General features: G+C 45.3%; 1 protein-coding gene across 1 annotated transcript; it reads right to left on the bottom strand.

The window, feature by feature from the left end:
- Positions 1-23,234: 23,234 nt before the first annotated feature.
- LOC123154268 (exocyst complex component SEC8) lies at positions 23,235-68,831 on the bottom strand. The gene is made up of 25 exons (XM_044573039.1): positions 68,641-68,831; positions 68,343-68,555; positions 68,042-68,215; positions 62,513-62,617; positions 62,102-62,211; positions 61,655-61,828; positions 61,057-61,180; positions 60,862-60,968; positions 55,662-55,963; positions 55,413-55,579; positions 54,992-55,107; positions 53,809-53,876; positions 53,456-53,568; positions 53,317-53,366; positions 48,676-48,776; positions 42,789-42,901; positions 42,597-42,704; positions 39,559-39,747; positions 37,931-38,016; positions 37,263-37,458; positions 37,099-37,176; positions 24,190-24,291; positions 24,020-24,094; positions 23,673-23,928; positions 23,235-23,589 (listed from the first exon to the last, which is right to left on the bottom strand). Exons 1-24 carry the CDS (start codon positions 68,695-68,697, stop codon positions 23,824-23,826), a joined length of 3,033 nt encoding a protein of 1,010 aa, XP_044428974.1. The 5' UTR covers positions 68,698-68,831; the 3' UTR covers positions 23,235-23,589; positions 23,673-23,823.
- Between the last annotated feature and the right edge of the window lie 3,258 nt (positions 68,832-72,089).

The raw sequence follows: 72,089 nt of genomic DNA, 5'->3' as shown, positions 1-72,089 counted from the left end.
TATTTCAGTTGTTTGATCACATGGCAAAGTCAAATTATCAACGTAGTCCTCTAAAATAGGTGGTGTGATCAAAGTAGTGGGTAGCTCATCAGATGGTGCATTCAAATTGACAAGGCATTCATCATTCTCATGTAGAGATGGAAGATAAGTACCTTTGTCATTACCTCTTATGATCAACTCAGATGATGTAGCCACTCTCGGGGGCGATGTGTCACATGGTGGAGGTGATGTAGTCCTGACAACAACGGATGTGGTTGTCATAGTATGCCTAGTAGTTGAAGGAACAATCATATCAACTCTTGGAATGTGCACCGTGCGCTTGTTCTCCTTGTGGCCAACACGTCGTTTTATTTCCTGTTCAGCTTTGCAAGCAAGATGAAACAAATGGTCCATAGGATAACACTCTTCATGAATTAGTATCTCTTGAATATCACGGTTTAATCCTCCCCAAAATCTATCCATAAAATCATCTTCACTTTCTTCTAAAGAGGAATGCAACAAGGTAGTTTGTAAATCATCATAATATTTTGTTACAGTTTCACTACCTTGTTTTAAGTGTTGCAACTTCTTAATCATGTCACGAGTATAATAAGCAGGGACGAAAGTATGTCGCATGGCAAGTTTCAAATAATCCCAAGTAGTAGGTATATAATCAGGGTGTAACCGACAATATTCACTCCACCAAACCAAAGCATAACCAGTGAAAGAACCAACCGCAACCTTAACCTTTTTATGTTCATCGAAATTATGGGAAGCAAATATATTTTTTATGTCGAACTCCCATTCAATATATAAAGCAGGTTTAAAACGGCCATTAAATGGTGGTATAGATACATTAACCTGATCATGTGCATTTGGATGTTTGTGCACCTCTCGTGACGGTTGTGGTATTTGCAAAGGTGGTGGCACGTCTCCCGCGATCGACAAAGCCCATGAATTGACTCTGGATCCTGTCATGATTAGTAGAACAAGAAACAAAACCCAAAAATAATGTTCCTATAACTACTAGGATGTGGTGGTAAAACGCTCACAGTAAAGCAAATATCAATGTCTTACAAGTTCTTACCATGCAGCAGGCGATGATCGGCAACCAGCGGTGTCAAGTAACCCCGAATATTGAGTAAAGAAATTGCCAGGGGAGCGTATGTATACACGGTGTAGAAATATGTGGAGCTAGGTTGGCTATATATTGTAGCAAAAGATTAGCAATAATCAATTCAAAGATGCAATGTTGAATAAACGCTCAACGACGGTACTGTGCTGGTCCTAGGCTAGACCGGACTAGAGACGCGAGCCTAGAACACTAATGAGGTCACGGTGTAGCACAACTAGCATCAATGAAGGATACTAAGTAGCTCTTGACAGCAAGATATAAGTGAAGATCACAACGGCAGTGAAGATAATGATGAAAAACAACTGCCAAGCAGGATATACAACAACTCTCTCTCCAACTTTCCTCTTGAAAAGTTTGAGACAATTTTCTGATAAATTCTTTCAAAGAATGCTACTAACTCAAGCTTTCCGATGCAAAAAGAATCACTCAATTCCGAGTTGATATGAGGAGTCAAAGAATTCTAAAACTGGCCTAAAAAATTGGAACAAGCTGTGTTCACGAACTTCGGAGGGCAAAAATACCTATTTAGAAGCCGATTTTAAGGTGTCAAATATTGAACTAGCTTCTGCAACTATTTAGATGCGGCTCGTCGATATCTTCAATTTGAGTACTCACGGAGCCAAAACGGACTTCGTATGAGGAAGATACACATGTTTTACTGAACAGTGCACAAAACAGATTCCAATCCGAATTCAGGTACGAGATTGATTCTAGATAGATCCAATTTTTTTTCTTCTCTCTTTTTTTTTCTCACGCTTTTTTTCTTTTCTTCTCCCTCTTTTCTTTTCTTTTCTTTCCTTTTTTCTCTTTTTTTTTCTTTATATTCTTTTTCTCCCTCTTTCCAAGACAAACTAGATAAGATGCAGATTCGATCAGGCGAAGATGTGAGTGACCTCAACTATGATTATGACAATAAACAGTGCGTAGCACGTGGTGGAAATTGGTGGATGGGATGGTGGACAGCGGATGGGATAATGATGCAGCGACTGCGTGACTAATGTGAACAGAACTCGAAACTCTAAAGGAACTAGACACTAAGACCAGCAACTCGACACGGCGATGCAACCGATAATTCAATAATGCAAACAATGAAAAGAAAATTGCAAAGGCTCAGTCTGGCTAGGACAAAGGATGAATAGATCTAACTTTTGTTTTGTGGCTTTTTCTTGGACAATAGGTAAGAAAATAAATCTAATCTAGGAAAAACTGGAAATTCTCACCGAGCAACCTGAAAACTGATACCACTTGATAGAGGCGAGTGGTGTCCCGATCTTTCGATGAGATGATAATTATCGATTTTGTGGAGACGACTTTGACGATCCGACTACAAACGTGCACAACGTTGCGCCTTAGCAATCGCTAAACCAATCTCCTGAGGTTACTGACGATGCTGGAAGCACGGTCAGCCTGACCACGAAGGTCTATTCCTGCAAGCAATCGAAGAACGAGCTAGAATATGATAAAGCAATCTGAATATTGCAAATAAATATGAAGTATTGATAATGGTGGGGATCCGGAAGCGGTCTTGGTCTGGTCGTTGGACACAAACAAAGTACACGAAGTTGCAATGGCTAACTTTTAACTAAACAAATCCGAAGGAAAAGCTACTAGATGGATCTACTTATATAGGAGCAAGGGGTGGCGGCCAAGGAGGTGGGAGGACGTCCCAAGGCAGCCTAAAACTAAATCTAGGTCGTACAAGGCCAATGGGCCCAAGTGGAGGTGATGTAACACCTTTGGACTTGTAGTTTGACTCGGATTCTGCTGCAGCATCAGATTGTTTCGTCCACAACTCAATGCTCCGGACGAATTTGAAGGTGATTCCAATTGGGTTGGAAAGTGCACGAAATCTAGTTTCCAACAAAAAAAGAATCACCCAATTCAGAGTCCGTATGAAAAACTTGTGTGTGTTTTGAGTCAGGTATGTCTGTGCAGTCCGAATCTGAATCCAGAACGTGAGAGACTTGGACTCTATCTTCTCTTGGGCCAAAAGTGACGTGAGAGAACTTTTTGGACAGCAAATAAGCATCTATTTCTTCCTTATCTTCATATGTGGATTGTACAAATGTCCCATACACCTGCAATTAGACAAAACACAAAAGTGTGTGAAGTATTTTTGTTCTGGATAACATAAATAGATTATTGAATAGTTTGCACTAGAAATCACCTGACAAATATGCATATATGCAATATTTTTGGTCATATCCAAGGTAGTCATGTCCTCATCAGGTTGCCCACAATTAAGTTATCAGTCCGGTGTTGAGAGTTTCGAGATAGATCCAAGTCCAGAGGCTCAAATTATCCGTAACCGGGGACACGGCTAATCGATTAGGTTTTAACCCTCTGTAGAGGTTTGTACACTTTACCTGCAAGATTCGATCCCTCCCTTTTCGTCCTTGCACTTCATGATGTTTGAGAACAGGACGATCAAAACATGGTCTTCCGAAGAGTTCCTCTGGCCACTGTTCGGTGCTCATCCAATCCTATCGTAGTTCTACATCTGCTAGCACCGTCCCAGCCAGAATCACAACTAAGGTCAACCAAGCCAGAGCCCAGAGTGATTTGCAGTTGCACGGGTAAGCTTCCGGGCATGAAGTATTCTTCCGTCTCTTTGAGTCTGGGTGAAGCTTTCCGCAAGATGTCATGGTGCTTCTCCATGCATCCCGGCCATCCACTGGTTGCTCCAGGGTGCCCATCAAATCCGTCCTTCACCCAGTAGTGTGTATTGAATTCTTGTCTCGAGTCTCTAAATCTTGAGGTCTTGAAGTCTTGTGGTCCTGAAGATGCAGTCCTTGCAGATGCCATCATGAAGTTGTCGTCATTGAGGTAGAGTCCTCCATTCTCACACCACTCCCGAGCACTCATACCAAACCTGTCTACTATAGCGTAGCATTTAAACGAAACAACGTCCCGGGCTTGGTAACAGGGAGATGGGTTCCTACCTCATGCATTCTACTCAACTACAAGATACAATAACACTACTGGAGGGATTGTTGAAAGGGTGCTACTACATGCAAATAAAACATAGGTATGGAAAACATGGTCAAAGTGAACTTGCCTGGTATTACTTGATGAAGATAATAACGCTCTCGAAAACTTGATACTATCCGTCACTCCGATGTAAAATCTATTAAGTCAACATAGCATTCACATAAGCAAAACACTCTAGCAATAAATTCTATCAATCATATTAACACTCAATCAAAATAAAAGCAACAAAGAAATCCATAAGAAAACCAAATAGAAATCCAAAGAAAATTTTAAGGAAAACTACAAGGAAACTATAGAGTTTTTACTACAACCAACACAAAAGTAGTTTTTGACCTAATTAAACTTAACAGCAAATAAAATACTAAAGTGATAAGTTAACAGAAAATAAAATAGGTTTTCATTAAAATAACAGAAAGAACTTTTTTATAAACTTTTAGTAGAAAAAGAAACAAATAAAAAGCTTTTATAAAACTCCAACTATGATCTATACAAGTTTTCATACAAAACTAAGGAAAATATGTTTTTAAAGTAAAATAAAATTGCTTACTGTTCAATAAGTGAAACAAAACTAAATTTGTCAAAATTACAAAAAGTTTTTTTTTAAACAAATAAATACTAAGAGACAAAAAAATAACACTAAACTATATAAAATGGTACTATTTTGCCTAAAATCGTATTTTAAAATAAACAAAAACTAATTTTCAAAAGCCTACTGTTTAGACAAAAGGTCAAGTGATCACTGCAAAAAGAATAATTCAAAAAGATATTTTTAAATAAAAGTTATTAGCAATCTAGTGTTTGTAACAAATTTGTTTGAATTCGAAATGTAAAAAGTTCAAAAATATTTTTTGTTGGTTTTTTTGAAACCGTAGAAAAAAGAATCATCAAAATCGGAGTTGTAGATCTTAAGATATAAAAAACAAAACTGAATAAAAAACAGAAACGATAATAAAAACAAACGGGCGCTATTGGGCCTAGGTGGGTGCGATCTGTAACTAAACATCGCTCGGGCGATAACTTAACAAAGCGTACACATGCGTTTCTATAGAATGAAACCGGTTGGCTGGTTTGATCTGAACCGTAAACAAATTGTTCAAAAAAACGATCTACTACACCTATCTAATCTAACATAACGATTCGATAAAAAAATAACAGGAGCGAATAGAGGAGGAGGGTTCGTGCTTACAGAGAAGAAACATGTGTGGCAGAGAAGAAGAGGCCGTTGGGTGGCGGGGCTCTGGTCGTCGGCGGCAGCGAGGATGTCCAGGTGATGCGGAAGTTCGGGGCGTTCCATTTTCTGTGGAAGGTGAGGCGGGGGAACGTCGGGTTGAGCGTAGTGATCTATCCATGGAGATGCATGGAAAAACAAAAAAAATATACGCACACGCAATGATCTATCCATCGAGATGCATAGCAACGATAGGGGGAGAGTATGTCTACGTACCCTCGTAGACCATAAGCGGAAACGTTTCTCAACATGGTTGATGTAGTCGAACTTCTTCGCGCTTCAACCAATCAAGTACCAAACGCACGGCACCTTCGCGTTCTGCACACATTCATCTCGGTGACATCCCTCGCCTTCTTGATCCAACAAGACGTCGAGGTAGTAGATGAGTTCCGCAACATGACGGCATGGTGACGGTGATGGTGAAGTGATCTCCGCAGGGATTCGTCTAAGCACTACGAAAATATGACCGGGGTGTAAATGGTGGAGGGGGCACCGCACACGGCTAGTCAATTGTCTGGGGTGTGCTAGGGGTGCCTCCCCCACATATATATAGGTGAGAGGGAGAGGGGAGGCAGCCAGGGTGCGCCCTAAGTAGGATCCAAATCCTACTTGGGGTTTCCCCAAATGGTGCCCCCTACCTTATTTCACCGGAGAAGAAAGGGAAAGGGGAAGAGAGAAAGGAAAGGGGGTGCGAACCCCCTTTTTCCTTCTCCCAATTTGGCCTCCTGCCATAGGGGGGCGCGGCACCACTTGTGGGCTGGTGTGCTCCCCTCTCATGGCCCATATGGCCCATATATTCTCCCGGGGGGTTCCGGTAACCCCTCCAGTACTCTGATAAATACCCGATACACTCCGGAACACTTCCAGTGTTCGAATGCTATCGTCCTATATATCAATCTTTACTTCTCGACCATTTCGAGACTCCTCGTCATGTCCGTGATCTCATCCGGGACTCCGAACAACATTCGGTCACCAAATCACATAACTCATATAATGCGATATCGTCATCAAACGTTAAGAGTGTGGACCCTACGGGTTCGAGAACTATGTAGACATGACCGAGACACCTCTCCGGTTAATAACCAATAGCGGAACCTGGATGCTCACATTGGCTCCTACGTATTCTAGGAAGATCTTTATCGGTCGAACCGTTATGACAACATACGTAATTCCCTTTGTCTATCGGTATGTTACTTGCCCGAGATTCGATCGTCGGTATCTTCATACCTAGTTCTATCTCGTTACCGGCAAGTCTCTTTACTCGTTTCGTAATACATCACCTCGTGACTAACCTCGTGACTACCTCGTGACAAATCTTAATCTCGATCTATGCCAACTCGACAAACACCTTCGGATATACCTGTAGAGCATCTTTATAATCACCCAGTTACATTGTGACATTTGATAGCACACAAGGCATTCCTCTGGTATCCAGGAGTTGCATAATCTCATAGTCGAAGGAATATGTATTTGACATGAAGAAAGCAATAGCAATAAACTGAACAATCAGTATGCTAAGCTAACATATGGGTCTTTTCCATCACAGCATTCTCCTAATGATGTGACCCCGTTATCAAATGACAACACATGTCCATGGTTAGGAAACTTTAACCATCTTTGATCAACGAGCAAGTCTAGTGGAGGCTCACTAGGGACACGGTATTTGTTTATATATTCACACATGTATTTAAGTTTCCGATCAATACAATTCTAGCATGAATAATAAACCTTTATCATGAATAAGGAAATATAAAATAACAACTTTATTATTGCCTCTAGAGCATATTTCCTTCAACTTGCATGAAGATTGTTGGAGTGGATCCGCAAGCGATCCCCCTACCTGGTGCGCCAAAGATGTCGGGGTATGATGATCTATGGGACCGACAAAGATCCCTTTGCAGTTTGGTTGGGGTGATCGACAAGCACAAAGAGCAAATCCAATAGTACATGAGCGAGGATTTCTCATGTTTGGGTCTCCATGGAGGTGTAAAACCCTACTCCTGTGTTTGGGTGGTTTGACTTGGGGCTCAAGTTACAAGCACAGCTTGCTGGAAAAACGTGAGCAAGGTGCAACTACCATGTAAGCATGAGCAGGGTGTCGACCCATGCCAAGGTAGTCATGGGCCTCCTTTTATAGACGAAAAGGGGTCACCATAGTGGCAACATGGTCATTACATGTATGTGAATAGTGGCCTCGATGCTATCCAACCTAATCCTGCTAGACAAGAATAAGGGCATTCCATGCACCTTGAGCTGGTGTCCATCCTTTGGCAAAAGACGTATCTCCTTCTGCCCCGTCGACGTGGATGAGCTTATCTTATTAACACGTCCACTAGACGAGTGTTAATAAAGTTGATCTGCATCCGACATGCTGACACGCGTCCTATTGACTCCCCCTAGGCCGCCTACCCGCTTGACACCTAATCTTGACGAGCCATCAGCTGGTCGATGAGGTGGAGCGGCTGAAGGTGTGACGCCCTCGATTCAATCATACACTAATCATACACGCAAATGTGTACGATCAAGATCAAGGACTCATGGGAAGATATCACAACACAACTCTAGACACAAATTAAAATAATACAAGCTTTATATTTCAAGCCAGGGGCCTCGAGGGCTCGAATACATAAGCTCGAATACACAAGAGTCAGCGGAAGCAACAATATCTGAGCACAGACATAAGTTAGACAAGTTTTGCCTTAAGAAGGCTAGCACAAAAGAAACATTGATCGAAAAGGCAAGGCCTCCTGCCTGGGAGCCTCCTAACTACTCCAAGTCGTCAGCGGTCGTCACGTAGTAGTTGGCACTCTCGGGGTAGAAGTATTCATCAATGGTGTCGTCTGGCTCCTGGGATCCGTCATCTGGTCGCATCAACGGGTATGGGGGAAAAGAGGTAGCAAGCAACCGTGAGTACTCATCCAAAGTACTCGCAAGACTTACATCAGATCTAAACTAAGTATGCATCTGTATCAAAGGGATGGGTTGTATCTGTGGAATAAACTGCAGGATGCCAGAAGGGAAGGGGAAAGCCTAGCCTATCGAAGACTAGCATCTTCTGGAAACCACCATCTTGCAGCAACAGGAGGGAGTAGAGTAGCATAAAGTAAAGTAGCAGTAGTGTTATCAACCTCGGCCAGAGATCCTTTCTCAACTCCCTGCGAGAAAGCAATCCTAGAGCCATACTATCCAGTTATCATCACAATCCAATTCTCATCACCATCCGTTTCTCATCACAAATATTCAGTTCTAGTTGTATCGATCGGGATACAACTCCAAGTGTCCGTTATCGTAGGACAGGCTATCGATAGATGTTATCTTCCCTGCAGGGGTGCACCAACTTACCCACCACGCTTGATTAACTCCGGCCGAACACACTTTCCTGGGTCATGCCCAGCCTCGGAAGATCAACACGTCGCAGCCCTACCTAGGCACAACAGAGAGGTCAGCACGCCGGTCTAAATCCTATGGCACAGGGGTCTGGGCCCATCGCCCTTTGCACACCTGCACGTTGCGAACGCGGCCGGAAGCAGAACTAGCCCCCTTAATACAAGAGCAGGCTTACGGTCCAATACGGCGCGCGTCGCTCAGTCGCTGACGTCATGAAGGCTTCGGCTGATACCACGATGTTGAGTGCCCATAACTGTCCCCGCGTAGATGGTTAGTGCGTATAGGCCAGAGGCCCCTCGGATCAAATATCCAAATCGTAGTGGATTAGGAACGTGCGGTAACGAGCAGAGACTCACGATCGATGTGACCCCGTCGCCCCGTCTCGAGTACTTGCGGCAAGGGCTAAGAATGCCCGACCACGCCTCGTAAGTATCTCGCGGGCACCTTCCAGGTCAACCCGACTCCACATCACTTGCTATTAAGCTCGCACGGGTACCCCTCAGGGTCGACCCGTCTTTAGTAACATGGCTCAATGTAAAGTCATAGTAACCATAGTAACTGTGTGTCTAACACCAAGGGGAAAACCCGAGGAATCACCCCCGGTGAATCCCACTCGATGTTATCATCAAGGTGAACGTAAGAGGATCCACCCTCGAGGTTCACACTTGAGGGGTTGCACGACAGAGCGGTAACAGAAGTGGTTAAGGAGGAAATCACCCTCGATGACCTCGACCGTATAGCTACACTGCAGAGATCTCATCAGGAGTGATGTAAGAGGTTCCACCCTCGGCACTCGATGGTAACTCAGCAGAGTTGTACAACTAGGGGGGTGATGTGCGGTGTCGGGGCCTGGACGTCGATCACGTTGATCGAGTCATCGAACATAAAGCGAGGCAACTAGGACAAGCTGGGGGTCACTGAGGGATCACTAACCAACCTATACTAAGCAGTTTAGGATAAGCAGGTAAGGTATGAAAGCAGGTAACAAAAACAGGCTATGCATCAGAGTAGGATCATACAGAAAGCAGTAGCAGTTCTAATGCAAGCATGAGAGGGAAAGAAATGGGCGATATCGGAATGCTCAAGGGGGGGGGGGTTGCTTGCCTGGTTGCTCTGGCAAGGAGGGCAGTCGTCGTCGACGTAGGCGATCACAAGGGCAGCATCGGTCTCGGGATCCACCGAAGAGAAGAGGGAGAAGAAACAATAAATATAAAGCAAACATAGCACCACAAAGCATAACATGGCAATAAGATGTGTCGGGTGTGACCTAACACGGTAGGAGGTGATACCGGCGAAGGGGGATAACATCCGGGAAAGTATCCCTGGTGTTTCTCGTTTTCGGACAGATGAACCGGAGGGGGAAAGTTGCATGTTCGCTATGCTAGGTAAGCGTGGCGGACGAACGGGCTGTGTATCCGGGTTCGTCTCGTTGTTCTGAGCAACTTTCATGTACAAAGTTTTTCCATCCGAGCTACGGTTTATTTTATAAGAATTCTAAAGTTTAAAGGATTTTTTTCAATTTATTTAATTTGAATTATAAACAGTGAAATGGTTTTTTAACTCAGCAAGGGGCTAGCCACACTCAATGACATGTGGGGTCAAGGAGCTGGGTTGACTAAGTCAACACTTTTACTAGTCAAACAATGAACAGTGCATTGGGCCCTACTTGTCATTGGCACAAACTATTAATTAGGCTTTTAAATAAAAGAGGCCACATGTCATCTGTACATAGACTATTCTAGCCACTAATTAACACCTAGTAGTACTAATCTAAGCAAGGGCCGGCCACTACTCTGGCCACATGCACGAGGCGCACACAGACAGCACACACAAGTTAGTAGGCTAGGAGTTATTAACATAAGATGCTATTTTGTGATTTTTATAGGATTTAAACTATTCATCAAAAGGATTTGGTCTAGTGGGATAAAATGGAGTTTGTCATGTATACTTCCTTCACATATTATTTTTACTAGCGTTAGCACTTGATAAGCTGTGGTTTAGGGGCTGTCCATAGAGCTAGTCAGGTTGAAAAGGCAGAAGCTAGCAAGCGCTACAGTAACATTCAGTTTACTGTAGCGCCGTAGTGCAAGCAGAGGCGCAGAGCAACGGTGGGCAACGGCGTGGCGCGAGCACGGCCAAGCGCGGGAGGGCGCGTGCAGGCGGAGGCGGGGCCTGAGAGCAGCGCGACAGCATGCGGGCGGCAGCAGCGACGGCGGTTGAGTAGTGGCAGCAACGCCCAAGCAGCAGCAATAGCAGTCGGCAGGAGCAGCAAGCACGGGCTGCGGGAGCACGCAACAGCTCCAGTAGACGAGCAGCAGCTGCACGGAGCCATGAACCAGGGACGCAGCCACGAGCCACAGCCACGAGCAGGAGCAGCAGAAGCATGGCGCACGCGCACGTGCAGCTCGAACGCGAGCAGGGGCGCGACGATTGGCCGAAGCGCGGGCGCACAAGCGGTGCTGGCCGGACCACAGGAGCGCCATGAGCACGTTCATGTGTTCAAGTGGCCACGGCAACGAAGACATCGACGGCTGGGAGCACCGTGGCAGAGCTGAGCTCCGGCAATGGTGGCGCGGCGTGGGGAGCGTGCTACGGGTACGGAGACGGAGAGGGACAGTGAGGGATTGGAGATGGCGCGGGGCTCACCTAGGGAGCGCAAGGTGGCCCGTTGATGCTTTAGTAGCAGCAGAAGGTGGCGAATCGGGGCGGCGGAGTTCATCGATGCCGAGGAGCAAGAGGAAGGTGATCCGGTGACGGAGTGCTCCCCGGCTCGCGTTCCTGGGCATAGAGGAAGTAGCGGACGGCGGCGTGTTTTCTGAGCAGGGTCCCGAGGCGCGGGGAGGATGGTGGCCGCGGCTCCTAAGGCGGCGAGGCCCTGACTGCGCTCAGCGAGGTGAGGCAGGCAGAGCGAGCGAGATGGAGAGGGACAGGGATCAGGTGACATGCATCTTTGCATGTCACGGTGTGACTTGCGGCCCAAATTCATATTTAAACATTGTAAAAAAATCTAAAAAAAATTATGCATGTTCATAGCACATATTAAGAAAAATTCATAAAACTCTATGCACACTTAACGTTTTCTTTACCTAGAACAAGTATGAAATTAGAAGTATTTTGTAGGTGTAATGCTAGAACTACTTTGCAGGAATAAAACTAGAAGTACTTTGCGAGCTAATAAAAATTGATTGTTTAGTGGGAAGCTTTTTGTAACACAAGAGAATGATTTGTTCCTAGGAAATCGATAACTAGACCGGTAATCATTATTGCAATTTTATATGAGGGAGAGGCACGAGCTAACATACTTTTCGTACTTAGATCATATGGACTTATGATTGGAACTGTAGCAAGCATCCGCAACTACTAAAGATCATCCAACCATAACATTAAGTAACAAGTCCTCTCCCATACGCTACAATCCCCTTACTTGGGTATAAGCTTCTGTCACTCTCGCCATCCACTATTAAGCGAATTATGAATGTATTGCAACACCCTACGATGGTAATTCCACACGCTTGCACGACACGGAGGGCACCATAGGATGACACCAAAATAAAACATACAACTGAAACCAATCACGATCATCAATCAACCATAGGACAAAACAAACCTACTCAAACATCATAGGATGGCAACACATCATTGGATAATAATATGTGGCATAAAGCACCATGTTTAAGTAGAGATTACAACGGGGATAAGAGGTGTTACACCGCTGCATAGAGGGGTGAGAGTTGATGATGACGGCGACGAAGTTGTTGGCGTAGATCGCCTTCATGATGGTTGCCTCGACGGCACTCTGGTGCCATCAGGACAGAGGGGGAGAGAGCCCCCCTCCTTATTCTTCTTCCTTGGCCTCCCCCCTAGATGGTGGAGGTTTCCCCTCTGGTCCATGGTCTCCATGGCTCCCGGAGGGCAGGAGCCCCTCCGAGATTGGATCTCTTCCTCTGTTCCTTTTTGTTTCGCGTTTCTGTTTTCTGGCCAAAAACCGTTTCTTAAATTCCTGGAGACCCGTAAATCTAATTTGGCTGAAATTTTGAGGGGCTTTTTATCCGGATATTATATTTCTTGTGGCTGAAGGACACCTCTAACTGACTTGCAGGTTCCCCACAAGCCTGCCCGGCGCGCCTAGGGCAGGGGCGCGCCGTCTAACCTTGTGGCCCATCGAGCATCGTCTCGCGTTGATTCTTTCTCTCAAAAATCACTTATATTCCAAAATAAATCTCTGTAAATTTTTATCGCGTTTGGACTTTGTTTGATTTGGATATTCTACGAAACAAAAAATATGCAACAAATGGGAACTGGCACTGGGCATTGGATCAATATATTAATCCCAAAAATAATATAAAATATTGTCAAAAGTATGTGAAGGTTGTAGAATATTGGCATGAAACAATCAAAACTTATAGATACGACGGAGACGTATCAAAGGTCGGGTCGGTTTTTTGTTTTATATGTTTGAAAACTAATGAAAATCCACCGTGTTTGCATGAATGTCGCCTGTTTGTATGAAATCCGCCCATGTTTGCATGAATTTCATTTGGTTTGTTGAAAAAGTGTTTGCAATGTATGCGGACAGCGTTGGACGGCGGTCTCCCGCATCCGTGTCCGCAGATTGTTTCCCTTGTCCGCGAACGGATGTGGGAAGAAATTTGCGGGTTACCGTTGAAGATGCCCTTATATCCTTCTTTTGGGGTTTAGAAGAATATCCATATTCAATTGGTTTATGTGGAGATAATGCCAGAAAAGTATTTTAGGCTTGTTTCCATCTTAAAGGTTATACATATTTCATTTTGCCCAAGTTAAGTTAGAAAAAATGCTTCCTAAATGGATTAAGGCACAAATAAGAAGCTTGTTAGTACAAAATTACGATGTTCTTCAGTGTGGTGTTATGAAACACAAGGAGTGACAGGCGCTCACAAGACATGCTCCGCGTAATGTTTTTGGGTGGGTTTATGTTAGTTAAATTTTTGTTGATGTTATACTCAAGAAAATCTCTATAATGCCATAACTCATTTATTATTAATCAATCAAACTCATCAATAGTATAGTCTTCTTGCTAAAGAGCATGCTCATGGCGAACCACAAATAGGTAAAAAGAATCATCAGAGGGATGATAGCGCTGGCAAAGATGAGTCCACATCTCAAAGACATTACTCAGCCCCATAAACTCAAAAGCAAATTGAGGTAGAACACTCGAAGCGAGGGCAGCCGCAACACGAGCATCACATCACATCACTGAGTGTAGGCAGCCAGATCATCTTGATAAACGAAAAGAATCCGAATAATCCAAGACATGCTAGTTATAAGGGAAACGTTTATGATCGTCGTGCCGGCGGAACTTTTGTGCCGGTCCGCTGCATGCACGTGACGTGGACTGGGTCCCACGCACATATTTATCCCAGCGCCGCTAGTCCACAGAAATATTATCCCTTTGATTGTCTTTTCTCCCTTCGAGAGCTCGTCCGCCTGCACCGCTTCTTTCCTCTCCGTCGTCGTCGCCATGGCCAACAACCAGGCTAGACCGGCGAGGCTGCTTGCGTTGTCGTCGCCATGGCCAGCAACCACCCCAAGATGCCTCAGGCTGGCTCTGTCGACACTGCTCCGGCGAGCGCCACCCTCCTCCTTTGCTGGAACTGCCCTCCTCCTAGTCCTATGGTTGCATCATCGAGAAGCAGACAGCGAAGCTGGAACCAGCCATTTTTTTGATACAATCAACCAACGCAAAATCTAGAACCATAGTTGATTTTTGCTTCAACCAACAAGCGAGCTGGAACCATAGCTAGGTTTTGCTACAACCAGCGTCGATATTTGCTACAATCGGCGGCTGTGCAATTTTGTGGCCGGCGACGACAAATGGATGCAGGTGGAGATCAGGAAGCTACACCTGTGCTTCGAAAAAGCTACGAGAGGTTACAAAAATGTTTCAGCAGGGTGGACTGGCATGTTTGCATCGAACGACGGTGAACTTGTGGCCGGTGATGGCAGGCAGCTTCAACCTACGACTAGAAAGCTGCAACCGGCAGAAGTAAATGTTATAACCATACATGCACGAAGCTACATCCATGTTATCTAGATGAAGCTTTTTTCATCGTCGGATGAAGCTCTTTTTGTCACCAGATGAAGCTTTTAGTGATCCTGGAAGACGTCCTAGAAGGCGTTGGGAGGGAAGAAGAAGCAGTCAACGACCTGCGCCGGGGGAGGAGGGGGGGGGAGGCGATACAAGTAGGCCTGCGCAAGCAAGATTAGCGCCGGGGGCGAGATGGGGAGGCATGCGAGAGCGAGATTAGCACCACGGGGATGAAAGGAGTCGTTGCTGCTCGTGCGCGCAAGGAAGGGGTGATGGAAGGGCGTGATCTAACGGCCCGGGCGAAGCGATCGGATGCTGGGCATTGGACCGGCCGAATCGTTCGGCCGGCGCACCGGCGCGGATCAGTGCCCTAGTTATAACCAGATCAGCGGCAATCCTGGTTGCATCCCTGTCAGGATCAGAAGAACTGGACATTGCACTCTCTTTTTTTATGAGCAAGCCAACTAGTCCTCAGAACCGAGTCAGAGAGCAGTCCAACAACCGAACGAGCATAGCCGAGCCGGACACGAGAGCTGAGCCAGGCTGGTCACATGAGCCGAGCCGGTCGGAAGCAGATCACAAGATGCCCGCGATCACATGAACAACTCACAAGCAGTCGATTTGATTAGGACAGCGAGGACACTCGCGTCGATGGGGGCCGGCGGCAGATGTGCAGAGGACCCGCGGCAGGCTGTCGGTGGCTGATATGCGGAGGGCAGGCGGAGCAGAGGCTGGCGGTCCGGCGGCGACGGAAGGCGGGCGGAGCATAGGCCGGTGGTCACGGCAGCGGGCGGAGCAGAGAAGCAGCCGGTGACGGGACGAGTTGCAGCAGGAGGCCCTCGTGAACAGGGCGACAACCTGCTGAGGCGGGATGGACCAGGGCCGTACCTGAGAATCTGGGGCCCAGTACAAAATTTGAAATTAGGCCTTTTATATGCAAAATACTAATTATAAGGTTACTTCAGATGGTTGGCGTTGTGTCATCGTGTGGGATGTGGTTGGCGTTGGAAGTTGGAATGTTGCACAGGAGGTTAAACATTCATTTTTAATTACTCTCATGATTAATACGGCCAATTGCTATTTAAGATAAATTTGAGGGCCCAAAAATTTTAGGGGCCCTGTGCTGCACCTGCTTGCGGTACGGGCTTGGGATGGACCAGGTGGAAGATCCGGCTGCAGCGACCGAGCTTGAAGAGGAAGAGTCGGCGGCCCGTGCGAACCAGGGCGACGGCCTGCTGGGACGAGTTGACCAGGAGGAAGATCCGGCGGCGACGTGGGGACGCGTGCAGGAGCGGCTGCTAGGGCGCATCAACGGGAGATCAGCCGGACGCTGGAGAACCACGAGCACGGCTGCTCGGATCGATCGAGTTTGATCCAGATGGATAGCACGAGATGGTGATGCTAAACAATTTAACATTGGGAAACGCTTTGTAGCAGTAGTCTGATTTAGAAGCAAACACCCTACCACTCAGACCACTCAACACCCCTTGGTTCTAGCTTAGTCTCACGGTTTTAGATAAAACCGTTTCACACATATGCTAACCACCGGCATATCACGCTATGTACAATAAGGTGACATAACCAGGCTATAAGAATTAAAATATTATATCTTTGCTTAATTGGAGGAGAAAGAAAAGGAGAAAGAAGAGAAGCGGGCTCGCCGTCAATCGCACCTCTGTTGTACTCTCCAGTTGTGCCGCCAGTTGCCATCTACTACGCGGCGTGCTGCCTTCACACCTCAACACCGGCCACACCATCCACCCACTCTCCCCAGATTTGATCCCCCCGCTCCATCTCCCACACGATGGGCCCCTAGGGAGACCTCGCCGGTGAGCCATCTCGACATTAGGGGGACGTCCCACCCATCTCCTCTACGTTTGATGCGACGGTTGAAGAACAAACAGATGCATCCAGCCTTTTTCCTCTCTTTGAAGCCTCCCTCTCAGAATAGAAGGTATCGTCAGTGCATCAATCTTCTCTCATTTCATCATCGTTTTTACTTGGTTCACATTGTTCTCCGTGTGATGATCTTTAATTTCAACACTGTAACTAGGTGTCAGTGTTGGGTGTGGTATATTCATAGGTACACATGCTCACATATTGACTATTGTTGGTGTGAAATTGTTCTATTCATTATTACGTCATTAAATCATCATGCAATTTAGTTGTTTTTGGTTTTCAAATCACCCTAACTTCCATAGCTATGTTGACGACAATCGATGTTGTCTTTTTAGTGTGGAAGTTCAATGCTTCCAATGAAGTTGAGAATTGTTGAGATAACAACCTTCACATGCTTCCTATATATGGAGCTTCCAATGTATACTACAAATATATCGATAGTTTTTTCCTTGAAATACTTCAACCATTATTGTTGAATTTCCAGTATAGTTGACAGAAAGATGCATCTACATGTTTGTGTCTACGTTGTTTAATTTCCATTTCAATTTTATGCTTCCAGTTTAAGTTGGCTCCTACTGACATAGCACATGCATCGTACCCAATAATTCCTCATCCGGAGCACCCTTTTCATGCTTCATATTGACATGTTCTAATTTCAAAATTCCATGCTTCCAAGTAACACTTGTTCTGTTCCTTGGGCTCTCCTTCCATTCTTCTTTCTCAATGAGCTATGTTTTTTGGGCTAGAAAATGTGCTTTCATTTTCAATGCTCTATGATTTCATTCAAGATTAATAATATGTATATATCATATTTTCATGGTCCCTGCAAATTATGCTTCTGAATCACCCCTCGACTGCTTCAACCAATATCAGTTTGTGCTATAGACACAACAATGTTGCATCTTTTTAAAAAATTATTGTTCATACATTTTTCTTGCAACAATTTTTTTGTATGAACCACTACTAATGTATGCTTCATTGAATCTCATTTGTGTTTTCATGAAAAATATACAAGATGCTTCTAAAATTTACTTATAAATGTTTCCATGGTAGTGAATCTCGGCTTCAAGCATTGTCATGTGGGCTTCTGTTGTTGTCTAGAGATATTGGTTCAACCAAGTGAGTGCTTGAACCAATACATGTGAGTCTTCTTTTAGTCATATTATTGTACATGCATGTTGCTTCGTGCGGCAATATTTTTTGTTTCAACCACTACTGAGGTTAGCTTCATTATTTCTTTCTCATGTTTTCCATGTACAAATATTTTTCCCACTTGATTCAGGCGCGTCTTTATTTCCAACATAATGCTAATAGTGTTGAGTGTGCTGGACCAAGCATTACTTCTTATAAGAGACTATCTTGTTGAAGAAAAACTTGTGACGGTGCGGAGGTTTCATATGATCAGTTAATTGAAAACGTGCATCGAAGCTGACAATGCATAAGTGAAATTAGTGTTGTTGTTGTTGTTGTTGTTGTTGTTCTAAAAAGAATTGTTTATGATTTGTATATGAATTTTGAGGCCCTCTATATTTCTGTTTTGTGTTTCCACAGACGATTCCATTGGCGAAGCAAATGTTTTTATCAAATGTGAATATTATTTTTGGTACACCAACTAATGTTTCCAAAGCAACTAAAAAAGAGTCTTCCATGTCATAGAAATAATGCTTCCATGGATAAAATAAAAAGATTTTTATCGCATGGTTGAATGATATGTTTCCATTGCAACGTGAAAGGGTGCTTCCATCGATAAAAGTAATGCTTCTATGATTGAATAATATGTTTGCAACCTGAAAGCGTGCTTCCATTGACAAAAAGTAATGCTTCTATGCAAAGTTGCTACGAAAAAGTTCTCAAAGAAAAAACTTGCCATGAAAAAATGCATCTACGAAAATATATTTTTTGTATTTGTTTATTTGAAGCACATCGCAATGTAAAAGTGATGTTTCCTTGCACAAAAATGCATCTGGAAAAATAAAAATATATTTGTTTCCTAGAAGCAAATCACAATTATTTTCGGTAAGTAATTAGATGTGATTAATGCATAAATCCCCTCACTAACAGAAAGCATCCATTAATTAAGCAAACCAACACACCAAACGTGGGATTTGTACTACCAAATCTGACGGCGGTGATTCTTCTCATCCTACGGTCATGCACTGGTCTGATGAGAAGCAAGGGATCAGTAGTCTGATCCCTAGCGGCTCCCTTTAACATTATGGGGAAACGCTTTGTAGCAGTAGTCTTAGGGAAACCAATAGCGATCAAACTACTAATCCATGTGCTTCCATCAGACCATTGCTCTACCGTACCGTTGGATAGGAGAGCGTAGGATGGCGCCGCTACATGTAAGTTTCCACTTTATTGGTAAGCAATACTCCTTTGATGACAACCTTTAACTATCCCGAAAATTACTCACAGTTAGTGCTCTGCGCTACCTTCGAAATTTGCTCCCGTAAACAAACTACCCCTGAAATTACTCATGGTTCGTTCCTTCAATGTTGAAAGCAAAACCCAGGCATAGGTGATATGGAATATTTGACGCATACTGCGCTAAGGTTGGAAGCATTATTTTGTTGTGTATGAAACATATTGCACTAATGTTGAAAGCATGAGCAGTACCCAATAGAAATTTTCGTTCAAGTTTAGATGTGTTGCATCATTTGGTTATTGTGTAATGCTCCCTCCGTCCCAAAATAATCGTCGTTGATCTAGTACAACTTTAGTACAAAGGTGTACCAAATAAATGACACGTATTTTGGGACGGAGGGAGTAGATAATAGAAGCATCGTTCTTATGCGTAAGAAGCAAAAATAGAGCAAGGACGGATACACCATTGGCAAAAAATGAAGTATTTACATGTGGGAAGAAGCAATTAGATCTGTTCCAAACACAGTGAAAAAATGCTTCCAGAAAACTAAAAATATGTTTTGAGAAACAATTACATGTATTTCTGGTGTGAATGCACGGCTAAATGTATGCTTCCAAAATATTGGAAATCTATTCAGGTACATTCCCATCGAAGAGAAAGACTAGGAGAGTTACACGGTTATCGGGTAGCATAAAGGCTTCGGCCAAAGACGCGTCCGCTGGACCATAGCAACAACAACGCAACCTGGGTGCCACCACCAACCACGTTGGCAACGGGAACAAGAGGGATCGATGCAACACGCTGACAAGATCGAAGCAATGGTGGTTAGCACCAAGGCGTGAGCACAACAAAAAAGAATTGAATGTGTTCGTCACCAGGCAGCAAGCCGAGGGAGATGGAGCACGGTGGTGGGACAGGGCAGCAGAGATCTTATGCGCCTGACGTCCTCTTGCGTGGGCTTCGTCGCTTCGGCTGCGACTTCTGTGGAGCGTCTCCTTCATGTCGCCATGGGATGAGGGTGCATGATGATCTCGCTGTGGCCAGAGCGACTAGTGGCACAACGAGATCGGATATGCATGCGGTGGATTTTTCGGCGTTTCGTGGATAGAGCATGATACCGTTGAGGAGATTGGTGTATGAAGGCCATCAATAGGTGGTTAGGGTTCCAAGATAATGGATGAAGAGGTGCAGTTGGTTAGCAAGTCTCGAGTATGGGAGTGTCATTGGATGGAAACGCTTGCATCAACGACCCTAAAGGCGTTTGACGAGAATTCAAGGATCATTATACTGATAGGAAGGGTTTCCCATATTACAGGGAGGCCAAAACCATCATTTATTTATGTACAAGTGGGATGCCACAAGACTAGAATGTGAAATGTCAAAGGGCATCATCAACATAACTCTAACACTATTTAGAAAACACATGTCACATAACAACCCCCCTCCTCGCAACACGATTCTACAAGAACACACTAACTATTTGGTACTTGTAACCTAATATGACTCTTTGTTCGGGCAAATCTGAACCCAAATAGATCTAAAAGTACCACCCTCGCATCAATGTGCCAAACTTTTAGAAGTAGCCAACATTAGTTACACATGACGAATTACCAACATAATATGTGATAAACATATCCTTAATCATAAGAAAATGCATTTGCAGCAAGATGCTCATCCATAGGGACCCTACGAAATTTAGGATGGTTTCTTAATCATATGTTTGGTTCACTGTTAAAAAGTCATGACTCACACATTGTCCTCGTTCTCCCCTAGAAACACGTAGTCAGCCCCTACCCTAGCTGCCACTAAGGTTTTCTCATCGTCGTGCCTCGATGCCCCTCCTTCTCTCATCTGGCGTCCTTATTGGTTGCTAGTCTAGTGGGGACATGCCCCTTTCATTTGTCTTAGTTCTAGTAGGTCATTGTTTTCCTTAGGTTTTGATTTACTAGCGGCATCGATGAGGTGGTGGTAAACAATGACGCATTAGAATAAGGTCTCTCTGACCACTACTTACCTGAATAACGTATAAGCCATGAAGGTTATCTTTGGATATTGGTAGTTCGTACTTTAATTAAGGAGGTAGTTGATTGTCTTTTGGTACAACAGTTTCGATCTCTTTCGATTTGTTCGAAAACATGGTCCTATTTCAAGATTGCAAGTGTATGCTACACGGGGGAGTGAATTGCAAAAAACATCGACATTGAAGGCTAGGGTTGCAGAAACCACACTTCTACAGTTTTGTGCCAAAAACCACTAATTTCGAGGCTAATTTTTTGCAAAAAACACTAATTGACGGATTTGGTTCATTTGATGACAATTATGACATGTGGCGCCCACAAAAGCTGACGTGGCATAACGGTTCGGACTAACGTTAGACTTTTTTTTTGCAAAAAACTCCTTCTAACAAACAAACAGCCAACTCCCAGAGGTGCCCGATCCTGCCGCCGTCCAGGAGCCCCCGCACGTCCTCGTCCGGCCGGCGAGCCACCGAAGCTGCAACGCCACAGCTGACCTCCTCCCCTCTATATCACTCGTGCGCCGCCGCCGCCATTTCCCCGCCACATCGGGCCGCCGCCGTCCCCAAGCCGGATCCGGCCACATCTGGCCGCCGCCGTGGCCTCCAATGCTCCCGCCCGGTACTGGATCCGGCGAGGACGCGCCCGCCTGGGAGGGCTGCAAGGCGTGGTTCCAGCTCCGACCTCCTCTCCCTCCTACGCACCGGATCCGGCGGAACCCGACCGGGAAAGCGAGCCGCCACCGCCCGTCGCCATGGCTGTGGACCTCGCCGTCGCGCCCGTCCCTCTCAGTGACCTGGACCTCGCAGAATTCGACCGCGTCACGGCATTCAAGCACGACGTGCGGGTCATGCTTGCGGAACAACCACCGTGGTCTCCATCGACGGCCGCCATATCCGCGTGCGCAGCGACGGCGGGAGCCGGAGACCTCGAGCGCCTGGTCGACAGACCCTGCGGAGGCGAGGTGAGAAACGACAACGGTGTAGGTGCGCGTGTCGGGGAGATAGCAAAGGGTGGGGACTCCGGCTGCCGGTGCCGGCGCCGGCCACGAGCACACGCCGCTGCCACCTCCGTGGAGGACAGATGAGGAGGCAAACGACGAGGCGGGGGCTGATTGCTTTTTTCATTTTTGAGTGAGGGTGTCTTTGTGAAATTACGGGGACTCGTAAATCTGTATAAATCCACCGTCAAACACCGTCAAATGTCAGCCGTTACGCCACGTCAGCTTTTGTGGGCTTGACCTGTCATAATCGTCATCAAATGAGCCAAATCTGTCAACTAGTGTTTTTTATAAAAAATTAGCCTCGGAATTAGTGGTTTTTGCAACCTTAAGCTTCAATATCGATATTTTTTGCAATTCACTCCGGGATGATGCCCCAAACTAACATTACTTCAGCATTTACTAGTATGACAAGAACTTTTGTAGGCGTGTCCTTCCCTTGCTCCATGTTCAGCGGAGAAGACGATCAATATGATTTTTGTATGTAATTTAATTTTAACTGGTTGTTTACGCCTTCTTGTCTTTTCATTGTATCAAGACTTAACCAATATGATTTTTGATGTAATTCATGTTTAACTGGTCACCTGAGACTTGTAACCTTTCAACTGTACCTATTACTATTTTCGTTCAGAGTCATCAGATACCCTCTTCATTCACAAATATACGTTTGACCTACTACTCTTTTCTTTTATAATTATCAGATACTCCCTTCAATCACAAATATACAATGTTATAAAAAAAAATCAGAATTGAATGTATATATACACATTTCAGTGCGTCTATTTACTCATTTCAGTCAATATATAGTCCATATTAAATTATCTAAAACATCTTATACTCCCTCCGTTCCTAAACATTTGTCTTTCTAGAGATTTCAACAAGTGATTACATACGGAGCAAAATGAGTGAATCTATACTCTAAAATATGTCTACATACATCCGTATATTGTGTCCATTTGAAATGCCTAGAAAGACAAATATTTTGGAATGGAGGGAGTATTTGTTAATGGAGGGAGTACCTTTTAGTGTCTTTCTTTAAAACTAGAAACTATGGCTCACCACAATTTGCTAGCACATGGCTCGCATTCGGTCTTAAATTCATGGCCACAATTGGCACATTTGTGGTGACTATTTACCATGTGCTATGTGGCGGCAACAATTTGAATAACGGAACACATGAATCTGAGAATTTTATTAAAATTACGTCCAAAAGATTACACATTTACAACAATCAAGAATGAGCGTTCCAGTCAAAGCACTACAAATTTACAGTGAATGAGACAACAAATAACACATTACCTACACTGTAGACATCAAAAGAAAAAAACCAAACAGAAATAACAAAATTAACTACAGCTACAGAGAAAGCCGAGAAAGATACAGTGAGACATCTGCCACCACTTACAGCTAAAATCATCTTGCCCAATTCAATTTAATGACTCAAAATCTGTGAGATACGTCGTTCAGCATCCATTGGTATCTCTCTACCAGGTACATTGACCTTTAGTATGCTCAAGTATCTACACAAACAAAGTAACATCAAACTAAATATGGTTAACCAAAAACAATGACAATGTAAATGAAAAATATTCGACACGCTTACTCTTTTGCAGAAAAAAAATATTCCTGTTCAGCAATGAACCCAAGCAAAGACTGCACATTGAGGAATAGGGTGATTAAAGCTTCAAAGAAAAACACGACTATATTCGCAAAAAAGGAAAAAAAAACACGACTATGGATATGTGGTATTATTATTAGTGTACCTCGAAAGGCAGGTTTAGTAGCTCATAGAATGTCCGAACACGATCTAATCTCTGTTGGACTGCCTCACTATCAATGGAAGGTATGGCTGCAAGTGCCTGCATAGAGAGAAATAATTTACACATGTGACTATGGAATCGGCCATCTACTTGATCTATCAAAAACTATTGCTGCAAATGAAAGTCCTACCTGTTCTAGTGCTATCGAGTTTCTGCATATTTGTTGAACTCCCAACAGGTTGATGGACTTCATTAGTGCGAGTGCCTTTCATAATTGAACAACCGTAAGTAGGATATCTGGAATCTGCTTTGACAGTAGAGGCTTATAACAAGAAGAATAAGCAGTGATTCGGAACAAACCTTTATTGATGCATTAGCAGCAACACTAGAAATCCCACCAAATACATAGTTCCTTTTCGATTCTGCGATGTAAGGAGCCATTTCTTCATCCCTACGTGCAATCTGTCACATTGTAAAGCCCAGCACATGTTAAAGGGCCCAATAATATCAGTAAATTGAAGAATGCAGCATTGCTCAATGTGCACTATGTGATGTGTGAGTACAAAATATGAACTTGAATTTTTATCTAGATGCATATGCATCCAAATCGATACTCCTGTTTCACTTTTAATAGTGTACCTATTCAAAAGTTTAGCCTAAACAAACTCTTATAAAATTTCGGTAAGGATTAAATTAAGAACTAAGCCAACTACATCCTCTCACAGTGTTTTGAGGCTCTGAACCATTCGATCCGCTCATTTAACGCTCCAGATCATCCGATCACCTGCTCCTCCCACCACGCCCCGTGAGTGAGGGCTTTGCACCACGCTGTCCTGGTGTCCCGGCCAGCCCAACTTTATTGGACTGCTGCTCCAGAAACTGAGTTGGGTGCCTTCTAAACTCTACGCGCAACGCAGATCCTCCGAGACCTTTTCTGAGTCTTTCAGTCAGAGGCTGCACTGACTGGTGAGTGTTCCATGGGTCTCCAGCACCTTCCCAGATGTTGTCCTGCCAGCTGCAACGGTTCGACCCCATCGTATACAATGCCTCCTGAGTCAGGTGGCGGAAGAATAATGGCAAGGTAGCTCGACTATCCGACTTCCGTTGCAGTTACTCTTACTGAAGAGTGGAGATGCGTTACTGCCCGTCTGCCTCCTTTTTCTAGCTCCACCCAAGGTTTGCATCTGCCTTTCTATGTGATAATTTGGCCACAATCAAAATAGTATTGCCATTGAAATTGAAAAGAAAATGGAAGAACTTGTGGCATGTGGAGCAGATGAAGGAACTGATGAGTACTTCACAGCAACCAAGTTGTTTGCTAAGTTTGAAAATCGTTGCTTCTTTAACAATATGAAGACTATCGAAATAGGTGTTAGGATCACACTTTAGACATGTGATCATGGAAGTGTTATTTCCTTCCTTTATGTTATGTCGCTTGAGACTTATTGAACTATATTCCCTTTATGTTATGTCGCTTGAGACTTATTGAACTATATTTCCCTTTATGTTATGTCACTTGAGACTTGTTGAACAATATTTCCCTTGACGTTATGTCACTTGAGACTTGTTGAACAATATTTCCCTTTATGTTATGTCACTTGACTCTTGTTGAACTATATTTCCCTTTACCTTATGTCACTTGAGACTTGTTGAACAATGTTATTTTGTTATCGCTCGTGTTGATCATGACATGCACATATTACTTTGTTATCTTTTGTGACTATGTAGATGAGCACAAGTGGCAGCCATAGTGAAGAGTCCGAAACTGATTCTAATGCTATGGCAATCTCAAAGGAGGCAAAGGCAGAAAAGGTACATGATGGCTGCACTTGTTGGTTACTTGTTTCACTTGCAAATTTGTGAATCTCTTTCAACATTATTGAATCTTACTAACAATTGCATAAATTTTGTGCCAACATCCTCACCAAGCTACTCCAAAAGCTTTATTTGTGTAAGTGTGAGAATTGACAAGATCCGCTACCAATTGTGCTATTTCCATAATACCGAATTGGATGATCATTGATCCATCTTCAACATTGGATAAAGTACACTTGGTCTGGTTCTTCCGTTTCTTTCACTAACATATTTGCTTGAGAAGATGGATAGGCCAAGTACTTCTACAAACCCTCTCTTCGACAAGCAAGAAGAAGAGCCATACAACTACGTCACCAAGAATCAACTATTTGGTGCGCAAAGAGCTTTGTATCAAGCTAATGAAGCTTTGAGCGACCGCGTCGAGCAACACGCCAGCGACTTGAGGCACTCCGAAGCAAGAACAAGAGACTACCTCGACAAGAAGCTGTCATCACAAATGGACAAGTTCCACACCTTGATGGTCAACCGTTCTTCTACAACTTCATCATCATCATAACGGCGCCACTCAAGCCTACATTCTCCGAATTCATCTTCAGACGCAAGCCTCCCACAAGTTCGTTCGCCTCGTCGCCAAGCGCATCAAGATCATCAAGCTTCCGACAATCCTTTCCATGGCAATGGTTTGCAAGACCGCGTTAAGGAGCGTGAACGTAATTGTCGCCAAGAGCAAGTTCCACAACGCCAAGAACAAGAAAACCAAGACGGCGACGCTCTACAACAAGAACGACAACACCGTAAGGAACAAGCCCTAGAAGCTCAACGTGCCCTGCGCGAAGCCACACGAGCCGTCAACGACCGCAACCGCCGTGTGCGTGAACAACAAGAGGCCCTCCGACGAGAGCGACAAGACGAAGCCGCACGCCTTGAGGAGCGCCAAGAGTTGAGGAACCGTTCAAGAATTCCACGCCCTCAACGTTAAGTTAATCAAGCGGAGCACAAGGAGCAAGTAGTTCAAGACCCTCCACCAAAACGAGAGCGTCAACACCATCGTCACCTACACAATGAAGAGCAACGCTACGACAAGCTCAAGTTCAACATGCCAAAGTTCTCCAGTAGCAACGACCCCGAAGATTGCCTCTCATGGGCATTGAAGGACGACAAGTTATTTCGCCTTCACAATTATGACTAAGAGAAAAAAAAATCGCCATAGCCTCACTTGAGTTCCAAGATTATGTCCTCATTTCGTGGGAGCAAGTCATTGAGCGGCGTGAAGCAAAAGGTGACCCACCCATCATAACATGGAATCAAATGAAGGTCATCAGAGCGCGTTTTGTGCCTACTTACTATAGTAGAGATCTCTTCAAGAAACTGCAACTTCTCAAGCAAGGCACCAAGTCCGTTGAAGAGTACTACAAAGAGATGGAGATTGCCATGATACTAGCCAATGTCACGGAAGATGAGGAGCAAACTATGGCACAGTTCTTGAATGGACTCAACCACACTATCAAGAAGATCACCGATTTCCAACCACACACAAATCTTCTCGAGCTAGTGCACCAAGCTACCAAGGCGGAACGACAAGTGCAAGAGAACTACAAGTACGCCAAGTATTCCTCCAAGACCTACCGTTCATACAATCAAGCTTCAACGACTACGATGCCTTCTCCCTCGACTAAAGCATCACCAAGCAACGGTGACAAGTTAAGCTACAAGAAACCTTCGACATCTTCAAGTCGTCCTCCTACTACAAGCAACTATAAGCCCAAAGCTTCATCATCACCTACTCAAATGGATGAGACCGGCACCTATGACTCTATGAGTGAAAGAAATGGAAGCACTTGAGCACATGACAATGCACCGCCAAGTGAATGAAGATAAAGACGAAGTCTTTTTCTGACAATGACTTGAGCCCCGCTCTTGTTGTCTTCAAGGTCTTGACACTTCAACACCAACAAGACGAAGACCAACATTGCCATATCTTCCACGCCAAAGCAGGCATCTACAGACGCTCCATCAAGGTCATCATCGACGGAGGAAGTTGCCACAATTTGGCAAGCGAAGAGCTATATTCCATGCTACAATTGGTAAAGATGAGACATCCTCGCTCCTACAAGGTCCAGTGGCTTAGCGACTCCGGCACCATTCAAGTGGAGCACACCGTGCAAGTATCATTCAAGATTGGGCCTATGAAGACACCTCGGAGTGTGATGTGGTTCCTATGTCCATGTGCCATCTCCTCTTAGGAGGACCTTGGCAATTCGACCGCGGCGTCATCCACAATGGGCAAACCAATCACTATACTTTCAAGATGAAGGACAAGGAGTACGCGCTACAACCCATGTCGCCAAGTCAAGTGATCGCCGGCAAGCAAGCATCTATCCATCGTGGAGAGAATAGTGAGCGGGTGAAGCACCCAAAAGAGAGTGAGCGCCACAAATCAAAATTGAGTTCCTACACAATGAGCAACAAGAAAAACTTAGTGCTTTTAGCCACCAAAAGAGACATGAGGGATGTGAGTGAGAGCCCATCGAGTGTCCTTCACTTTGTACTTGTGTGCAAAGATGAAGCGGTGAGGTCTAATACTTCACGGGATCTACCTTTGGTGTTGTCTCGTTTGTTGCAGGAATTCAAGGATGTGTTTCCAGATGAGCTACCTCCCGGACTCCCTCCACCTCGCGGAATCGAACACCGCGTTGACCTCATTCCCGGCACACCTTTACCGAACAAGGCACCATACCGCGTCAACCCCGACGAGACAAAAGAGATTCGACGGCAAGTCCAACATCTCATGGAGAATGGGTATGTACGCAAGAGCTTAAGTCCATGTGCCGCTCCGGTTATTCTTGTGCCTAAGAAAGATGGTAGTTATCGCATGTGTTCGGATTGTCGTCCCATAAATGCTACCACCGTTCGTTATAGACACCCCATTCCACGCCTTGATGATATGCTGGATGAACTTAGTGGAGCCACCATTTTCTCAAAAATTGATCTTAAATGTGGCTACTATCAAATTCGCATTCAAGAGAGTGATGAATGGAAAACGGCTTTCAAAACCAAATATGGCTTGTATGAATGGTTAGTCATGCCTATGGGCTTATCCGAAGCGCCTAGCACTTTTATACGTGTGATGCATTATGTTCTTCACAAATATATTGGCATATGTGTTTGTGGTATACTTTGATGATATACTTGTGTTTAGTCAATCTCTTGAAGATCATGTCATACATCTTAGGGGCGTCTTGCAAGTTCTTAGAAGCAAGTGTCATTATGCAAATATGGAAAAATGCGCCTTTGGTGTTGATAAGCTTATTTTCTTAGGCTTTGTTGTGTCTTCTAAGGGTGTTCATGTTGATGAGTCTAAAATTGACGCAATTAAAACTTGGCCACAACAAACCAATTTGCAACAAGTGCGTAGTTTTCTTGGTCTAGCCAGTTTCTATCGTCAATTCGTTAAGGACTTCAGCATTATTGCATCGCCATTGCACGCATTAAGTAAGAAGAATGCACCATTTGTTTGGGGTCCTTCCCAAGACACTGCATTCCATGAGCTTAAAAACTTGCTTACGCATGCTCCATTACTTGCCTTACCCAACTTTGATAAAACTTTTGAAGTGCATTGCGACGCTAGTGGTAATGGCATAGGAGGCGTGTTGATGCAAGAGAAGCGCCCTATAGCATACTTTAGCGGGGAAAAATCCAGAGCACAACTTAACTATCCCATTTATGACAAAGAGTTGTATGCTTTGATGAGTCTTGCATATTTGGGAGCATTATCTTCGTCCTCATGAATTTGTTCTTCATACGGATTATGAAACGCTTAAATACCTTAAGGGTCAAACGAAATTGAATAAGCAGACATGCCAAATGAAGTGAGTTCATTGAGTCATTTCCTTATGTGATCAAGTACATCAAGGGTAAGGAAAATGTTGTGACGGATGCTCTTTCACGCAAATGCATGCTTGTGACCCAACTTGAATTGAATGTCATAGGATTTGAGCACATTAAAGACTTGTATGCGCATGATGCTTCATTTGCTATTCCGCATAAAACTCGGGAGCGATATTATATCAAGGATGATTATCTAATGCAAGCTAACAAGCTTTGTATACCCAAGTCTTCTCTTCGTTTGTTGCTTTTGCAAGAGGCTTACGGCAGAGGACTTATGGTACACTTTGGACGCAACAAGACATACGTAACGCTCTCCAACAACTACATTTGGGCCAAGATGTTCTGTGACGTCTCACGCTACACCAACCGATGCTCTACATGTCACAAAGCTAAGTCTAAAGCTCAATCCCATGGTCTATATATGCCACTTCCTATTCCTTATCACCCATGGGAAGATATTAGTATGGATTTTGTGCTTGGTTTGCCTAGAACTCAAAATGGAAAAGATTCGGTATTTGTTGTTGTGGATCGTTTCTCTAAGATGGCACATTTCGTTCCGTGCAACAAGATAGATGATGCTTCACATGTTGCAAATCTCTTTTGTAGGGAAATCTTGAGATTGCATGGAGTGCCCAAGACTATTGTGTCGGACCGCGACGTCAAGTTCCTTAGCTACTTTTGGAAGACACTATGCGCCAAGCTCGGAATCAAACTACTCTTCTCATCGGCATAACATCCGCAAACCGACGGCCAAACGGAGGTCACAAACCGGACGCTATCTACTCTCCTCTGCGTGTTCACCAAGAAGAACATCAAGGAGTGGGAGGAATGCTTACCCATCGCCGAGTATGCCTACAATCGAGCAAGACATTCTACTACTGGCAAGTCCCCTTCGAGGTCGTCTACGGATTCAACCTGTTATCCTCATCGGACATTCTATCGCTACCACTACAAGAGCGCACTAACATGGACGTGAGTGCACGAGCAACTTATCTCAAGAAGGTGCATGAAGAAACACGACAAGCAATCGAGCGCCAAGTACAACGACTCGCGACCAAGCTCAACATCAACAAGCACCCCATGATATTCAACCTAGGAGATCTTGTGTGGATACACCTTCAGAAGGACAGTTTCCCGAACGAGCGCAAGTCCAAGCTACCTTTTGCCGCCAGACCCTTCAAGGTGCTAGCACGCTACAACAACAATGCATACAAGGATCTATCTCCCTTCCATGGTGATAAGGTTTTCGATCCGAGGTCGGATCGTTTCCAAGGAAAGGGGGGAGATGATGCGGAGCATCCTACAGTCATCCCCATGGACCTACCTTCGTCTCCCAAGACACCACGTGAACCAATGACTAGAGCTCGAGCAAGGGCTATCGAAGCCGACGTGAACTCGCTCCTCTCCGAACTTACATACTCCTCCACATGTGAGACATGGCTACTACCTGAAGCGGAGACCTTGTCTGTGATCAAGTACTTGGAGGAAGGCCATGAAGCTGCTACCACCTACGTTTTAGGGTTAGCATTGTGATAGCTCAACATTGAGATAGAGCTTTGCTCATCCACTTACCCCTACTCCCATGGAGATCAAGGCCTCCATGTGAGAAGATCTCCCAAGTGGATTCAAGACCCCCTTGTGGGAAGATCCTCCAAGGATTCAAGACCTCTCTCCTTCAAGGATTGGGATGAACTAGCTACCCTTTGTACCCTCTTGTGTTGACTTTGGATCTTGTATCTCCCCTGTGTGTATGTGGATCTAGCACATATGTGATTGAGTTTTGTCTATTTGAGTGTTTTCCCTCTCATGTTCTTCGTGTTCTTCTTGGGATCCCCCTCAAAATCGTGAAAGATCGGCCTTAGGAGTTCCACTCCACATCAGCTATCCCAATTGTGATGGATGTTTAGCTACATACAAAGGGCAATAGTACCATGTGTCGGAATTTAACTTTGCATATTCGTCTCTACGCAAAGTCATTGAGCCTGCATTTGGTGTGTTCAAGATGAAATGGCATATTTTACTGAAAATGCCAAGTTACCCATAGGCCATGCTTCCAACATTGTGGTTGGTGATGATGCGACCATGCAAGCAACTCGCGAGGCGATTGCTAATGGATTGTTGGCAGATCAAGTATAGTTTCACATATTAGTTGATGAGACTACAATGGTAAGTGTGTATTTTGGATGATATGTGTACGTATGCAAGCCTATGATGGTTGGTCCATATTTTGGATGATATTTTTCGTATATAAGACTGATGGATGTTGCTTATTTTGGATGTTATGTGTCATTTTCATATATCGGATGGTATATTCCTACCATCATTACAATTCTAGAAAAAAAAATCCATATTTTTTTGGCTAAATCTCACTTTATCGAGTCAGAACATGTAACATGTGCTTTAATCTGCATATAAACATCATCGTCGGCACTCCAGAACGTTACTGACATTTCACAACACCTATAGCTCCTCTGACCAATAACTGAGTAAACAAACAGCCAGATTCTGATTCTGAGGAATCAAGAGCGACAGCTGATTCTCAGGAATATAGAGCCAGGGGATTCTAGGGAATCTGTAGCCCAAACAAAGGGGGCCTTAGTACATTGCATGTTGCTATATAGCATATGATATGTAGATATGGCCCTGGTTAACCTCTAGATAAATGGGTTACCAATAAATTCAGTTAAATGGCTGATTCACCGATTAATCCCTACTCAGCACCCAACCGATAATGACTATTTGAGCGCAAATTCCTGTCAATACTAGGGTTCTATTTTTGAAGAATGTATTATCTGCCGATCTAACTACAGGCAAAGAACAAATAAACAATATGCAAATTGATTGGTCCTCCGGTGACTCCATGGCTGATTTGGTTATCAATGCTAGAAGAAGTTTTGGGAAGCCCTTCTTCACTGAAGTGGTTTTCATTGCCTGCTGAATATCTGGATTGTCAGAAATGCTAAGGTTTTCAGGCATGAGAGAGCTGGTTTAACAAGTGGAGATGTGTTTTCATTCATGATATCAGTCTTATGCAATACAGAGTGAAAGCTGCCTACAAGGATGAGCTCCTGAGATGGGTTTCTTTCCTGCCCCCTTGAGGCCCTCTTTTGTGATCTTCTGTTTCTCTCTTTTGTATTTTAGTTTGATTACCCCTTGTAATCCTCCCTTCGTAATTGTTTACTCCTCTTAATAAAGCCTTTGATATGTTGTGGGGTTTTTGCCCTACAGTTCCCAGTCAAAAATAAATAAACAATATGCATTCCTATGGCTTGCCTGTTGGCAAATTTGGACGTACCCCTGTGTCATGTTTACAGTGTTGAATTTAGCTTTTTGCAAGTTGCAGGGCTAAACTGATCACGGGTTCATAGTGCAATTTACTCTTTTATATACAATTTGGCATTGTGGTAACTTTTCGCAAGCGCTTACTAATTTCCATTTGTGGATATAACGGTTAGTTGAAAGCATCATCTTTAGATTGTTTTACTTAAGTCAGTAAATACCCCCCTATGTAATAAGATTCTATAATAAAAACAATCATAGATTGGCTCTAAAGAACACTAAAGTTGTACTCATACTTGTTAGAGTTATATTTATGGTGGCCTTTGGCCTTTTGCATTCTGGCCTTTGGCCTTCTCTGTACATGTATATATGATGGCTTTTGCCTCCTGATAATACTAAGTTGCATTCCTAACATGGTATCAGAGCCTAGGTCTAGGGAATCTGTATCTGGCGGCTCCCTCGTCCTCCTCCAGACGCCAAACTATATTTATGGTTGTCGCTCTACATCGACACCTTTTGCGACATCCACCGGTGCTGCTGGCCCCTCTACATCGGCTACTTCACAGCTGCACCGCCTCCTCTAGCCGCTTCTCTGCATGGTGTTGGTCGTTCTTCATCGGCTCTTCCCACGACTTCCGCACTTGGTGATTGTCGCCCTACGTCGACTCCTCTCGCGGGTTCCGTGCATGGCGTTGATGGATCTGCGTCGACTCGCTACTCTCCATCGACTCTACATGTGGCTTCCACGGGTGGTGGCGACTGCTCATCGTCGACAAGTGTTTCTACCTCGACCTCTTCTACTGTGTCGTTGTCTGCACGTGAGATTGCACAACTGCGATGCCTGCTTGATGCTTGGGATTCTTCACCGACAGTTTCTGAAGGTTCCTGACTGACTCTTCTAGCAATGAGAAACCACCTTCAACCCATTCAGGTACATCCCCATGGATTCTTGATACCGGAGCATCTTTTCATATGACTTATGATTCTTCTACTTTGACCTCCGTTCGGCCTGTTGAGTCTGTTGTTCGCGTTCTTACGGCTGATGGCACTCCCCTCCCTGTAGCTAGTCGAGGCACTCTAAGCACTTCTTCATTTCATGTTCCCTCTGTAGCTCATGTTCCTCGACTTACCATGCAGCTCATATCTGGTGGTCAGATTGTTGACTCTAGTTGTAGGGACATTCTCTACTTTGATTCGTGTTCTGTTCAGGATCGTCGCACAGGCGCTCTGCTTGGTGATGGCCTCGACGCTCTAATGGTCTCTGGAAGCTTGACTGGCTTCGTCTTCCCTCCGCTGCCACCGCCGCCAGTCTCACCGTCCATGCTGCTGCATCTACCAGCTCTTTTCAGCAGTGGCATCATTGTCTAGGCCATTTATGTGGTTTTCGACTCTCGTCTTTGGTTCATCGCGGTGTTATGGGGTCTGTATCCGGTAACGCTTCGTTGGATTGTCTAGGTTGTAGGCTTGGCAAATAGATTCAGCTACCCTATCCTCACAGTGAGTCAGTGTCTGAGCGCCCTTTTGATCTCGTTCACTCTGATGTGTGGGGTCCGGCTCCCTTCACTTCGAAAGGGGGTCATCGCTACTATATTATCTTTATAGATGATTTTTCTCGGTAGACTTGGATCTATTTCATGTCTTCTAGTAGTGAGGTCTTATCTATATACAAAAAATTTGCTGCCATGGTTCATACCCAGTTTTCCACCCATATTCGTGTTTTTCGCGCAGATTCAGCTGGTGAGTATATCTCCCATGCGCTGCGAGGATTCCTTGCCGAGCAGGGTACTCTTGCTCAGTTCTCGTCGTGCTGTTAATGCTCAGAATGGTGTGGCTGAGCGCAAGCATCGTCACCTTCTTGAGACGCGTGTGCGATGATGATCACCGCCTCTCTTCCACCTCACTTCTGGGCTGAGGTTGTTACCACTTCCACCTATCTCATCAATATTCAGTCATCTGCTGCTCTGCAGGGTGGTATTCCTCTTGAACGTCTTTCTAGTCGTTCTCCTGATTATTCGGCCCTTCGATTGTTTGGTTGTGTTTGCTATGTTTTGCTTGCCCCTCGTGAACGCACCAAACTGACCGCTCAATCTGTTGAATGTGTCTTTCTCGGATACAGTGACGAGCATAAGGGCTATCGGTGTTGGGATCCTGTCGGTCGTCAGATGCGTATATCCCGAGATGTCACCTTTGAAGAGTCTCGTCCCTACTACCCGCGTCCATCCTCCTCAGCCTTTTCCACAGAGGACATCTCTTTTCTTACGTTTCCGGATACACCCCCGTCAGTGCCCAGTATTCCTACTCCTCGTCCCGCTGTTGCAGATCCGACGCCGTCCTCGCCTATGGTTTCTTCTCCTCCCTCATCGCATGACTCTCCACCTTCATCACCGATACCTTCCTCTTCTCTACCTTCATCACCGATACCTTCCTCTTCTCCACCTTCATCACCGATACATTCCCCGTCTCCACCTCCAGTGATTTCACCTCTCCCCTCCTTCCCTTTCCATTATACTCGTCGTCGACGTGTTGTGGATGAGTCTACTGATGTGCCCTCTACTTCTGATGTGTCTTCTTCCTCCTCTCGGCCGACTTATGGTCTTTGTTCTCGGCCTTGTCCACCCCCTGATCGATATTCTCCTTCTCACTATGGTCTTTCTACCGTTGTTGAGTTGACTTCTTATCGAGATGCCGTTGTTCATCCTGAATGGCAGTTTCCATGGCAAAGAAGATTGCTGCCCTTGAGCGCACCAGCACGTGGGATCTGGTTTCTCTTCCTCCTCGTGTTCGTCCCATCACTTGTAAGTGGGTCTATAAGATTAAGACTCGCTCTGATGGTTCTCTTGAGCGTTATAAAGCTCGTCTTGTGGCCCATATGACCACTGTTCGCACACTTCTCGTTGTGGCCTCTGTTCGCCACTGGTCCGTGTCTCAGTTTGATGTTAAGAATGCCTTTCTTAATGTTGAGTTGCGTGAGGAAGTTTATATGCAGCCACCACATGGGTATTCAATTCCTGATGGCATGGTTTGTCGTCTTCGTCGCTCTCTCTATGGCCTTAAGCAAGCCCCCCCCCCCCCCCCCGCGCTTGGTTTGAGCGTTTTGCCTCGGTGGTCACTGCAGTCGGTTTTTCACCCAGTGCTCATGATCCAGCGTTGTTTGTCCACCTTTCTGCTCGTGGTCGCACTCTTCTTCTATATGTTGATGACATGATCATCACCGGCGACGATCTTGAGTACATTGCCTTTGTCAAGGCCCGTCTCAACGAGCAGTTTTCTATGTCCGATCTTGGTCCACTTCGTTACTTTCTTGGGATTCAGATTTCTTCCACCTCTGATGGCTTTTTTTATTTCCCAAGAAAAGTATATCCAAGATCTTCTTGCTCGTGCGGCTCTTAGCGATGAGTGCACTGTTGAGACTCCTATGGAGCTTAATGTTCAACTTCGTGCTTCTGATCGTGAGCCCTTGTCTGATCCGACTCGTTATCGTCATCTTGTTGGGAGTCTTGTCTATCTCGCTGTCACTCGTCCGGATATCTCCTATCATGTCCATATCCCGAGTCAGTTTGTTTCTTCTCCCACTTCTGTTCACTATAGTCACCTTCTTCGTGTTCTACGGTATCTTCGTGGCACTATCTCTCGTCGTCTCTTCTTTCCTCGTTCCAGCTCGTTACAGCTCCAGGCCTATTCAGATGCTACCTGGGCTAGTGATCCTTCGAATCGTCGTTCTCTTTCTGCTTACTGTGTCTTTCTTGGTGGTTCTATCATTGCCTGGAAGACGAAGAAACAGACTACAGTTTCCCGTTCGAGCGCAGAAGCTGAGTTGCGAGCTATGGCTCTTCTCACTACAAAGGTAACTTGGTTACGCTGGTTACTTGAGGATTTTGGTGTTGCTGTTACTACACCTACTACACTCTTGTCAGACAGTACGGGTGCTATCAGTATTGCGCGGGACCCAGTGAAACATGAGCTTACCAAGCATATTGGTGTTGATGCTTTCTTTGTGCGCACTGGTGTGCAGGACCATGTTATTGCTCTTCAGTATGTGCCTTCCGAGTTACAGCTAGCGGGCTTCACGAAGGCCCAGACTAGAGCGCAACATGGATTTTGTCTTTCCAAACTCAGTGTTATGGATCCACCATGAGTTTGAGGGGGGTGTTAAGAGTTATATTTATGGTGACCTTTGGCCTTTTGCATTCTGGCCTTTGGCCTTCTCTGTACATGCATATATGATGGCTTTTGCCTCCTGATAATACTAAGTTGCATTCCTAACAATACTAACGTGGGCTGGCCTACCTGAGTTGTAAGAGAGATGATGAAGTCATCAGGATCTTCAGCGTCTTGATCTTCTACATATTCTCTTTTTGTCATTTCCTGAATGTTTGCAAGAAAATTATTGACATGCGATAAATCCATCAATAACAACAGAGTAATACCATCAGAAACTTGAGTACTATTACCTGCATGTGATATATTGTCTCCAACTGCATTTCCAATCTCAAGACTCTAACACAATCGGTTGCTAGCCTTCTGTACTCATTAGCAAGAGACGCAAGGCTTTTCGGAATTGCACTAGTTGTGCGAGTACGGTGACTTTGGTGTATGTCACTTTTGTTTTCTGAGATGGTGGATGGACTTATAAATGACTCACCAAGCCTGAAAGTTCAAAGGAGGCAAAACCATAAGCATGCAGCACAGGAATTCTCGCGATGACAGATCGTAAGCGATGATACAACCAAGAAGATCAGCAAAAAGGATTAAGTATTACTCCCTCCGTCCCATAATATAAGAACGTCACATAATATAAGAACGTTTTTGACACTACACTAGTGTCAAAAACGTTCTTATATTTTGGGACGGAGGGAGTATATGATTGCTAACTACTCCCTCCGTCCCACAATGTAGCTTGCAAAAATAACTTATATTGTGGGACGAAGGGAGTATTCTTTAATAGGGTGCGACTGGAATCAGATGTATACTATAGCTGGAATGTGTTGATGCTTCATATTCGCACAATGTTCTAGTGCACTAACTGAATCTACCCTATTTGCCCCTCTAGTGGATATCAGTGGAATAGTACTGTAGTTCAACAAGATGGGTAGCTAAACGAGTGAAACAATAGGTTTACCTTTCAACTGAATCTGCTAAATATTCTAAGGAGTCGCTAAGAGATGCCAGCAATATCAATTTCTGGTCATCATGGATCAAGTTTTCCTGCATACCAAGAATAACAGTTAACAATTAGCATGAAAATATTATAATCATATACTGCCCAATGTCTCTCACATTTCAGGACTATAATAACGCCTCTTGAAATAAAAAAGTTCAACTTGTCCCTTCCACAGTAAATATTACTCCCTCCGTCCGGTGAAAAGTGTACATATAGAAATTTTAGGACAAACTATGGAGTGAAGTAAAAAGTGCATTGGAAAGGTGCAAGCCACCATCTCTCTCCTCTTTAATTACCCAACCTCCAATGAGCTAAGTGCATGTAGAAATTAAGACCATATGTGTAGAATGTTATTGGTCTTGATTACCGTGTGATGAGAGAGAAGCATTTTTTTCCTACTTTCAAGTGCATTGGGAAGCTAGAAGTATACTCTTTTGCGGACAAATTTTAAATCCAAACGTACACTTTTCACCGGACGGAGGGAGTATGTATAAGTATGTATCTTATATGAGACTGTATTTTGTGCATGTGATTGAGCTCCTCAGCCACACAGATGCTTAGAGATATATGCAGAGATCTTCGGAACAGAGTAGAGAAGGTAAACATCAAATCAAATCAACGTGTGAAATTGGTCATCTCCGACTATCTTTCAGTACTAAAATATATAGAACCAGTGTACATCAGCACGAATGATAAGAAGGCAATGGCGTGTAGGTTCATACAATCTTGCCCCCACATGTAATTGAGAGAGAAGAGTACATCTTCATTATATAATACTCCGTATCAGACAAGACACGTGAGTCTGTACAACCAGTTAAAAACAAAACACTGCATGCATCTTTGTCCTCTCTTTTCTCCTGTTCTATTCTATTCCATCTCTCATTCATTCAAATCCAGAATCCCTTTCTCTCATTTGTCTGACCCTCACTCCAGGACATGCTCACTGCTGGTACGCTCCTTCTCCACATTCTACAAGAGGCAATACCTAGAAAGGTAGGCCATGTGAAGTAGCTATTGGGCCGAAGTGGGCTTTCTAGATTAGCAGCAATTTTGGTTTTCTATTTAAGAGAAAATGTCTCATCACTTTTAGAACTTGTTAAGCGTAACTAATCGGACTACCAAATGGGGAGCTACTGAATCAGAGTAATCTGATTCATGAATCGGTTATCAGATTCGCGGACCAGAGATGTATACCCCCCTCGAATCCGAATCCAATTCGTAGAAAGTGATGGATCACAAATTGCGAATTGAGCAGACTGCGAATCTGGTAACATTGTCAGCTTTTGAAGATAAGGCGTATCAGCCAAAAGTCTAGAACATTATCAGCTTTCAAGACATGATCAAACTAGAATTGTGGTGTATATCTTCTTCTAACATCAACAACTGGAACCTGTTAGTGCATGCCTCAGGAGAAAAAAACCATAAAAATATATTGACTAGCAGAATAATAGCACATAACTTATGGATTAAAATGCATGTGCATGCAAATTCACACCCCTCCACCCCCCCCCCCCCACACACACACACCCACACCAAAAAAAGGAAAATGCATAAGTACTAAAAAGTTTGAACGTGACAAAACATACCTGTTTTATCGGGCACATATCCAATAGGAGGTCACTTAGTTCAATCTCCACTTCAATTCCTGCATCTGGAATGTCGTTATCAAGTTGACCGAAAGACTTTTGCAAAGAAGCATTTGCAGGGTCCAGGCGCATTAAACTTTCAACATCACTCCGTGAGAGGAGAATATAACTTTGTTTCTCAAGAACAGCCTGCATTTTGCCAGAATATAAAAGGATCATGGAGAAAACAGAGAGTAGAAATACACTTGGACTGCAAAAAAAGGGACTTGTTTTTATTAATTTAGCACCAACGGAGTTGAGCTACAAGAGCATCACTGCATCAAAGTAAGCTGTGATTGCTTAGAAAATTGCTAGCAGAACTCACCCAATAAGATTAGTTGTTAGCCATGAGTTACTAGTACGAACGTTAAATGTAGACATTGCAAAAGACACTTGCTTTGCCTGCTGATTTGACCACCTCCATATAAGGTGTGAACATTCCCACCCCTATCCTCGAACTACCCGTGGCAGGCTGAAATTTCCGTGAATGGTTCCAGATGATTATGGAGCTGTACTTGCACATTGAAAACGCTATACAGGCCCATGACCCATACTTCAAGCAGAAAAGAAATGCGGCTGGGGAACTTGCGTGCGTAAATGTGATCACATATGGTGGCCCAGCTGATTCTATTGATGAGATCATTCAGGTCAGAGAGCACGACCATATTGAGTTTATGGAGAATGGTGAAAGCTGTGGTTGCAGTCTTTTGGGAGTACTTGCAATTACAAAATGAAGAGGACACCACAAAGGCTTATGGCAATTGGTGCTTAAGAGGGTTCACGAGGATATGCTTGGACGCATCAATCGCATGCATTGGAGGTGGAAGAATTGCCCTGTGCCATGGCACGGCAGTTCTTTTGACATGTCCACTAACCAATAATCACTCCACAGTTACCAGATTCTCTCAGTTTGCAATTTGGATTCATGATTCACGATTCACCAATTTCCATGAATCGAATTGACAGGGGGTATACATCTCCGATTCGTGAATTAGGCGTAGGATTCACAAATCGATTGCATGGGATTCGAGATTCTGTTCTATTTGTGAATCAAAGATGAAATACATTTTAAGAAATAAAAGATATAGAAAGAAACGACCCATCAGGCAGTTCGGCTGGCTCAGCTAGTGCCACTCCCAAGAACAATTGGACGCTCAGATAGTGACCTCCATTCAAATTAATCCCCTCCTCATTTCTGCCCTAACTCCTTTAGAAGCTGAAACCAAAACCACCAGCCACCACTCCTCACTTCCTTCCTCCAGCCAAGCCACACGCCCTGCTGCTCCTTCTACTTTACTGCTGCTGCCTGCTCCCACCTTTTCCAGTGCCATCTCGATGCTGCTCCATGCTGGCTGCAGCTCCCTCCCATCTCCTCCCAACAGCACGTCCAGGCTGCTCCTGGTTGACTGCTACTCCCATCTCGTCTGCAATTAATTGCGATGATAGCAGAGTTGCAGCAGCAACAGAGGTGCCACATCAGGCAGCAACAATGAGGACACGAGGGACACCCAAGTTCCTGTTTGTTCGTCCTCCAATCACAAATCAGACAGCAAATCAGGTGCGAATCGAATGAATTCAAACCCCAATCTACAATTGATCTAGATCAGAGTTCGACGATGGTTTGAGCGAATCCGGTAACTATGAATCATTCTTGAAGTTGTTGCTTTCCAGGATCTATGGATTTGTGAAGCAGCACAAAGGTTGTGGAGGAGCAACTCCACCTTGCTGCTACAATGTGTACAGCACAAGTGTTGAAGGAACAGCTTCAACGTGCTGTGCTAGATATCGCTCTAGAGGCGAATGTAGGCCGATAGGGCAGCAAGAGTTCAATCCAGAACTCCTAGGGCACAAGATCTACTCCAAGATCTTAGATAAGAACAACAAGTTCTATTATAGGTAGTGGGTACATAGTCTGGTTCCAAAGTAGAGGTGAGGACCTCTATTTAAGCCCCGTTCGCTTCAGAGGATTATGAAGCATAGGAAAGTAAAAAAGTGTAGGAACAGGGGTTCCTTGTAAGTACAATACGGAGGAATTGAAACAGAGGAAAGAAACAATGGCTGTGCGTTCGGAATATCGGATGGGCCACCAGAGGTCGTACTAGTAATAGTCAGGCAGCAACAGTATCTATGAGAATTTTTTTATTCGCATATAGGCATTCTTCTCTCACACCTCAACTCTATGACAGCATATTTTACTCAGCTCGTCAGGAGGGCAGCCTCGGGCTTCCGCCAAAAAAGTGATCAGAGTAGATGTGTTTATTCCTATGGAATCAACACTGTTACGAATCATTTCCTATGATCTACTGTAGCAGATTCCTTTGAAAAGAACGCAACAAAGGAAAAAGAAACCATGGAACTCACAATTCCTTAGGAATGTGTAGAAATCCTGTGAAGCAAACGGGCCCTTATAGGGCTTTGGGAAGCCTTCACATACTTCTACTTATAGCTGGAACACTCGGAACACTCTAGGAAACATTATTTAGGATTCACCATTCTATTCACAGCTACTTATAACTAGAGAACTCTAGAAACAGCAGGTAGGGTAAAGAAAAGAAATACTACACTAGACTGGAAGCATCTAGAAGTAGCTAAACAGATCTGGCATGTGTTTTTCTTTCTTCTTCTTTTTTCTCATCTATTGTTCCTCATCAATTTGGCATGCATACTTTGTGTTGCCTGGGTTTCAGAATGACATTTCCTCTCTGTGCAAGGCTAGCTGCTAGCCACAATGATCTCACAATGACATCAATGTTCCACATCTAAAGTTGACTGTCCATATCTATGGGTCTCGTCTAAACCAAACAGATGTGGGATATACAGCTCGGCAGCCGAGTTTCAGAAGTGCACACTTATTAGTTTGTATTTCAAGTCAGCAGAATTAGAAGAAGAAGAAGATAAGGATACAGCCTGCCATATAATTAGAACATAAAAGTAGTAGATTTAATTCACATATAAGAATTGCATGTTCCTGAAACCAACAGACAAGTGCATAATTATACCTCCATATATGATGCCCGGCATCTTTCGTGTGTACGTTCCAGAAAGGTGCGAACATACTCAACAAGCTCAGCAGCATAGATCGGCATCAATTGAACCCAACCAAGAACCTAAGGAGACAATGAGAGAATAAATATTATTAAGTACAATTAAGAGTTGAAAGAAAATCCATGTTTCAATTACTAAGGCATTACCTCTTTGGCAATTATATCAACAGCCAGAAGCCCTTGTAGTACAGGGCGGCCATTCTCCACTAGTGAGCTATATACTGAGGTTGCATTTACACGTGGTCTAAATGCTGCTGGACCTGCCAAACGACATAATAAAGTTGTTCTAATGTGCAAGGATGAAAATTTCAGGAATAGGTTACTGCAGCCAGCCAACCAGCCAGCCACCATACATGCAAACATAGTTTTGGACACCAAATTCGACACAATGTTTAAGCGCACTTCTGATGCACAATAGGGTCATGATATCGTGTAAAGGATGATTTAATGTTGGACTGTGTTATGTGGGGGGCGTGCCCTCAGTGTCTTCTGTGGGAGACTACACTATAAACTTTTATCTCTTAAACCATCAACCCGATTGATGATCCGTTCTATCATTGGCTTCATTGCCGCGAGATCTTTAAAACTACATCCCGTGTTGTATGTTTTGACAACATTTTTTTGTCAGTAATTACGACATTAATTTCACTTACTTTTTTCGAGAAAACGCAAAAGCCTTGCGTTTCTTTTCATTGAAAAGAGGGCGGGGGGGGGGGGGGGGGGGGGGGTGTTCAGTTACAGACATCCTAGGATGTGCGGGTTACAGCAGGTGAATTAATGTACGTCCCAGGTTTGGGGCAGCACAAGTCGGAGGCCAGGTGCCCCGGCTGCCGCCCATGAGCGGGCCTCGTCCTGAATGCTATCTAGGAGCGCGTTAAGGGATGGCGTTGCATTGTCGAAGACGCAGCTGTTCCTGTGCTTCCAGACCATCCAAGGCACGAGCAGCGCGACAGATTTCAGGGCCTTGCGAAGGGTCAGCGGCGTGTCTTCCTTGGCATGGTTCCACCAGTCCGTAAGCGACAGTTCCTGTGTTGGGATCGGGGCCGGTATGCGTAGCCAGGCCAGGGTCTCATGCCATGCCTGTCGGGCTAGGGGGCATTCCAGCAGCAGATGTTGCATTGTCTCCGGCTGCTGGTCACATAGGAGGCAGCGGGGATGATGTTGGAGACCGTGGCGAGCCAGCCTCTCTGCCGTCCAGCAGCGGTCCTGGTTGGCTAACCAGTGGAAGAACTTGACTCGCGGCGGCGCCCAGCACTTCCAGATTAGCTTCCAGGAATGGCAGCCCGTTGATCCATGGAAGGTGGCCGTGTAACAGGACTGCGCGGAATAGGTGCCGCTCGCCGTCCATCTACAGATCAACCTGTCCGGTGTGGTGGAGAGCTCGGTGCGCTGCATGATCTGCCAGAGCTGTAGATACTGACCAATCTCGTGGAGGCCGAGGTTGCCTTGGATGTCGCGTCCCAGGAGTTGCCATTGAGTCCGTCCGCCACGGTTCTTGTCGTCCGTCGTCGCTTGGGGATGCAGCCGTAGAGGTTAGGCATGAGCTCGCGCACGGACTGGCCACCGATCCATCGGTCCTCTCAGAGCAGGGCGATCTGCCCATTCCCAATGACCGTGAATGTGGATGCCCAGAACAGGGCTCGTTCCGTGGGCGAGAATTGAAGGTCTAGCCCTTGCCATGCTCACTCCGGGCCCGTTCTGGAGAACCATAACCAGCGTAGTCGCAGGGCGAGACCGGCACGCTCGAGGTCTCGCACGCCCAGGCCCCCAAGCTCGATGGGGCGGCAAACTCTGTTCCAGTTCACGTGGCAGTGTCCGCCATTGGCAGCGGCACGTCCAGCCCAAAGGAAACCGCGCTGAATCTTCTCGATCTGCTTGAGGTTTTTTTTGGGGGGAGGGGGGGAGGGGGGGGGGCGCGAACGCAAGCAGTTAGTGCACAAGGATGGCACACAAGACCGACTTGACCAGCGCGAGGCGCCCGGTTTTAGTCATCAGCCAGGCCTTCCAGGCCGGTAGGCGCGCGGCGACCGCATCTACCGTGGGTTGTAGCTGGGCGGCAGATGGGCGGCGCGTGGACAGGGGGATGCCGAGGTAGGTGATGGGGAGAGTCGCCACCGGGCAGCCGAGGTGCGCGATCATCTCCGTGGCTGCTTGGTCGCCGTGCAAGATGGTGGCGGAGCTCTTGGTGAAGTTCACCTTCAGGCCGGAGGCCCTGACGAACAAGGCGAGGATCTCCCTGATCGCAGTGGTGTCGTCCGCCGTGGCGTGGCAGAAGACCATGACGTCGTCGGCGTAGAGGGAGATCGCCGGGATGTGGCGCCGTGGGTGTAGTGGCTGCAGGATGTCCAGGCTATGTGCGCGTCGTAGGAGCCGTCCCAGGGTGTCGACGGCGAGCACGAAGAGCTACGGGGACATGGAGTCGCCCTGCCGGAGCCCTTGCTGGTGCCATATGGGGGGGGGGGGGGGGGGGGGGGGGCTCGCCGTTCAGGAGGATGCGCGTGCGACAGGAGGATGGCCGTCCACTCCAAGAATCTGTTCCCGAATCCGTATTGGCGTAAAACCTCAAAGAGGAATGGCCATGACAGGGAATCAAAGGCGCGCGAGGTCAAGCTTGAGCATGACTCTCGGAGCTCCCAGTTGGTGCAGCAGCTTGAGTGACTGCTTGACAAGGACATAGTTGTCGTGCAAGCTCCTTCCCGAGATGAAAGCATTTTGGTTGCGGCTAACCAGGTTGTCCAGCTTGGCACCGAGGCGGATCGAGAGCACCTTGGCGAAGATTTTGGCCACAAGGTGTATCAGGCAGATCGGCCGGTAGTCGCGCAGCCCCTGGGCGTCGGCTTTCTTTGGCAGCAGCGTCAGCAATGCTTGGTTTGGCACCGAGGCGGATCGAGAGCACCTTGGCGAAGATTTTGGCCACAAGGTGTATCAGGCAGATCGGTCGGTAGTCGCGCAGCCCCTGGGCGTCGGCTTTCTTTGGCAGCAGCGTCAGCAATGCTTGGTTCAGCTTGTAGAACCCCCTTCCTCGCAAGTCATATAGTTGCTGGAACACGTCAAGGAAATCCTGCCTGATGGTTGTCCAGCATGCGTGTAGGAATTCTGTTGTGAACCCGTCTGGGCCTGGCGCCTTGCGGGCGGGGAGGCGCTTGACAGCCTCCCAAATCTCCTCGGCGCTGAACGGCGCATCAAGGTCGGCGAGGTCGGTCGGCTCGATGAGCTGTGACTGTTCCCGGGCGGTCGCCGTGCCAAGCAAGGCCTTGAAATGGGCGAAGGCCGCCTCGGCCATGTCAGTGTGGTCCGTGAGCACCCTGTCGTCCACGGCCAGGCTGTAGATGTGGTTCTTCTGCCGACGGAACGAGCACTGCCGGTGGAAAAAACTGGTGCTGGCGTCGCCGTCCTTGAGGTTGGCGATGCGGGAGTGTTGGCAGGCGATCGTGCGCTCCATGGATGCGAGCCCAAGGTAGGATATCTTGAGCTGCTTGCGGAGCCAGGCCTCCGGTGGCGAGAGGTTGCGCGATTCCTGGGCTTGGTCGAAGCGTGAGATGAGCTCCCGTGATATCGCCAGCTTGGCCTTGATGTTGCCCGTAGACCTGGAGCTCCAGCTAGTGAGGCTAGCCGCCGTTGCCTGTAGCCGGAGCATGAGCCGGTGGAAGGGATCGACGTGATGCGTAGCGCCCCAGGCCGCGGTCAACACATCATGGAATCCGTCCAAGCGTAGCCAGTATTCCTCAAAATGGAACCGCCGGTGTGAGGTGGGCATGGGCGAGCGGTCCAGCAGCAACGGGGCGTGGTCCGACACCATAGCCGCAAGGCATCGAAGGTGGCATCCGCTGTGTGCGCGTCCTCCCAATCAGCGGTGCAAAGAACACAGTGTCATTCATTTACTTACTGGATTTATATACCCTTAGTTACCAAATTTATATAACTTAGTTTGCAGTACAGTGTCATTCATCCGGTCACTATAATATAGTAACTGGTACTATAATATAGTAACTAGCCAGAGAAAAACCTGACGTGGATCTTTGGAACATGGGGGCCAATGCACCCAAAATGGAAAAACAATTTTAGAAAAATCAAAAAGAGTTAAAAATTTCTGAAACTTCTTTGTAACAAACATGGTCAGAGTAATACTCATGTGAAAAGTTTTGTAGAGGAATGACTCATGGTATCCTTGGTGGATCGACATTATAAAAGTTACTACTCACGCTTTTTGTAATCTCAAATTTGTTTTCTTGGCGAAGGAGTCAGTCGAAGCTTTTCACACTAGCGTAGCACGGCCAGAGGCAGACCGGCGTTAACGGGGGCTTGGACTTGCGAAATGAACGCGTGACGTTGATGTGGGCTTGGACGTGCGGGGTGGACGAGCAAGCAGACGGTACCCAGCCAGAGATTATGGCCGATGTCACATGGCGGCAGGAAGAGCAGCAACGACTGAAAAGGCTTGGACCTGCGAGGTGGACGAGTGGGCGTTGACTTGCGGGGTGGAGAAGCACACAATAGCTCGGCTAGAGACAGCGGCCGGTGTCAGGCGACAGCAGCACCCACCGAAGCGATGGATCAAAGCACAAGTTGCACGTGCAAAAAAATTGACCTATGCTCTAGTGCCATGTTAGGACATATGCAACTTGTATTTCCTAGGGGCCAATGGCCAGTACACACACACACACACACATGTGCAGGAAACCCCTCATACAACAGGGAAAATATATACATGGAACATAATATAACGCTAACAGCTAACATGGTCCACACATCACCGATACTAAGAGGTGTGCAGGGAGCGGAGATCAGGATGAGATTAAGGTTGTGCTATCTTAGAGCAGCTGTCCGACGTCGACGGCGGCGATGAAGGAAATAGGGCGATAAAACTTAACTTTTACTCCGGCTAACTGAACAAACCATAACGTGCGCAAGCGGATATGTTTCGGCATGATGCAGTAACAGTGTAACACGATCAAGCTTGCCGACGCCAGCAGATTGATTTTCCTACCGCAAATGGCAAACAGTTGCTTCAATCAAGAGAACAAGACACGGGGCCACACGTGGCCTCGTACAACAGGTACGTGTCCATGGCGGTTGTGCACGCGCGGCACAAGCACATGTGATTGCACGACAGCAGCAACGCACAACTCATAGCTAACCCGCCGCCGATACCAGTGCCTACACCCGGATGTACTGATGTCGCACCTCATGGAGGCACGCATGCTGGTGAACCAACCCTGTTGGATGGCACGGACTAGTCGCTATTCCGCGAACTGTTGTCCCCCCCCCCCTGTGTCGCCCTCCAGGAACCTGGTCCTGCAGAAGACAAACACTACTAGGAAGTTATACGCCACACGCCACGTGACTACCAAACTTGTAGATGTTGTCAGGCTACAGCCGCATGTCAATTTAGGGGGGGGGGGGGGGGGGGGACTAGGAAAGAGGCGACGACTGGAGGCTCCAATCCTGAGTTGCTGCTGCTTGTACGCCGCGCTGGGGCGAAGAAAGCGACGCAGTTGAGCCCGCCTGGGGGTGTTGACAGAACACCTGCCTTTTCCTATCTCTCACAGGAGCAGCGCAAAGCAGCCTGACTGGTCAACTTGTTCCCCTTCAGTTTTTCGGATTTTGCAAAAATAACCTTGAGAAACATCCCAACTCATCTAGGCCAAACGTGGTCAAATTATGCCATATCAGGAAAATACGTATGCCAATCAGTAAAAGACAAAAGACCATTCCAAGTTCAGTGACTAAAGTGAATTATTGGACAAGTTTAGATGAATTTTCGTTGTGGAAAGCCCAAACTAATAAATGTATTCTAATAACTCTACATGTGTATAAAATTGTAAGGTCAAAATAACAGGCTGTCTTGTTCTTTGGCTGCTAGTAGTTTCTCAATCTCTGACCAGAATCTCCATCATGTTCACAACAAAATACATCGGTTTTCATGTTTAAATTGGTGATTCACCGACTTATGTTGTAGTCCTTTCATGCAGCATAGCAATAGATAAAGAGTAGATCACACTCGCTATCTATTGGTGGGAAGTAGTTGACTTACTAGATATAGCCTGCTGAACACATTTTCTATAGTCTACAAATATTGCTGGCAAGAAGTGCTCCTTCAAGAAGTTGTTCACAAAAGCCAATAAGCCATCATTCCTGCACAAAGTTCAAGTCTAAAATGTCACCTAAGATTCTACTAATTCAAAAGTACTCTACAGCATAGATGATTGGGAAGGCTTTCGGTCCGCTAATATCATTTCCATGTGGCGAATGAAAAAACTTCTGTTTACATGGTTAAATTTTGGAAGACTTGTCGCATATGTTCTGAAACGGTGTCTTGTTGAGAATACAGGGAGTACTGGGGCTGAAATGGTGTCTCGTTGAGAATACAGGGAGTACTGGGGTGCAAGGACAATAATTCTCGAAATTTTAGAAAAGATATAGCCTGCAGGATATACCGCCAATTAGGTCCTATCGTTTGTCCAAGGACTATTTTGAAACAGCCAATCCTTACATCGACTTTACTTATTCTTTATGCTGCCTGTAAATAATCAGTACTGCTCCAGCACCTCTGCGAAGGTGTGAACCTGTCAAACTTTTGATTAAGAGCATAAAACGAGGGAGCGGAAACCCCTTGGGAAACCACAACTCCAAACAAATAAAATAAATACATCACAGTCATGAACCTGTCTAGATTCTCAAGGTACATGTTTGCTTCAGCCTACCAGCCACAAAATAATGAAGGAGAAAGATATGAAGGACTCAATGAGCATGACGAGAAAAGGAGACTCATGGACGACAGAGGAGAAATAGTGTTAGTTTGTGGAGGAGGGGAAAGGGAAGGAGTCACACGGTCTTCTTGGAACACTTCAAGGTGTTAAGGGTATGATCATTCCTAGGGTTTGGCGTCATGTACTATATACCATTGTGTCTGCTTAGCAGCTCAAGTTGACATTACACACTTGCACAGGCGCCTCAAGCCGTCTTTAAGTGATTACAGTTATGTACTTACGATCTTATCTCTGGAAATGATTTCTTGCGTAGGGGAAATTATTTTACCGGCTCGATATTAATGAATTATTTATAGGAGGCTAGCTAACTGATTTTTATGTAGGGGCACTACATAAACTATGAAACCATGAACATACAAAGAATGCGATATAAATGGCAAGCAGATGAGATGTCAAAGCTTGAACAATAAACTAAGTTAAATGTCATTCAATAACACCACGCTATAGGTGAAGAAAAAATATTAATTAAACAAAATCACTTCTGCAGTTAAGTAAGCTCCTCTCGATTTCATTTTAAAACTTTTGTCTTGATTTATGAAAGAAGTTATACTTTCTGGTACCAGCAATCCTAGTGCACTTACGGAGTGATGCCTTTGGACAAGTTGTAGATACTTGTATGCACAGAACTAACAGAAGGTGTTGGATGTGTGGCCCATGTATTGCTGGCCCAAGTGGCCCAGGCCAATTGGGCTGACCTAGTTGAGGAAGAACAGAGGAAGGGGAGTAGTGAGCAGCCAGACTGAGAAGCGGCACGAGTGAGAGAGCGCTAGCTCCTCCACAGCCAAGCCGCCACGACCAGCGGCCCGAGGTGCGTCTCCAAGGTCAACATTGTGTGCTGTTGCGGCTTGTGGTGCTGTTGCTGCTCGAGTTGCTGCTTCTGCAGCTGTTTGCGGAGGAGGAGGAGGAGGAGGAGGCTGTTGTTGCTGCTTGCACTTGAGTGCTGCTGCTGCTGGTGGTTGAGGGAGAGAAGGACTGCTACTGTTGTGTGGCTGAGCTGCTGAGTGTGGTTGCCAGTGAGGAAGATGACAGGTGGTGAGGTCAGGGTCATGGATTCGGTGCGGTCAGATGATGGATGTTCATGTGGTGCAGAGGAAGGAAGACGGCACATAGGAGATGAAGAGTTGAGAGGAGGCGGAAATGTGGCAAGCAGAGACTTGGAGGAAGCTGTGCTGCGTGCACATCTGGTTTCCGCCGAAGCGTCCTTAGATACTGAGTTGGCAAGGGTGGCTCGCATGATGTACATGACAACGTACATCACGGATGTCGGAGAGGCAGCGGTCATCGAGGAGGAGAGGACAAGTTCAGCCCGCATTATCTGTACTAATGAAGATGGCACTGAAAAGGCCACAATTGCTGCTCATAGGACTGATCCAGAGTGGGTTCTAGACTCTAGTGCTTCTAAACATGTTGCAGGTGACTTCAGGGAATTTGAGTGATATGATATGTACTGCTATTAAGTTATCATCAGTCCTACATGTGACAGCTTTCCCGGTCAATCTGTTGTCTATGAGTGCTCTAATTGACCATGTGGACTGTAGGATAACAGTTCACAGAAGAATGTGCTTGATTGTGGACAGGCCGACTGGAAGGTGGATAGGGACTGGAACAAAGGCATAGGGGACTATGGTACATGGACCGTGAGGGGCTTGGTCAGATGGGCAGCCCACTCAAAGTCGCGCAAGATGTTGGAATGTCTGCAACGGTCCATTGTCCAGCGGCTTCGATGTTGGGCGTCGAGTGGACAGACGCCTCGGTCTATGAACCATCCATTGGCCAACCCTCCAGTTTGACAACAGTGCGCGACCCAGCAGAGCTCCACCTACTTAGATCGACGACCCCACAACAGGGCTCCACTCAATCCCAAGGCCCTCAGCTAGCTCGACTACGACCTTCATTGGGGCAACCCCTATTTGGCCCTCTCTTCTGTGAGTGGATTGTCATTCTCCTATCCTCTAGTAGCACGCGAGCACAAAGGTTGTTCGCTAGGGCCCGAGAGTTTGGACTGTCACGCTGCCTCGCGCCCCGCGGCCTGATGACTACCATCTCGCTTTACGCAGACAATGTTGTCACCTTCTGTCACCAGGATAGGGAGGAGTTGCCCACTCTGCGCAGCTTGCTTGCGCTCTTTGGGCGAGCATTGGGGTTGCACACCAACTTCACAATGTGCTCGGTGTCCCCTATTGGTGATCAGAGGGGGAGGGCCTGGAGGCTGCATCAGTTATGGAGTGTTCGTTAGCTCCCTTCCCGATCAAGTACCTCGATTCCCCATTACTCCGGAAGCCCTCAAGCAAGGCACTGCAGCCCTTGGTTCATGGAATCGTTGATCGCCTCCCCACTTGGAGTGTCCATGATGACGAAAGAGGGACGCCTCACTTTGGTCGAGTCGGCCCTGCCTGCCATACCATTGCACTGGCTAGTTATGCCGGAGATGAACAAGACCCGGATCCATGTTGACAAGATATTGAGAGGCTTCCTCTAGGACGGCAAGGCGTCAGCAAACGGCGGCCACTGCCACATTAACTGCATAAGGGCATGTAGGTCCCTCTGCCTGGGTGGGCCGAGTGTCCCGGACAATGCCCTCCTTTGGCGTTGTACGACAATACCCCCCCATGAGGCAAATTGTTGGAAGCTGAACTGGAAGACTTGATCTCTCCCATGAGTCAAGTTCTTCATTCACTAGCTTCCCAGGATCGTTGTTGACATGCCAAGCGGTTGGCGCATCGAGGCTTGCAGCACACACCTTCATGCGTGATCTATGAACAATTGGAGGAGACGATGGCCTACCTCATTGGTTATCACTTCCCGCGCATGGTATGGCATTAAGTGCTCTCATGGATCCGATCGACGGCACACCCCCTGCTACAGGGATGTCTTCATGGAATGGTGACAGAACTGTATCCATCCCTGCACCGATACGAAAAGGCACGTCCTCGATCATCATGTTGGTGGCATGGTGCATTTGGAAGCATCAAAAAGCAATAATCTTTGACAACGCTCAGCTCTGCCTATCTCAGTTTCTTGAGCGATCAAGGCAAAACTACGCAATGGACGATGGCAGGCAGGAGAGATTTGGTGGCTTTGCTTCCAGACATGGCAGCGCCTACCGCTTAGTTGTGTTGCCTTGTAACTTCGGGTGTGGTCCTATCAGGGCTTGTACAAACTACAAACTCTTTATATCACGAAAGAAAATAAATTGCTCAGAGTCCAATAAAGAGCCTTCTTTTAGATGGTGTTGTCCCATGACAAGCCTGGTAAGCCAAGTAAGCCAGGAGAATCTGGTCCTTATAGAGAGAGAAAATTGGCCAGCAAATCATATGAGGGTTCCTTTTAGGGGAGTTTCTTCGCATGACCAAGCATGATGATCTACGGTAAGCTGCCTCGAAATTAGTGGTGCAAATGGATCTGTCAAGCTTATCTCGAAAAGAACTTCAACATAACTCGGTCGTTAGGCAAGGCCTAAGCTTGTGGCATCTTTAAATACAAGCTAAGGAACATTCAGAAATAACATCGTAAAGTTCGTCTCTACTTATACTCCCTCCGTTCCTAAGTATAAGTCTTTTTAGAGATTCCACTATAGAGACTACATTCGGATGTATATAGACGCCTTTTAAAGTATAAGTTCACTCATTTTGCTCCGTATGTAGTCTATAGTGGAATCTCTTAAAAGGCTTATATTTAGCAACGGAGGAAGTAGATACTACTAACTCTACTGTCTGGGAAAAAAGAAGGCTGGCGTCAGAAACATGGGATGATAAACACACACATTACACCACATATCATCAATGAACCTATATAACTCAGGTTATTAGACAGCATTAAGGTACACACTGAATAGTAACTGTAGGAGTACAGGTGCACAATTTCACAAATGAATCAGAATCAAAATTAAATATTTAGCACATTACCCAAGTTGTGAATACTTTCGAGGAAGCATCAATCCTATTTTATTCATAAACTGCAAAATAGAATAAATATCATCATGAACCAAGTAATCAAACCGTCATAGGATCGTACAAGTTACAAGGGACGTATGTGCCAGGTTACCTCAAAGACAGGACGGTAAACTGATGCAGCTAGGAAAATCCCTTGATCAGGTATGATGCTTGCTGTTCCATACCCTTCTTGGGGTACAGCTGGGTTTCTTCTCCATCCTTGACCTATGACATTGATCGAAATAGATCAGAATTGAACATACTCATTATATGGCACATATACAATAGAACAGAGAATGCAAAACCATGCAAAAGCAGTAATTAGCTGACGACCTAACGTGCATGAACAATGTCCAAAATGCAAAAGCAAGCAGAGTAACATCTACAAATAATAGAAAAAGACATGTAGCATGATGGAAACATCGTCGAGTCCGTATGATACATATTAATATGGTTAGAACATACCTTCATTTTGCACAGAGATTGCTGCATCTGTAACGCGAAAAGCAAAAGAAAGGCCTTCTGATCCATCCCTGACGTAAGAAAGTTTAGCAGTTAGAGACGTAAAAAGAGAAGCAAACCTAAGAGGTCAAAGAATACTCCCTCTGTTTCTTTTTACTCCACATATAAGATTTGTTTGAAGTCAAACTACACAAAGTTTGACCAAAATTATATTTTTTTTAAATATCAACATATACAATACTAAAGTTATATAGTATGAAAACCTAATTTCATGGTCAATTTAACCTCTTACACAAAGTTTGACTTCACACAAAATTTATATGCAGACTAAAAAAAGACAGTTTTCATTGGAGGGCTTAGGTGGGAATAATTTTTCATTGCACAGCACGGTAACTTTCAAAGAACAGAAAAGAAAGACATCACCAATAAAACCTCTTATACAGTGCCTAGCACACATCTCCACACACATGAATGGCTTAGATATAGGGCTCAGCTGTGCTTGGGCACTGTTTTGGATATCCGATTTATCTTGTGCTATTTACAAACTCCAATGACAACTCCATCTTGTGCTATTTGCATTAGAACATTTATTCATATGCCATGTAAAGATTATATCTTTGTTGTGCTAGCTTGTGCTAGAGTAGTACTCCCTCCGTTCCTAAATATTTGTCTTTCTAGAGATTTCAATAACTGACTACATACGGAGCAAAATGAGTGAATCTACACTCTAAAGTATGTCTATATACATCCGTATGTGGTAGTCTATTTGAAACCTCTAAAAAGACAAATATTTAGGAACGGAGGAGTAGTTGGCATGTTTATGCTGTAGTAGCTCTCTGGCAGCAGCCATAAAAAATGATTTTTAATACTTGACTTCATCCAGACAAACAAGTACTAGGGTATTGGGGATTTCAGGGGTAGGGATAAGGGGTTCACCAAATCCCTTCCCATCCCTAATACCCTTGGGGCTGTAAAACCACTAGTGCCAAGCAAGACAAAGGATTTACGTGTATACGAAAATAGAGAGTAACTCCAGTTGCACCGGACATTGAGCTAATATAGGATTGTCGGCCATTGTTCAAGGGATTGCCAAATTACTGGTTTAATTACAATGCTTAACTGAATATGTATATGTAATAAACAAATAGAAAAACATTATGTAGGCCATCAATGGGTGAAGACTTGCCTCTTTTCCTTCACTGGGTCCTTATTTGCAAGCCTAGCTGTCTGAACAGCTGCATCTGCAGTAGCAGCTTCTGGAGTTGCCCGCAAAATTTCACACAGAAGTTGCTGGCACTCGCTCTAGCAAAAAAAGGGGAAGATGGTAGGAGAAATAGAAGACACCAAAACATGAAAGAGTATTGCAGTAGTACAACTACCCATTTCACTGAACAAGGGAGAATGACTGTGGTAGTCCACCGAATAACAAATTCACATGTTATACAATTTCTTAATACCGTTTCAAAGGATAAAGCATATTATTTGTATTCCACAGCAGGAAAGGAACACATGGCGTTACATTGAAATAGAGAAAAAATGGAAAATACTAGAAATGGATGATAGAAGCAAAAAATCATAATTTAATATAACAGAAAATTTATGGCTACCTGAACAACTGACAGAGAGAATGCAACACTAAAACCACCAGTAGGTTGGGAGTATTCAGAATCTGGATTCCAGCTTGTGTCCCCATTTGCCACATGAGGTGTGTTTACACTGTCAACGTCAGTTGATGATTTTTGTTCAAGAAGCTCTCCAACAGTAATATGGTTCTCTGCCAAGTGAAGAACTTTTTCATACATACATAATCACGGGATTTAGCTTTGAAAGTGCAAGAAACTGAGCTGAGCGCTTACCAAGTATGCCTACTAGACACTCAAATATTGAACCAAGAAGCTGACTAGCTGCATGCTGAGCATCTCCTGTGGGTGCCATAACTGGAGAGATGGGACTAGCAACAAGTTGTGTTGCCAATGTCGATGCCTCATTCTTCTTTTTCTGTTTAGGTAGTTGGTAACGGGTGACAGCTCCATGTGAATGTGACACATCCGATGCCGTTCTTTTTGCAACTTTATCTATATTGGACTTTGAAGCCTCTCTAGCATATGATTTAATCTTTGAAGTGATAACATCATGAATTGTCGGGCGAACTCTTTGGCTGTAACAAAAATACAAATAGTTACAAACACGAACATGTAACCTATAATAATCTAAACAGCACTGAATTTCTTTTCTCCAAACCACCAATTTAGAATTAATAAAGCTATATATAGAGAGAGTTAATTTGATAAAGCTAGTGCAAACTCATCGAAATCAAAAAATGCCACTGCAAAAATCAACTTCGGGCGTCGCAATGTGAAGGAGGGTATGGGAAAAATATCCTCAAATTCAGCACGCATCAAAGCGTGTGTGGCCGTAGAATGAGGCATGGACCGGCCTGTCCATGTCACATGAAAACCTCCACAATTGAAGGACCCTGCAATATTATCAAAGTCCTATAATTTTGGTCTAAGTTTAGCAACCAACCAACACCAAGATCGATGTCAAAGCCACCTAACAGAATTGCAAAGCAATCTGCCATGAATTGTTGATCCCCAATGAGTAGGGGCCCCGCACGCCAATGTTTTTATGGCGTAACGCGTTTTATGGCGACCGACCCCCTTCACAACATTATAGCGCTTATGGCGTATGGTGTGGCGACATCATAGACACAACCTTATGGCAAATGATAGCAAATTAAATCACAACTTCATAGGCATAATCTAAATCTGTAATCTGTATGAATTGTACACGACTACTATTAGATGTATATAGTGCACTGTGTATATATCCCGTTGTATAAGGGGCATCATGCTTATTTCCCTAGCAGTATATGTTTCAGCCCTTTGGGCTCATATCGAGCCAGGGAAAGGCCCTGACCTAGCACCACGCCGCCACCCCCTGCATCTTGTTGATCTCTCTCTCCCCCACCCCAAATATCTCCCTCTCCTCACGATCCAGACCCAGACGACCCTCCGCCCCTCGATCCAGCCGGCCTGCACACCCTTCCTCTACACCGGCGACACTGACCACCTCGACCATGGCTGGCCGGTGCTCCCCCACCTCCCAGGTCATGCTGGTCCTCTGTTCCCTCTCCCTGTCACACCTCATCCACCACGCCTCATCCACCACGGACTCCTCGGCTCTCCGTCCTCAGCCGCCGGAGAGGACGAGGTACGCGGCTAATTTTCCCCGCCATGGCCGCCTCTCTCTGTCTCTCTCCCGCCACAGGCCAAAGATATTGCGAGCCTGGACGCCATGGGCTGGGACCACGCGACAACGTTATAGCGACGATATACCGACGCCTTAAAAACCTTGCCGCACAGTGAACACCTTTACTAGCCACCTGGTAACCGTTGGCCACATTACCCTAAAACTGGGCAGAGCAATAGCGGATAAGCTTACTCGTGCCAAGGTACCTTCATCAAAGAAACTCTGTTGATCCCATGTCCATAAGTGTAGTGTAAGTAGATTTCCCGATAGACACGTCCAATTGTGCGGTGTCCATTGTTAATAAGGCGTCGCTTAGGCGAAGATGATTTGGAGTCAAGGTGCCCTGCCATCGTCGGACTCGCCTTGACAACTTCGAAAGCCACCTTAAGCACTGAGGCATCTCGAGCGTCGGACTAGGTGCGCAAGGCAACGCTTTGGACCAAATCAGACGTCGTGGGGGCTTCTCGGGCAGGGTCAGCAGAGCTCCAAGCAGGAACCAATGTCTCGCGGGGGAAACAGATGTCTCACGCGCAAAACGATAAGAGAGAAGGGAGAGAGAATAAAACTAGTGTACGGTCTACGCTTGGGAGGGATGGCTCTCCATGGATCTTGGCAGCGGCAGACGAATAAAGAGTGAAGATCCGACGGCCTCCTCACCAGTCTCCCCATCATCTCTGGCGTAGGCACGGAGCACTCCCCCAGCAACTACAAGGTGTGGCTTCTCTCTTGTCCTCTCTCTCTCTCACTTCTCCCCACCTTTTCTTCCCCACCTTTGCTTTTTCTCATCTGCATCTGCTAGATCCTCCTCGGCATGTTTCCTCACAAATCTGCTTCTCCACCCACAAGGCCATAACCCCACCATCACTTCTCTCCGTCCCCATGTTTGATCTGGTTGCTCAGCTGACTGGCTCTTTTCTTTCCTCTCGCGGCTGATGGCCCTTCTCTTGGTGTTGCTGCTTTAGCCAAGTGTGACTGTTGTGATGGATCTTGTGGCTGGTACAGATCATGATCTGTTCAATGACCCTAGGAGAAGAGCTACATCCAACGATCCAGCTTGGGAGTATGGGTTATGGCCGAAGGAAAGTTTTACTCCAATGTACATTTTTTATAATGCTAGCTGTTAAATCTCCTAATGGAAGTATGTGTCTAAGGCATCGCCTCGCCTTACGCTTTAAGCTCTTAAGAGGTGATATTGATGGTGTTGGTCGCGTGAATGCTCCATAAACCTGTAAGTGCCTTGACATGTGTGGCCAAACACATGTAACTCTTCACCATACTCCTCGATGAAGTCATTGGTGTCAACATACAAGTCGAAGACCTCAATATTGAAGAGTTGATCAGTGAGCACAACGATGAACAGGCGCAAACTAGTCATCGCAACTGAAACAATGGTCTTGCTTTCGGCGTTCGGCAATCTCTATGGACGAATTCAGTCAAAAGATGAAGATGTCATGGTAGGTGTCGTAGAAGTTGCTAGGTACCCCTAGACCTGACTTGGCCATGGGGTGCAAACGGGCATGTGAATGCTCTGCAGGAAGAGCAAGCTTGAGGGGTAAGGGTAGTCGTAGGGTGAGTGCGCTCATAAGCAAGCACTAAGCAAGTGTGAGACTGATCGCCTCATCCAAACCAGTTGGATAGGAGTGTTCCAAGTAGGTGCGTATGGGCTCGGCCCCCCATCAAGAACAACTCAACTCCAGTTCCATCCAGTTGTGGAAGCGACGGAGTGCGGAAGGTGGGAGAAGCATTAACTATAGCAGACGACTGACTGGTCAAACGGGCAACAAGAGACCACACCCAGCTTGTTGTTAGGGTGGACCAAATTTTGTGGTGCAGAGCTTCTTGAACAAGTCCCATGGAGGACGTCCTTCACTTCCGTGTACTAGTAGTACCAAAGGTGGGCATCACACGTCACATGGAAGGACGCAAGCCACATCACATTGAATTAGCCAAATGAGAGGATCTTCTTTGCCATCAAACAAGGGAAACTCCAATATAGCAAACTTGGCCAGCACCAGAACACAGGCAGGTTCGACATGTGGGTAAGGTGTGGTAATGAATTGAGCAACGGGCGTTGTAATTGGTGGTGGGTAAGTAAGTGTGGGGGTAGCAAATGGTAATGACTGGTGGCGTAGGAAAAGCGTCTGATCTAGGTGGCAGGCCATGCAAAAGGTGGAGGAGGTGTTACAGGCTTGGCCCATGATGCCCGTGGCTGCGAGGCTAGCGTGTTGTATAGTGTTGGGGAAGGCCGGATCTCGTACTTCACCATCCGAGTAAACATGTAGGGAAGCTGCTCCCGGGTGGCTACAAGTGCTCGCCCGTGCTGCTAGATGGTTGCAAGGGCTTGTGCCCAAGGTGCAACAGCTGCGAGCGAAACGTCTTGGTTCACTTGGTGGTCGTGGGCCTTTTCCCCAAGACCAAACATGGAGGCTTATACCAAATTGGAAGAGCCCTTGCCTCGTAGGGCTATTCCGTGACCTAGAGGGGTTGTAGGACCGGAGAGCTTCCAGCAGGGAGAAGTTGTCAGTGGTAGCAAAGGGTAACAAGGTATAGTGACAAGAGAGGAAACTACTCCCTCCATTACAATATCTAGTGCGTATAAGTTTTTTAGGAATATTCCAGTTTGTGGTGCGTATCACTCCCTAAACACTTCTCTCGACCAAAATAACCTTCCGCAACACCACGGGCGCATAGCCTCCCTTTCCTCCCAAAAAGAACACATCTCCAGATCGAAGGGAAAAATGTGCACGCGCTTCTTTCTTCTGTACGAGAAATCCAAATCGATCCCAGTCTTCTCGTAATCAAGCACCCTTGTCTGCCTTCGATGAGATAGATGCGGGGAGAAAGGTGGTGGAGGCGGCGCCACCGGAACGGTCAGGAGCATGGTGGACAGAGGTAAGGGGTTGTGCCCTGCTTCTCCGTGTCCAGCGACGGCGGGCAACGTCATAGCATACGTGGCTGCGTTCTCTGCGCCGTTGTCGGACAGCGTCACCACATACACTTCCGGCTTCCCCACATCCACCGACGACGGCCGGCGGTGCCGCGTCCACCGCCTGCATCCCCACATCCATGGCATGTGTTTGCGTCTGCGAGGGCATGGGACAAAGCGACCGGGTGGGGCTATTCTCATCCGAAGTTTGCCTCCAGCGCATCTGTTGGTATTTGAGCCCCATGCTCGCTAGATAGAGGAAAGAAGGGAGTGGACCGTTATTAATTCTCCCTACCTAGACTTCATGTGGCTGCCTCATTATGTAGAGGTTTGCCTTGCAAACTCCAAATAGAAAACAACTTACGCTTTCCTAATACTGAATGATTCCAGTACCACACAACTAAGACTTTCCATAAGTGATTATTACTTCCTTAATTAACTAGGACCAAAACCCTAACCGGATTTGTTGCCAGCCCTAGCCTGGCTCGTATGTCCTCCACCTACTCTTCAATTTCAAAGAGTTGTCAATGCCATTTATCGAATTAACCTGTAGTTCTAACATTAGCACATTAGCAGACAACACTTTCTTCGGTATTATTGCCTACGCACTATTAGAGGGGGGGTACTAGCCTTATTTTTCCCAAATATCTCCATTTTTCGTAAGAATATAAACAGTTGTTCTAAAAAATTGGGCAAAACAGGGTACAGCTATGAACTTCAATCTTATGATCTTTCCCTGAATTTAGCACCAAATAAGGATTCCTTCTTCTTAGGAAGAAGGATATTTATCCAGTCTACTCAAAACAAAAACTAATGTCTAATAGATGCAAAGCTTACTCAGTGTGACAAATATATAAAACAAAATAGAATGTAAATACCATATCACAGCTCCAGCAGCTGCAACCTTTTGAAGCATGGATAAGCATTGCACCAATGTTCTTAAGTATTTCACATTGAGGGGAGCATCTGCCTTTCTCATTGATTCCTAAAGCAGCATTAAAAATAAATAAATAACTCAGGTAATTTGACCCCAAAATAATGTTAACCCACAATGTACAGAGAATAAGCCATACAAGGAACTCGTCTGGTGTAGCGCAAGAAAGGAAAATCGGAATTTCACAAGAGAAACTTTTGGAATCCTTCCGACCACACCCACCACCTAAGCTACTATCATCATCTGGGCCATCAAATGAAGAACTGAAAATATGGAAACAAAAAAATCAAAAATTAGATAACAAATACTAGTTAGTTTATTCCATACATAAACAATGACCTTCTGACTATTTGATACAGATGCAAACAACAAGAAATGGCTAACATAGTAATATATTTCATTGAAACAACTCAACAAGGATAACACAGTAGCTTAGCAACTCTGTATACCTATTTTACTGTTTACATGTGCAGTTCTGGTAGATTCACTAAACATAAATAGAACTGATTCGAAGAAATAATTAATGAATTTGATGGGCATTACTGTGAAGCATATAATTGTTCACGTCTTGCAGGTATTCGGCAACTTATCATTTACGATAGCTATATGATATATAATGCATCAAAACTTTTGAGCACAAGAATGGAATTACCACAATCTAGTTTTTTACGTTATGAGATGCAAGGATATCATTAGTTCCATCATAACTTGGAATAAGCATAGGGAATGGAACATACCATCCAACAGAACTAGTTTTTGTTATCCCATCTGCAGTAGCTGGTCCACTAAAGTGATTTTCACCTTTAATAGACATTGTTCTCCTGGACAGAGGCTGCATGCTGTTTACTAAGCGACCAGTGGCTCCAGAAGTTGGTATGTCCTCACTGTCAACCATGCTTAAAGTCACCAAGCTGGAAAAAAACACAGATGAAGAGCTGATGATCAATGACAGAATTTGAATCGAGAATCAGTTGACACGTATGGTGATCATTGCCAAAAGAGTTACCGAGAAGTCAAAATCAAAATAAAGATTCTCAAACACACTTACTCACTGGTGTTCACACTGTCATAGTAAAGTGCGTGTAAAAATGTGATTGTAAAATAGTTATAAGACATAAGATGGCTACAGAAAAAATGGGGAATAATCAAAACAAGCCAAAAGGAATTGAGGACATGAAATGTACCTATATTCACCATTGTTGTATAGGTGGCAATGCAGCTCTTCCAAAATTTTGTAGAACAGTGCACCACGCAGCTTTGTTAGATCAGATCGAACATCTTGAAGAGCACCTACCTTTAAAATTTTGTCAATATGTGAAAATGCTAAGATGAAAGGAAGAATGTGTCATCATAGGATAAAGAGCTATTTTGAAGTACAGAGTGTATTAAGAGGGTGACCAGACCAACAGGCATATAAAAGATAAACTTATTGATCTCTCATACATCGCTAAATGGAACTGCACTTTTATGTGTTACCGACCGGAAGTGCATATTCTGATAAACTAGCACACGGTGCAGACATTGTAAATTGCAGCAGGCATATTGCAAATAAGTACACTGGCCTGTTACAAAAGTACTTGCATGTTAAGACTAACCGCTTGAAGGCCTTCCCGCTCTAGCATCAGCATTGACTGAACATGCAACTGCACTGCGGCGTATAGCTGCTTCTCTGCCATCAAGTTTTCAATCCGAGCAGGAACCTGCAGAAATTCAGTAACTTAATACTGAAATAAACTCTTGGTAGTTGGGACATAAAACATGCTAAGGCTGAAATGAGCACTTAGGAATGTACACTGTAAAAGCTAGAAATTAGATACATACTCCAGTATCCTATAAGGAAATATTGCTTAAAACCGCTCCACTATGAAATATTGGCTGGACCAAATGATTGATGCATTAAGCAAACATAACATTTCATTTCGAAGGCAAAAACAGCAAGGAATTGTGACTTTCACATGATTTGTGTCGAACAATACAGGTTCACTTCAACCTCCTTTCTACACTTCAGCTAACGATTCAAAAGAAACTGCCAACAAAGAATTACAGACCAGTCTCATCCAGTCAATGATAATTATTCGAGGCAAGGATGAAGGAGAAGCAAACCACCACGAAGACACAATTTTTTACATACAAGAAAAAATCACCGGGATTTATGTTCCAGATGTTTAAATAAAACAGTAAAAACTCATATGAAGGGTACATGAAATAATAGCTTCGATTATTCTCGTTGAGACTTCAATCATACAATTCTGACTAAACTTCAAACACATCCAAATATGTCACAGGGCATGTGACTTCAAGATTAGTTTCTTGGGATGTCTTAAGATAATGGTAGGCAAGAAGATTTTGCAGCATTTTCGACATAGCGCTATCCTACACATGCAATGCACGCTTTTTGCAACGCTATCCTACACATGTTGAATTAGCCACCGATGAAATAACCACCCAACAAATGCTTGAAAGAATGATACACGATTGACAAAAAAATAGCTCCTCCGGAATCAGCCTCGCTGATGAATATTAATTTTCCTAAATTGGCACTAAAGTGTGCCATTGAGCAGACAGAGAAAGGGAAGAGCATCCGTCTGTCGAGAGAGATAGAGGAGGCCATTATTGTGAGGGGTTTTAGTTTGGGTAAATTTGATATATGCCACTATAAAGTTTCCAGTTCTGAAATATGCCATTACTATTCTTTGATTTAGAAACATGCCACTAAAAGTTCACATGCTTTGAAATATGCCATTGCATACCCTTTTGGAGGATTAGACATCGTAATATGTATGTATACCTCTTCATAATTTGTACATGGACAAAAGTACCCCTTGGTCAACTCAACGACACCACCGATTCAACAGATCAAAAAAAAAAAAAGAACAGCCCCGATCCCCTTTTCATATCGTCTTTCTCTGTCTCCTCGCCCCTGCTCCCGGCCGCTGAGCCTCCACTCCCGCCGCCGCGCCTCCGCTGCTCCCGGCCGCCGCACCTGGCCTCCTCCTCCTCCATTTTTACCCCCGCAGCCGCGCCCAGCTCTAATGAGTCCTGACCAACGCCCCTGCTCGTATCCTCTCTGTAAACATGGAGGTAACCAGTGGTGATGGTGGTGGTGGGAGGAGCGTTTGATTCCCGCAACTCTACGTGTGGAGCATGGAAGAATCCAGCCCCATTCCCCCTTCCTTGTGAGTTTGCTAATCCTCTCCTGCAGCAATTAGTTATTTACTTTAGTTGAAATTTGTGTGTGTGTGACAATTTTTTTGGAATTATTCATTCTTGCTCTGTAGGTCTGGACAACCAGATTTGTTTGCGTTGGATCTTAAAGTTGAATCGTTTAGCACTAACCATCCACCGGCCTTGAAATCTTACTTCAAGGGCAGAGTGTTGAAATGGGTTGTCGACCGCAAGTCGTTGACTGTGGATGCTATGATGTCCGATTTAGCTGGTGTTCTTAAGTTTGGGGTTAATCAGAGGGCTCATGTTTGGTATTCTGACAGGAGCAAGCATGAATCTGTGTGTCTAAACCATGACTCCCAACTTCCTGCTATGTTTGACATGCATCTATCAGAGAGGTTCGTAGAGCTTGTTGTGAAAGTTTCTAACGTTCTTGCTCAAAATGATGAAACAATTCAGAATGGGACCACTCAAAATGACCCATCTGCAGTAGCACATGAAGATATTTCTCAAGACAATCTAACTCAGCCAAATTCAGAAACTGAATACACAGACGACATTGATTCATTTGACTTACCAGAGGAGCATGTAGGTGTTGACGATGAGCACATATACGGTGTCGAGCCTAAGACCGTTAATGTGCCTGTTGTTCAGATGTTGGATGATGATGAACCAGTTGTTGATGGGCATATTCGAGAGGTGGCTATAGATGATGATGATGATCCTAGTGAACTGATAATTACCCATGACCCACAAGACCCACTTTGTCCATGAATACTATTCTCTGGAGAGGTTCCAAGCTGCATATGCTGGTGTGATTGCACCAATGACAGATAAATCAGAGTGGCCGGAAGTTGATCTAGGATTTAAGGTACACCCTCCTGTACAAACGAAGAATGTGCCTGGTAGGCCTAGGAAGGTGAGGATTAGAGGTTGGATGGAACCTATGAGAAGAACAGTTAAATGCAAGAGAAGTAAAGGATTTGGTCATCATCAGAAAACTTGCAAACTTCCTTTTAAATTAGACGATAAAGAGGAAGAAGAGCCAGATGATGGGGAGCAAGAAAAGCCAGATGATGTAGAGAAACAAGAAAAGCCCGATGATGGAGAGCAACAAGGACTAGACGATGGAGAGCAAAAAGCAAGTGAGGAGGTGGATCCAGCCCCTAAAGAGGTGCAACCAGCCACAAAAAGGTATTAGAATTTGATCATATCTTTTCCAATTACACTCAGCTTGTCATGTGTATTTGGATCATATTTTCTAATTTTGCAGGAAGAAGGTTGCAGCAAAATCCACAACTCAAGGAGCTTCTCAAGCAAAAGGCAAGAAGAACATTGTATCAAACTCAACTAAAACTCCAGCTGAAGGCAAGAAAAAGGCAGCAGCTAAATCCCCATCAAATGGCAAGAAAAAAGTAGTTCAAACAAGCTCAGGTAAATCCCCAACAAAGGGTGGGAAGAGAAAGCCAAAGGGTACTACACCTACAAAGGAAAATGGGTCTGCAACCATTAGAGTGAGGCCAGAAGTCGGAACCAAAAGGAAGTTGAATGATTTGATTAGAGAGAAGTAGTAGTTGCTTGTAATTTGTGTTTTCATCTTTCAAAACCATCACGTGACAATTGATTCTCTGAACTGGTCATGATTTGTGTAATGTTATTTTGCCCAGAATTGGGGGAATTTAGGATGTGAACTGATGCTATTTGGCCAAGTGGTGTGATATTTAAGTCAAGTTGCCAATTGATGCATACCAGTACGAGCATGTGCTGTCAATTTTGCTTCATGTTGCTACAGACTTCAGGTTTTGCATCTGCTAATCATATACTTCTATACATCATCATTTCTATAGCTAACCTTAATTGGAACAGCAAGCAATGCATTCCAGTACAAGTAGATGCTGTCAAATTTGCTTCAGTAGCTACAGGCTTCAGGTTCTGCATCTGCCAGACATTGCTACAGGCTATCTGTTTGCCCAACACGCATCACTGCCTGCCGCCGTCGTTAGCGTCGCAAACACCAGTACCAGCGGCGAGCCATGAACAGCGAGGAGCCGCACGCGACATGCACACGTCCATGCTACCCTTCGCGGCCAGGTGCATCGCCGTTGTGCCGTTGTTCTCGGCCTTCGTTAGTGCCAAGCACCAGCGACGAGCGGTGAACAGCAAGGCGTGCAGAATAGAGATGTTGGGCGAGGGCAGCACTCTGGACCAGCAGCTATGAGGAACTGGAGGAGGTGGCGGCTGGGAGTAGCGCCGCCGCCGGCGGCGGTGGCGGGAGCAGATTTGAGAGACGAGAGAAAAAGGAATCAGGAGTGGCAGGTGTTGACTTGGCCAAGGGGCAGCTTTGTCCATGTACCAAATACAAAAGGAAATACACACATGTTAGGGTGTCTAATCCTTCAAAAGGGTATGCAATGGCATATTTCAAAACATGTGAACTTTGTAGTGGCATGTTTCTAAATCAAAGAACAGTACTGGCATATTTCAAAACTGGAAACTTTATAGTGGCATATATCAAATTTACCCTTTTAATTTTGCCAGACAAAATCAAACAAAATACAAAGCATGGGATTAATTTCATCACTTTGTGGTGTTAATTGCATGGCTTAGTTAGCACTTCTTGCAATAAAGACAATTAAAAATAACTAGCAACCATGAGAAAAGTTTCACCTTCTTTACATTGTTGACCAGATTTTATGGATGGTTAAGGTGACTAGTATCCCTACACACTCGTACTTTTATTGGTAATCTCTACTTTTAAAGGGGAGTTGGTAGGTTCGCCTTGCCTCCCCCCATCCTCGCTTGGTTTTCTGTAGATTTTTTTGGTAATCTCAACCGATGCCGCACAAAACAAAAACCAACGTATATAGTGTAACTTGAAATAATCTGAACCAAATCGATATTTTTCTTTGAGTGAAGTGCATTGTAGGTCCCTGAACTATTTCAGGGGTGTCACCTAGGTCCTCGAACTATGAAAATCATCATCTGGGTCCTCAAAGTGTAGTAAGTGTGTCATCTAGGTCCAAAATCAGCTCAACATTAAAGTAGTCCGAGGACCTATATTTTGCTTAGCATGACACACTTGTTGTACTTCCGAGGACCTGGATGATGATTTTCATAGTTTGAGGACTTACGTGACACCCTTCAAATAGTTCAAGGACCTACTATGCACTTCACTCTTTTTCTTTCCTTGTCCTACTCATTCCCTTGAAACAAAAAACAACATCTATTAATTTATGGAAAGTATCATCTAGCGTTGGACAGAAGGATCACGTTAACTATGGAGAGCATCATTCTTTTCCGGTTTTAACTATAGCATGCTTAGTGCAGTTAAATACCTCAAGCGAGGATCGCCTTAATTTAGGGAAAGTATCATTTATGTGGGCTCCTCCTAAAATCTCTCGTTCCCTTTCCGTCATCTTCACTTTCTGCCACGCGATCCTACCCCGATGACGTCGATGTGGGACGGGCCATAAGGGGGGGAAAAGAGCACTCACGGCGTCTCTATTGAGGCACTCGTAATATGTTTCCCACGTTGCAACACAGGCAATTAGCTAGTAAGTATAGATAAGCAGCTTACAAAACTATGATCATTTTTCCTTTCGTAATTGGTCAATATTTTTGTCAGAATATCATAACCCACACATCTAGCAGTTTATAAGATTTTTCGTTTCTAGATTAGACAAACTGTCCTGGCATGATTATTAAATGTACCAAACATGAGTATGCAACAGCTGGGCTCATCTAGTGCATACGGAATTTTAACAACGCAAAGAAAATGGCTAACACATGCTAAAAAATGATATTGTTGTTCCATCCCACAAATGTCCTTTTTTTGCATTTGTGTTGATCATCAACGTCTGGTTGCAGAATACAGACAGAGCCTAATTACCAACTTACGTTTAATGTAATGTTGCTGCCAAGTAGTACATAATTGTATCGGGTGAAGTGTGCCCACTGACCTTGGCAACATCCTCAACCTGATCCAGCAGGGAGATCACGTGGCGCAGCGTGAGGGACCTGTACCATAGCTGCCCAAGGTGCTGATTCTTCCTCCCAAGCAGCTTTTTGGCCTCTGACATCTCCCCCTTGAGGCCGGTGATGCTCTCGGCGGACTCGCTGAACAGCCGCAGGATCTGGCACCACACCGTAAAATGATAAAAATAAAATGCAACGGCGACTACACTCTCCAAAATGGACGGGGATGAATAATCCGCCAGGGAGAAGGAATGCGCAGGTGGTGTGGCGGACGGGCGGACGGACCTGGGAGTAGTTCTGGATGGCCTTGTTGAAACCATGGTGGTACGCGTGGACGACCTCGTCAACGACGTCCTCGATGAGGTCGCTCTGCTCCTTGAGGAACTGGATCTCGCCATCGCGGTCCTTCGAGGTGAGGATGTGCACGACGTGCGGCAGCGAGTCGAACCGCGCCGCGGCCCATCCCTCGTCGATCCGCGACAGCCCTTCCTTCAGGTACTGCACGCACGCACGCCCGGCCAGACCCCAATTTCAAATTCCATATAAATTCCAGGCGGAATGGAGGGATGTATTCGGGACTTACAGATTTGTCGGCCGGAATCGGGAGGCCGTCGAAGATGCCACGGCGGTGGCGGTTCATCGTTACCGACGGCGAGGCGGGACCAGGGGAGACGAGCGAGATCTGGAGAGAGTGGGCTATACGAGGGCTACGAGAGGGGGTAGGGCGTCGGAACCGGTAAGAGGCTGAATTTCGGGTTTTGACCCTTTTATCAAAAAGAATTTCACGATCTGGCCCAGTTTAAAAAAAAACGACTCCTTTGCTACTGCCACGCGGCTCGGCGATAGGGTCAGGCATCCTAGCAAAAACGAACACAGCCGTCAACTGATGACCAGCACACCATTACCCTACCGCCAAGGGCCTCAGCCGTATGTTATGGGAGGCGGTAGGGTTTCTGTGGTTTTTGCCTGGGAACTTGCAGTAACCGAAAACGATAAACCCCTGACAATAGGTTATGAGATCCTATTGTCAGGGGGCTTGGTGGTGGGGTCCTGTGGTTTTGCATTTTTACAAGTTTTAGTAATTGTTTTTTTAGTTTTATCACAGCAAACAATACAGTATAATATATATTTAAGAGACTAAAATATGCATATCTCATATAATATGACATGTTATCACACTTGAGATATTAATAGCAAACAGTACTACATAGTTTCACAAATAGCAAATGATTCAAACTAACACATAGTTTCACAAATAACACATAGTTCGACAACCCCAACTAACACAAGTTGTTTCGTAAAGCCAACTAAAACAATTACGCTAACAAGCCAAGACCACAATTACGTGCTTCTTCCTCTCTTGGAGGTACGGTCCTTATTGTTCTTTGAACGATTCTCGTCTGGCTTCTTCTTGCGCCCTTCTCGAGAAATCGGTTTCTGGAATGGGGATGGACTCTGCCAATCCTTCTTTGGCTTATTCCTCTTCGGAAGCTGAGATGCTTGAGTTGATGGAGGTCTGTAATCTTCATTGTACTCCTCCTCTCCATTTCTCTCCTCCCCATCTTCTTCTTCATGGGCCTCCTCCTCCTCCTCTTCCTCCTCCTCCTCAACCAACCTAGACGACAAGGCAGCATGGCTCGATGAAGCGACGTTACCCTGTGTAGCTACAGGATCATGAGCTCAACCAAGCCAGCGCACCCAAGCAGGGCTACCAGCTTGTGGCAACGCTTCACGAACTTCTGCAGTCACAACGAAACAAGGACATAATACTGATCAGATTTAGGAATGGCAGTTTTGCCCATGGGTATGGGTACCCGCAGGTACCCTACCAGTAAACAATGGGTATGGGCAAGACTTGAAGAGATTTTCTACCCACGGGTAATGGGTACCCATACCCGCAAAATATATGGGTAGAGCATGGGTAAGAATTTGTACCCATGGGTAACCCAATGGATACCCAGAAAAAAATGAAAATAACTCCTATAACATGTGGGGTTAACATCCAACTCATATGGTCCAACCCTAAATCTGGTATTCCTTAAACAAGTCATAACTCATAGGCTCATAATCACCTGCTCGCCACTCCTCATACGTCCTATCTGACTCCTCAAAAAGATGAAATATCGACTCTTCGCTACCAGACTCTTGTCGAACACTTGATCCAGCGATCCACAATTCCCACCACCGCCTTCCACTACGTCGGCCTTCCACCAACCGCTGCTCATACTCCCTTGATGCCTCCAAGAGGCCACCCACTAGAGGAGGCCACATACGTGCTATACTACTCTACCATGATCACTTGAATTTTGAACTCATGTCTCTACCTCTTAAGAATTTGAATGCTATATATTGTACCCGATGGATACCCATTGAGTATAGGATACCCGATGGGTATGGGCATGGGTGTCGGTTTATACCCATGGGTATTGAAGTGGGTGGGTATAAAAAGTTTCTATGGGTATGGGTTTGGGTAGAAGGAGGTTGTACCCACCCATACCCTACCCATTGCCACCCCCAATCAGATTTATGGTTGCAAATGAATGAGAACACGGTGTATTTCTAGGCAGCTGGAATGTTACCCTCATCGTCTCCCTCATGTTGTTCTCAGAATCTCCGTTCCCGGGGGCATGACCTAGTGCACCTGAGCCATCAAAGATGCATCTGTTCAGCCCGCCGGACTGTGAAGGCATAAGTGAGTACAATGATGAATAAAAAATTACGTACAACCGCCGGTTCAAGACAGAAGAACACAACTTACCACTTTATTGATCAGGGGTGCAAACTACCTAAATCCACCCATGTCTCTGATGCTGGCCTGGTAGGCCTCTTCCTCGGGGGCATCCTCCTCCAGCTGCGCGATATCTTCTGTCATCCACCGAGGCCTGAGACGAAGACGGTGCTTTTGGCCATCGTCGTACCACCTCATGTGTTGGGCGTTATCACCCCAGTCAAGCACTCGCCTCTCCACATCTTTTACGCCACCTGCGCCGGTTCCACTCCGTCACAAAAGTTTTATGCTGCTCTCCCCAATCTGTGATCGACTAATTTTTCTTCCGGCTCATCCTACAAGGCATAAACAACACAAAACATCATAAGAACGTCAACCGCAATGAAATCATGATAACGGAGGACAATGCACTCACAAGTGGAGTTCGTGGCCGCCGGTATCGTTCGGCATGCCCGGTGGTGTATGCTGGTAGATCCCAAACTGCGCGGCCACGCGGTGTGGCAAGTGCCACTTGACGGCGCACACACATAGCATGGGCACCATGCATCGCCAAAGACCGTTGTCCTCCTCGCACATCACGTTCAGCTCGAACCCCCACTCTTGGTCATGATACGGCCACCAGTTTACCTATTACACAAACATTGGTAAGTTCCCAATGAAAGTGGCGTCAAAGAGAAAGGTGAGCTAGTTCATATACCTGCGGAACCGTCAAAGCGGCCATCTCATTGGTGAAGGCCTTGTACGAAACCTTGGATGTGCCCGTGTAGAGACCCACAACGTCCCACTCGTAAGCTACGGTCGGGTGTCGAGTAGAGTCGCCATCTTCGCCATACGCATCCCACGGACCTCTTCTTAACTTCTCTGGACGCCCCCACCGGCAGTCGCTCCCACATCCAAATGGAGAGGGCCCACACATATCCACCCATACCAGAAGTATCTTCCGTCCTCTTGGTTGCCTCGTCAAGCTACAAAACAACAATTGATGATCAGATATAACACAATATCATGGAGCATACATTCGTAAAAAGCAATGACATACTCTCTTACCGAGCGGTATAGGTAGGCGAGAGAGGCGGTCCGCCAACTGTACCCTGCATCCCAGTCGGCTAGCAAGAAGAGATACGACCAGAGGGCAGAGTGAATGAAATATGCCCTAGAGGCAATAATAAAGATGTTATTTATATTTCCTTATATCATGATAAATGTTTATTATTCATGCTAGAATTGTATTAACCGGAAACTTAGTACATGTCTGAATACATAGACAAACAAAGTGTCCCTAGTATGCCTCTACTTGACTAGCT

This window comes from Triticum aestivum, chromosome 7A (assembly GCF_018294505.1).
Source record: "Triticum aestivum cultivar Chinese Spring chromosome 7A, IWGSC CS RefSeq v2.1, whole genome shotgun sequence".
Lineage (NCBI taxonomy): Eukaryota > Viridiplantae > Streptophyta > Magnoliopsida > Poales > Poaceae > Triticum > Triticum aestivum.
Note: the sequence above shows the minus strand (reverse complement) of the source record. Positions and strands in the feature narration are given on the sequence as shown.

Coding starts and splice junctions, on each gene's coding strand:
- LOC123154268 (XM_044573039.1), bottom strand. CDS start 68,697: ATGAACCGCCACCGCCGTGGCATCTTCGACGGCCTCCCGATTCCGGCC. Junction 62,212..62,512: donor AGCGGGAAGGCCTTCAAGCG/GTTAGTCTTAAC, acceptor AAAATTTTAAAG/GTAGGTGCTCTTCAAGATGT. Junction 37,177..37,262: donor AGACAATATATCACATGCAG/GTAATAGTACTC, acceptor GCAAACATTCAG/GAAATGACAAAAAGAGAATA.